General features: G+C 39.5%; 1 protein-coding gene across 6 annotated transcripts; it reads left to right on the top strand.

The window, feature by feature from the left end:
- The first annotated feature begins 5,246 nt into the window (after positions 1 to 5,246).
- Positions 5,247 to 58,186, top strand: LOC140512559 (serine/threonine-protein kinase PAK 5-like). 6 transcript variants are annotated; one of them, XM_072621717.1, is made up of 12 exons: positions 5,247 to 6,495; positions 15,072 to 15,316; positions 25,543 to 25,715; positions 29,154 to 29,348; positions 31,241 to 31,362; positions 33,689 to 33,894; positions 34,161 to 34,385; positions 36,168 to 37,096; positions 47,300 to 47,416; positions 49,646 to 49,807; positions 52,378 to 56,428; positions 57,856 to 58,182. In XM_072621717.1, the coding sequence occupies exon 11, from the start codon at positions 53,133 to 53,135 to the stop codon at positions 54,219 to 54,221; it is 1,089 nt and encodes a 362-aa protein (XP_072477818.1). In that variant the 5' UTR covers positions 5,247 to 6,495; positions 15,072 to 15,316; positions 25,543 to 25,715; positions 29,154 to 29,348; positions 31,241 to 31,362; positions 33,689 to 33,894; positions 34,161 to 34,385; positions 36,168 to 37,096; positions 47,300 to 47,416; positions 49,646 to 49,807; positions 52,378 to 53,132; the 3' UTR covers positions 54,222 to 56,428; positions 57,856 to 58,182. The 6 variants fall into 6 exon arrangements, with proteins under 6 accessions (XP_072477818.1, XP_072477817.1, XP_072477822.1 ...); XM_072621716.1 differs by having other exon boundaries at positions 52,378 to 58,186; XM_072621721.1 differs by lacking the exon at positions 57,856 to 58,182 and having other exon boundaries at positions 52,378 to 52,407.
- Positions 58,187 to 65,478: the final 7,292 nt, after the last annotated feature.

Below are 65,478 nucleotides of genomic sequence, written 5' to 3'. Positions count from 1 at the left end.
GGTCGAGTCACAGTGTGTCTGAGTGTGGCTGATCAGACCAGTACAACCTTGAAAGTCTCGACCAGTGGCTGGGCACAAATAGTTCATGTGAGCATTTGTGGTGGATTCTCTAAATTTGCATGTCTTTCTTTTCTTTTGAGCTATTTCAATTCTGCTTTGCTGGTAAAGCACAGCCCCTTCTGTGATGTGGGCATGCCATGCGATCCTGTGCCAGTGTCTCCTATGCCATGCAATCAATTCCAGAGCTCTTCAGAGAGACCTTAACAGTGTCCCGGTATCACTTCTTCTGACACCCATGTGATTGCTTGCCCTATGTGAGTTCTCCATAAAAGAGTCTTTTGGACAAGCATATATTTGGCATTTGAACAGTGTGTCCAGCTCTTCATAACTGCACTCTCTACAGTAGAGTTTGAATGCTTGACAGTTTAGTTGTAGAGATGACCTCAGTGCCTGGTACTGATCCTGCCAGGCGATCTTCAGAACCTTCCTAAGACAATTCACATATAAGCGATTCAGTTGACTGTCCATATTTCACAGGAGTACAATAATGAGGTCAGCACAAGGGCTCTGTAGACCTTCAGTTTTGTAGTCAGTCTAATACCTCTTCTCTCCCAAACTTTCCTTTGGATCCTCTCAAACACCAAACTAGCTCTGACAATGCATGCATCGACCTCATTGTGACTGTGTACATCTCTAGAAAGTATGCTGCCAAGGTAAGTGAACTTATCCACAGTATTCCAAACTTCTCTACTTGCCATAACTGATGGTTCCATGTATGGATGGTGTGGTGCTGACTTATGAAGCACCTGTGTTTTCTTGGCATTAATTGTTAGACCAAAATTAGCATAAGCAACAGAAAATTGATTCATACTTTCTTACATCTCAGTTTCAGAGGCTGAATTTAGTGCACAGTCATCTCCCTCCACTTTAATCTTGACTTGTAGCCTTTTCACATTAGATAGATTAGCATCACTTCATAGGTGACCTTGATGCCATGTTTGTCCTCATTGATGACCTTTGACAACATGGCTGAAAACATCATGCTTAAAAGCATGGGAGCAAGCACACAGCCTTGTTTCACACTCCAGTGGTGACGGTAAAGTGCAAGAACATTGTCAATTATCTGGAATCCTGGAAAGCATGTCATCATGAAATTACATGCAATGCTGTTAAACTTTCTCAGGTGACCAAATTTGACACAATTTTCCATAAACACTTGTGACTGACAGATGGACAAATGGGTATAGACCTCTCTTCTGCTTCTAGCATTTCTCCTGGAGTTGCGGGCAGCAAACACCATATCAACTGTTCCTCAGCCCTTTCTGAAATCATACTGGATCTCAGGTACATGAGCACCTTTCAGGTGAAGGATCAGCCTATTAATCAGCCTCTATTAAGGAGGACTCTGGCAAGAATCTCACCACCAATGAATAAGTGAGAGACTCCCCTGTGATTGACACAGGACAATCTATTTTCTTTACCTTTATAGAGATGGACAAGGGAAATTTCCTTTAACTCCTGGAGGACAAACTCCTCTTGCCATATAACCCAGAAAATTTCAATCAGCTTTTGTATGAGCCATGGACACCCCTCTCCTACCTTATCAATCTCAGCTGGAAAAGAATCAACACCAAGTGCTTTGCCACACAAAAGGAGCCTAAGGGCATTCAAAACCTCTTCTTCAGGGGGAAGAGAAGTTCCAGACCTCAAACTCTATTGTAAAGCAGCAATCACCCAAACCACCTAGCATTGCTTAAAAAATAGAAAGATCAGTGGGAGACTAGACAGGAATCAGAAACAATGGAATTCAAAACCCAGTGTGTGATGAAGTGAAAACATAAATTATCTAGGAAAATGCTCTTTATTTAATTAAAAATCCTGCTGGGAAAACACCTTACACTGTATTCTGTGATGCATTCTAAGTAGATAATCTTAATACTACAGTATTAAATATTACGTTTTAATACTATAAAAATTAATAACAATAAATAAATAATACTAGCTAGCACTTATGTGCCAGGCACTATGCTAAGGACTTTACAATTATTATCTCAATTGACCTTTACAACAACCAGAGATATAGGTGGTATCATTACCATCATTTTACAGCTGAGAAAACTGAGCCAACCAGATTAGGTGAGTAGATCATATAGCTATCACAACTTTGAGTAGGGAATGTGCTTTTTAACCAGAGAGAGAGGTAATTTTGATTACATGAAACTGAAAAGCTTCTGTACAGACAAGATTAATGAATCTAACATACGAAGTGGTCAAATGGGAGAAAATCTTAGTATCAAATATTTCTGATAAGTGTCTGCTATCCAAGATAAATACACCCTCAAGAACTGACTGAAAACCTCATAAAATGCTCCAAGTCACTTTGACCTAGCTATTCAACGACTGGATTTATACTCTGAGTTTAAATCTGGCCTCAGACACTTCCTAGCTGTGTGACCCTGGGCATGTTACTTCATCACTTTCTACCTCAGTTTCCTCATCTGTAAAATGGGGATCACCACAGCATCTACCTCATAGGGTTGTTGTGTGAATCAAATGAGACAACCCTTGTAAAGTCCTTAGCATGTTGCTGGCACTTAGTGAGCATTTAATAAATGCAATAGGAAAAGGACCCATATGCTCAATTAAACTTGTCAGTAGTTTTTTTCATGGAACCCTCAAACTGGGAACTAAAACCATGCCTTCCTATTGCACAATGATTATAAAGCAAAGGTGGCATGCAAATGTGCCGCCATATGGTTGCCGCTGCTGTTGTTTCCTCATTGCAGTAGGTCCGACTCTTTGTGACTGCATTTGGGGTTTTCATGGCAAAGACTCTGGAGTGATTTGTCATTTCCTTCTCTAACTCATTTTGCAGATGAGGAAACTGAGGAGGAGAGGAGAGATACCGAGAGAGTCAGACAGTGTAGCTTTGTTTGGTTAAAATTATAATCACTCCTGAACACCAGGTTTTAGGAAAACAAAATGGAAAATCCTGAGGCAGGATCCAGAATCACTAAAATCTCAATTGTATGCATGTGTGTGTGCGTATATATATGAAATTCTTGATAAGCAACCAAGAAATCTTAAAAATTTATTCTGTTGGACAAATTCCCACTTGCAGTAAAGACCATATATCAAAGACTGAATATCTAGCTTGATAAATGGATCTGTGGGTGGATCTAGAGATCTCATCTCAGAAGAGACTTGAGGTCCACCTTTGTTGGGTAGTAAGAAGAGATAGTGTCTGCTTACTCCCTTGCCAAGGGTGTCAGGCTGGAATTATACCCATGTATTACCCGCCAAATATTTGATACTGAGAACTCAGAATATTTTTATGATTCAAGATGAAATCCCCCTTCCACAGTGAGAAGAGAAGCAATTCTGCCACAACCCCAGTTAACTTTAGTCTGACAGTTGAATCCCACCTCCATTAATAATTACATGAAAGGAAATCAGGGAAATCAAGGAAAAATACAATCCCTGGGGACACTACAAATTAGTTTGGGCAACAACATCCTGATATCCCCCTGGGGAGTCCACTCTGGGCCATCTCAAAGAATGCATGTCCCAGGAATGAAGGGAAATGGGAATTCATCAACTTCTTCCCACGTGGGAGGTGGGGAGTGAGGCGGCCCCTGTGCTTTCCCACATGAAACCCATCTGGCATCTTCTTACACCATTCTTTCCACCAGTCAGGAGTTGTATTTCACAACAGACATGGGAAATGATAGGACTGTCTCTCAGTGGACAGTCAAAGCCAAGTGGCATGAAAGGGGCTTCTTAGATGCTTGGATACCTTTTCTTTTTGTATGTCCATCCCTCACCTCCAGTCACATGTTGGGAATATCAGAAACAGTAAACACCAAGAAATGACAGAATGCCACCTGATTTGTAAAGGCCAGTGCTCTGTGTGTGTGTGTGTTTACATACATGGAGAGGTTACCCCAAAAACATTTGTAGGTCATAGCATGTGCACACACACAGACACAGAGACACACACACACACACACACACACACACACACACACACCTACCTCCCTGGCCTTTGGCAGACCACCTCAGACCACAACCACAGGGCAGGTAAGGATCCTCTTCAAACCGTATGTACTCAGCCTTTACCTGGATTTTGCTTTGACCAGTCCACAGCTGATCAGGCTTAGATCAAAGTGAAGTCATTTTAATGAAATAGTGAGACAAATGAAGTCACCCCATCACCCACCCCCATGAGCCTCAACACATTTTCTTAAACACACAGGGTCAAACAGTGGAAGAGTGAACATTCATGAAGATTCTGGGCAGGAAACCTGCTCATGTGGAGCCAAGTGACGGAGACACCAGAGGGAGAAAGGGAAATAGTCAGTTCTGCCCTAACACTTATTATGAGGATGTGAATTTGTTCCAGTGTGACTGACAGAGAACGACAGAACACACTCCAATTTTGTGTTTGCTTTTGTGAACACTTTCATTTTGGAGAAATTGAGAAGACAGAAGGCAGAACCACTTCCCAATAACTCCCAAGCTGCAATCTCCATCCTGATGGCCACATCCACAAGCAAACTTTGGGACTTTGTTAGGGCAAAGCAAGACATTTATCATAGAATCTTTGAGGCATTTGGATCTAAGAGCTGAGGATGGCTGATCTGCCTCTCCTCCTTAACCACCTTTCACGATGATCTGGAAGTGTGATCTGCTGAGACCACCCTCTCAGCCAGAAGAACTTCATGTCATCCGGGGCTGGTGCATTTTGGGGAACAGTTTCAGCAGCAGCCCTCAGCCAGTCTTAACTACAATGTTTGAGCATTTCTCAGCCATTTAAATACATAAGACTACACTACCACCTTCCCTCAGCTCCAATGTGATCCTGCCCCCATTTTTCCATCACCTTTGTGACTTTTACTGGGTGATTTTGTGTAGCCAGTGATTTTTAGGAGCAAACGTGTCCTGGTCCAGAAGAACAGACTGAACAGGGAGCTCGGCTTGGGTTTGGATGCTGTAAAGCTGTGGCCATCTCTGAGTGATGTTCTCCTTCTCCTCCGCAGTACCTGCTGCCAGTCAAGCATGACTCTACAACCACTTGTCCATTCTGGCCTCCACTACCTTCATCAGATGTTGTTCTCCAATATAGCTGTTCTTCAACACAGGCCTTTGCAGGGTTATCTGATGTCCTGGACAATCCATCCACTGAGAATGTAACCTGGGTGACAACCCTCTCCCAAGATCTCAGCTGCCCACATGATTCACCAGGTCCCCCATCAAGGAGAAACTCCCTGCCTTCTGGCCTACTCAGTGAATCATCCCTAAGCAGAGCTTTTTGATCTCCAGCTAGAGACCTCCTTATTCAAGGGAAATCTGCATCTCAGCCCCCATTGATGGAAGTTGGTTCTGTGAGCCCAGCAGAAGGGGAGGGTCTTCAGTCTCCCCAGCATGACACCTCAGCTGTGAAACCATCTTCAGTCTTCCTCGTCAGAAAGCATGAAGCTTCCTGTCTCTCCTCTGCCAGGCTTCCTTGCTGAGCTTCATGACTAATGAGACATCAGGAAAACTCCATTCCCCTTGGGCTCGCTTGCCCAAGAAGGCTGGAGGTTCTCGGCTGAACTCAGATCTTCTCAGAATTCTTTTCCTAACTGAATCTCTGAACTTTTTACTGGACAAAGCAGCTCTGAGACCCTCTGCTGTGTCCTGTGAATCTATCCATCCAATATCAACAAAATGACTCCAACAAACCAATTTCCACTCTTCAGTGGAATCACCTAGAGGAAGTCAATCTCCCCAGTGCTTTTCTGTTTCCAGTTGAGAAACTGGCACCCACTGGGAGCCTTTGTGTTCCACTAAAGGTGGCAGAGGATCCCAGCATCCCCAAATTCATTTCAGAAGTGATGTAACTGGGAACTCAATAGAACAGACAGGGCTCAGGAAGATCTAAGAGGAAGAGCCATGAGCTCCTCCATGTGTCCCAGGCCTGCAGAGAACAGTGGAGGCTCCAGTAACAAGTCTGAAGCCTGTGCTCTGAGCAAGGGTGTGTTGGGGCACCTGAACCGACCTGGGTGCCAAAGGGCCAGTACTGGAAGTAGGCAGAACAATACCCAACTGACTTCTGCCTTTGCTGGCTTATTCCTGCCATCATGAGCATGGTACATTTCAGAATCTATGAGACATCTGGTGGGGTCCAGTCCCCTAGAGCATCCTAGCTCAGAGGACCCACAGGCCCTTCAGTACTTGAGTGGGAATTTCTGGTGCCTCAAGGAAGTGCAGAAGTTGGGGCTATAAATCATGTTGGACAAGCAAAGAGCAAAAATAAACCCGACCACAAGAAGAGATCACCAGGAAGACTGCATTAGACTTAAAGGCATTGTAGACAGTGAAATTAGGTGAACTCAGTATACAGGTACTGGCTGGCTTAGCAGCTAAGTATTTAAAGAAAAGCTAATCAGAAACATGGGGAGAAGCAATGAGTAAATCCATAATGGATGAGGGATCTCCCTTTCTGGAGCTCAGGTAAGGCATCTCCCAGGGACATGATTCCAACCTGGAACTCCATTGCTGGCTGAGCACCATCCTCTCCTCCTAACCCAATCCATCCACCTATTTTTTTTTATTTTTTTAAATTTATTTATTTAATTTTTAACATTCATTTTCACAAAATTTTGGGTTCCAAATTTTCTCCCCATTTCTCCCCTCCCAGAACCCCAAAACACTGAACATTGTAATTGCCCCTATCACCAATCTGCCCTCTCTTCTAACATCCCTCCCTTCCCTTATCCCCATCTTCTCTTTTGTCCTATAGGGCAAGATAACTTTCTATACCCCATTACCTGTATTTCTTATTTCCTAGTAGCAAGAACAATACTCAACAGTTGTTCCTAAAACTTTGAGTTCCAACTTTTCTTCATCCCTCCCTCCCCACCCATTCCCTTTGGGAAGACAAGCAATTCAGTATAGGCCATATCTGTGTAGTTTTGCAAATGACATCCATAATAGCTGTGTTGTGTAAGACTATCTCTATTTCCCTCCATCCTATCCTGCCCCCCATTGCTTCTATTCTCTCTTTTGATCCTATCTCTCCCCGAGAGTGTTGATTTCAAATTGCTCCCTCCTCCCATTGCCCTCCCTTCCATCGTCGCCCCACCCTGCTTTTCCCCTTCTCCCCCACTTTCCTGTATTGTAAGATAGGTTTTCATACCAAAATGAGTGTGCATTTTATCCCTTCCTTTAGTTGAATGTGATGAGAGTAAACTTCATGTTTTTCTCTCACCTCCTCTCTTTATCCCTCCACTAAAAAGACTTTTGCTTGCCTCTTTTATGAGAGATAATTTGCTCCATTCCATTTCTCCCTTCCTCCTCCCAATATATTTCTCTCTCACTGCTTAATTTCATTTTTTAAAGACATGATGCTATTCAATTCACTCTGTGCTCTGTGTGTGTGTGTGTGTGTGTGTGTGTGTGTGTGTGTGTGTAATCCCACCTACTATGCAGATACTGAAAAGTTTCAAGAGTTACAAATATTGTCTTTCCATGTAGGAATGTAAACAGTTCAACTTTAGTAAGTCCCTTATGACTTCTCTTTACTGTTTATCTTTTTATGCTTCTCTTCATTCTTGTGTTTGAAAGTCAAATTTTCTTTTCAGCTCTGGTCTTTTCATCAAGAATGCTTGAAAGTCCTCTATATCATTGAAAGACCAATTTTCCCCCAGAAGTATTATACTCAGTTTTGCTGGGTAGGTGATTCTTGGTTTTAGTCCTAGTTCCTTTGACTTCTGGAATATCCTATTCCACGCCCTTTGATCCCTTAATGTAGAAGCTGCTAGATCTTGTGTTATCCTGATTGTATTTCCACAATACTTGAATTGTTTCTTTCTAGCTGCTTGCAATATTTTCTCCTTGACCAGGGAACTCTGGAGTTTGGCCACAATATTCCTAGGACTTTCTCTTTTTGGATCTTCCATGACCTGAGCCCATTGAATATTTATTTTGGATGTTTGGGATATAGAAGTCAAGACTTCTATGTCTTTCCCTGATGGTAAGCATTGTTCTTCCTCATCAGAAAGGATGGGAGGAGATATCTGTTCACCAAGAAAGTAATCTTCTATGGTCTTATTTTTTTCCTCTTTCTGAGCATTTTCCCAGCCATTTACTTGGCTTCTGAGTTTCCTCTCCACACTCATCTTGCCTCCAGATCCACCCAGCTAGTGCTTGGGGGCTGAGATTCAATGCTGCTTCCCAGCCTCAAGGCTTTGGGCAAGGGCAGGGCTGCTATTCAGTGTGAGATTAAGTTCAGGTGCTCAGGTGGGGGCAGATCCACCACTCAGGGCTTAGTTCCATCAGGGTGTTTACATGGAGACCTTCAACAATGGATCCGAGATCCTGCCTACTTTGGGAGCCCCTGTCTGCTGCTGCCTCCTCTGCTGCCTCCCAAAGGGGTCTGGGTTATGGAGACACCCTGCTTCCTTCTCAGCAAGCTGAAAAGACCCTCTCACTGACCTTTGGCTCCTGTGGATGGAGGGACCTGAGCTGCTGCTGGAGATTCTGTCCCTGAAGAGTTCTGGGATCTGCTCCTCTCGGTGCCATGCGGTCAAGGCAGGGCTGGGCTCTGCTCTGGGTCTGGTGCACAACAGACCTTTAGTGGTGGTTTTTCAGGTCTCTCTGGAACAGAAATCTCCTGCACTCCATTGTTCTGTGGCTTCTGCTGTGCCAGAATTTGTTGGGAGTCCTTCTTTACAGATATTTTATGGGCTGTGGGTTAGGAGCTAGCATATGTGTATCTTTCTACTCCGCCATCTTGGCTCCTACCCCCCACCCACCTATTTTTAAAGTTTCATCTCAAAAGCAATTCTTTTAGCTTTCACCTTAATCCTGTGGCCCTGGTGAGGCTGAGGGGTGCAGATGCCAGCTGCTCTGCCCATCCTTGGGTTATGGGTTTATCCTGGGAGGATCCCATCTCCCCTAGCCACATCTTCTAATGGATTCTTATGATCAGTCCCAGGGGAACAATACTGTGCATGACCCACAAATGACTGTGACAACGTTCACTGATGTACAGGTGAAATTTTGCCCAAACAAACCCGATGGAAACAAGATTAAGAGGGAAGTAGAAAACTGGGAAAGAATTTCAAATCAACATCCTTTATAAAATTACTTCTGATCTCTGTGGCTGAAACTGTGGGTTGAAAACTCATTTGTAATTAACAAATGTCTATTGAGAAAATACTTTGTACTAGAGAGTGAACCAATAAAAAATCCTTTTAAAAAATGAAAATACAGGAAACGAAAAGATGTTTAACAATATACATGGCTTGATGTTCTCTCTGAGGAATCCCTAAGTTATGCTTCTCATAATTGAAACTTTTAAATTCACCTCCAGAAGACTTCCTCCTTAATGCATGCCAAAATGAACACTTATACAGAACTTGGATAAGTGTGTGTGTTCATCCTTCATTGCCCAAGAAGACCATGCCATCAGAGAAGTAATGACATGACTTGCACTTGACTTTGTTTTGAGTGAGAGAGGGCTGTGCAGGTCATCAGCCTCACTTCTCCTTCAGAGCCATCTGAATCCAGTGACCAGATATTCATCAGGATGACTGGAGATGACCCAGGATGAGGCAATTGGGGTTAAGTGACTTGCCCAGGGTCACACAGCTAGTGAGTGTCAAGTGTCTGAGGTGAGATTTAAACTTAGGTCCTCCTGACTCCTACACTGGTGCTCTATCCATTCCATCACTTAGCTGCCCCTACTTGTATAAGTCATCCACCTGTGATTGTCATAAACATAGCTTGTGTGAAACCATAAATATTAGACAAGATCTTCATAAAGAAGGCTTATTTTAAGCCTTTGTTCTTATACCCTTTGGATTACAAATAGGTTCCTCTAAAAGGAATGCCAAAGGGATGTAGGAATTATTTTTATTTTACTGAGTTTTCCTTGTAGGGAATGAATCTTGCTTCTACTTTCAAAAGCGTTCTCCATGAGTAGACTGAGCTAATATAACAAAAAAGAAAATTCTCCCTAAATTAATTTATTTATTCAGTACCATGCCAATCAAACTACCAAAACCTGATTTCATAGTGCTGGAAAAAATGTCAAAATTTATCTGGAAGAACAAAAGTTTCATAATATCAAGGGAATTAATGAAAAGGAATGCTAGGAAAGGTGGCCTAGCCATAGCAGATCTTAAATTGTATTGTAAAGCAGCAGTCATCAAAACCACTTGCTATAGGCTAAGAAATAGATGGATAGATCAATGGAATAGGGTAGGTACACAAGACACAGTAGTCAATGATTATAGCAGCGTACTGTTTGATAAACTCAAGTACCCCAGCTTCTGCAATAAGGACTCATTGTTTGACAAGAACTGCTGGGAAAACTAGAAAGTAATGTGGCAGAAACTGAGCCTAGATCAACGCCTTACACTTGATATCAGAATAAAATCCGAATGGGTACACGATCGAGGTATAAATGCTGAGACTACAAACATATTTAGGGAACAAGGAATACTTTACTTGTCCAATTTATGGAGAATGGAAGAATTTATGACCTACCAAGAGATAGAGAACATTTGGAAGTGCAAAATGGATAATTTCGATTATATTAACTTAAAAAATTTTGCACAAACAAACCCAATGAAACCAAGATTAGGATATAAGTAGAAAACTCCAAGATTAGGAGATAAGTTGAAAACTCCAAGATTAGGAGATAAGTAGAAAACTTGGAAAGAATTTTTACAGCTAATGTCTGTGACAATGGCCTCATTTCTCAAATAAATAGAGAACTGAGTCAAATTAAGAAGAGAAGTCATTCTCCAGTTCATAAGTGGTTTAAGGATAAGAACAGTAAGTATTCAGAGGAAGAAATTAAAGCTATTTACAGTCATATGAAAATAATAATCTAAATCACTATTGATTAGAGAGATGCAAACCTTGCGTCCAAATTTGTCAAAACTTCAGAGAAAGTAGGAAATTGGTCAAACCTCAGCTCAGATTCAAGAAATACACAGATGGGATTACAGACCACATAAGAATTTGACCATATTTTGGAAAAAAAATGGATCAAATACTGTAACTAAGCCACTAATAGATACTGGGGCAGAGATAACTTAGCTCAATCAAAAGAGAGTTCTAGGTGTCACCGAAGGGGAATTTCTCCTAAGGTTCTAAAATAACAATCTGGGGACAGGAGTATGAGGAGAGTGGCAATTTATGCCTTCCTAGGATCTTTTTCACTGGCAATCCAAAGTAGGCTTGGTCTCTTCCATCTTCCCTTTTGAAGCTAGAAGCCAGAAGTGTCCAAAGCAACTCAAAGGTTGAAGAGTCTCTGAGAGGACAGAAGGCTAGAATTCTCCTTTCTTTAGCAATTCTGTCCCACTCCTCATGCAGGACAGAGCATTCATCTCCATCACTGAAAAGAGACCTCTACTAATGGGATTTGGGACCAGGGAGAGAAAGATAGACAGACAGACAGACAGATAGACAGACAGACAGACAGACAGATAGATAGATAGAGAAATAGATGATAGATAGATATTATTATATATCATGATATATCAAGACAAATCAGTCAGTCAATCAGAACATATTTATTAAGCATGTACTGTGTGCCAGGCACTCAGTATTCACCATTACAACAGTGTAAATGAATAGAACACTAAAAACAAGGTAAACTCTGTACAAGTGAAGCTTTTGAACATGGAACATTAGCTCCCTGTTAGTAGAGAGACAATAGAATACTTGGGTAGAATATTGAAAGCACTAACTACTACACTAGGTATTTAACTCAAATATATTATTTTGCTACAAGGAGTGGGAGGGGGGGATTTTTTTCCCCGGAGGTTGCAGGATAGAAGAGGTATATTTTCTGAAATGACTATGGTGCAAATAGAAAGGCATCAATTAAATTTATCTTTTAAAAGAAAGAATTTTTTTTAATTGCATAGTTGGTAGAAGCTTCAGTCAATAAGTTAACAATTTATTAGGTATATCTATGATGTGTCAGGCTCTGAGTGAAACAATCCTTACTTGCAATGTGCTTATATTCTAATGGGAGACAGCAAATATGTAACAATACAAAGGAACCATAACTATATCCGAAGTAGCTACATCCTTAGTTTAGGAGAGAATGCCTTAGCAGTTGTGAAGATCAGGAAAGACTGTAGACAGAAAAGGGTGATTAAACAATGCCTTAAAGTAGAAAACGGGACTCCATGAAGGATACATAAGGTAAGAGAACATTTCAGTCATGTAGGATGATTAGTACAACGCCAAGACAATATGAGATGGATATGAAAGAAGTTATCCAGTTCAGCTCCTATATATTTGAATACAAAATCATTTCCTTCCTTTTCCTTTGTAGAGCACCTTTCTTGTCATTCTTGAATCTTGTGGAGTTGCTGTCTTCTGCTGTCTTCTGATATAGTTTTGAAGCTAACCTTCTGGCATTCTTTATCCTGTTGGAGTGAACAGTAAATAAATTGCAAAAGATTGCCATAACATGACTCCTTTTCACTCCAATGTAAATATTTGTATAATATTTTTTTTCTCATTTTAAAAGTAGCAGGTATGAGCTTGTAAGTATTTATTGAATCTCAAGAACCACAAAATATTGATATGCTAAAATGATTGCAAAATAGTGATGAAATTTTTCAACTCTATAAAGCCTAAGTAAATGAAACTTGGTTACCGATAGGATTTTGTCAGTGTATGTTTTGAGAGGTTACTTGAGTTTCTTCATTAAATCAGATGAACAAAGCTTGCTCTATAATACGATAACAATAATAGTGTTTCTATAGTGCTTGAAGGTTGGCAAAGAATTTTCCATGTATTATTTCACTGACATTAAGCCTGTGAGGGAGATCTTGCAGGAATTACTTGTCACATCATGCAAATGAGAAAGTTGAGAGTCAGAGACATTATGTGACTTGCCCATGGTCAAGGAATTAATATGGGAGAGAACTAGGATTAGAACCCAGATTCACCTGATTCCAAGTTACAGAGTAAGTTTTATGTTCTATCTGGTATGTCAGCTTGGCCCTTCTTGTTAATATTTAAAATCAGTATTTTGTATTTGTAGTCATCCTTGCCAATATCCTATATTCAAATCAGTACCTAGACAGGAATGGAATGGATGACATTCATCATTGATTTCACAACATTAATGAATATGTTGTGAATTTGTATAGTTAACCTGTTAGCATGGAAAGAAATCATTTGAAAAACATAAAAGAGAAAAGTGTTGGCAGCAATGATCATAAACCTTATAATTTACTACTTTCAGAGGCTCTGGGGATTTTGAATAACTTCATATATGTATGTAATTCTCATCCCAAAGCCTATTAGTATGGAACTCTCTCTTTATTGGTGGACAGCATTGCCTATGCCAGTGCACGGGGTCAGATGGAGCTGCCAAGAGCAAAAGAGAGGAAAGCTCTTCCGTTTTCTTGAGAGTATCTTCAAGCTAGAGAATCTCTTTTTGCTTCAAGTGCTTCTGGTTCCCAGCTTCAAGAGAGAAGATCAATGATGCTATTTCCACCTCAGGCTATGAAAGGAAAAGCCTCTGTGAAGAGCTGACTTGAGAGGAGTTGGAAGTCTCCATTATGTCCCCATCCCCCACTTGCTATCCATGAAACCTCAGGAAACTTTCCATGTGTAAGACCCAGGACTCATGTCTTGGTTGAGTGGAGTTATCTCACTCCCAAAGGAACAGCTTCTTTCACTCTGTATTATGTTCTATTTGATCTCCCATGGATGCTTCCTCTGATTTCTGTTTATTTATGATTTGGTTAGATCGACTACTTTGCTATTCTCTCTCTCTGTTCACTATGGAACTATTATTTGGTGAGAAAGAGGTGAAACCTGGAATATACAGCTTGGGGGCCTCCTTCCACCAATAATGAAACAGATCTTAGGTGATAACTGGTTCCAGAAAATCACATCCTCTAGACTAATCTTATTTAAAGGGAGCATGTCGATGGAATTCTAGTCTAGTACTCTGTCCTCTCTGAGGAGAGGAGAATGGCAGTCTCCTAATTTCCTGCTTCCCCTCCTGGCAGGAATTGAAGTCTACTTTGGAGAAGGATGTGGGAGAAGAGTCTACTGCTGTCCAGTTTGCTTCCTTCCCCATGTCGGTAGTGGGGGAGAGCCCTGTGCCACATGTAGTTCAAGTAACTGCTTATGCATATTAGAGAAATTAATCCTAAAGTCTAATGGAATATATCTGGTTTAACCTACTTAGAAATTGTACTACATGGGACTGAATGTTTATAGAAGTTTTAAGTGCAAAGAACACTGAATGAAGAGTCAGGATACTACAATTCCTGTCTCTCCTTTCTCACTAGTCAACTTTATGACCTTGTGGAAGTCACTTAACCACTTTGGGATTCATTTTCCACATCCGTAACATGAAAGGGGTGGCAAGATGATTTTCAAAGCAGCCAGGCACATCAAGGATGAGACAAAAGGCTGAATACACCAGGCAGGTCAAATCATTGCTAGTATTTAGACTACCATGTTCCTTCAGGTCTAGGTGAAGACAAGCCAGGACCTTGACCAAGCCCAGGAACCTTGAGAAAGACTTACTCCCCATAATCCTAGCTGTGCTTGCAGTCTGGCTGCAGGCAGCCATCATCTAAGAGAACAACCTTTCTGGAAATGTGACAGGGTAACTATTGCCCTGTCACCTCAATGGAACAGCTATAGCAAACTGAGAAATGGAAGTTTTAACCACAAAAGGCCTTGACACTGTCAAATGCTTCCACAACACCAGAAACAGGTTTTGTTTTAGCAATGGAAGAAGAAAGAAGATGCTTTACTACGTGTGTTGCCCTAAACCTTAAGGATCACTAGGTCTTTTTGCATGCCTGGAATACTCTCCTTCCTGCCAGCTTCTTGACTTCTGTCCAGTCCCAAGTAAATGTTATACTGTTGGAGAAGCCTTTTTTGATTCACCTGATTGCTGCTCCCTTCCCTCTACTGATTGTCCCCAATTTATCTTGCGTATATTTTGTTTTTTAGTGACTTGCATGTTTTGTCTTCCATTAGACTGTAAGCTCTTTGATAGAAGGTATTGTCTTTCGCCTTTCTAGGGACAGCTTGGTGGCACAGTGGATGGAATGCTGAGCCTGGAGTCAGGAAGACTTATCTTCCTGAGTTCAAATCCAGCTTCAGAAACTTAATAGTTGTGAGACCGTGAGCAAGTCACTTCACCCTGTTTGCCTCAGTTTTCTTGTCTGTAAAATGAAGTGGAGAAGGAAATGGCAAACTATTCTAGTACCAAAAATCCAAATGGTGTCATGAAGAGTTGGACGTGATGGGAAACAAACAACAAAAGGTATCCTTATCACTTAGCATAGTGCTAATTGACTGACTTGCAGCTGGCACCTCCTACATGTTGTCTCTCCACATTTGAATATGTGCTCCTTGGAAGCAGAGAGTGACTTGTTCTTGTATTTGTACCCACAGTGCTTTGCACATAGGAAACACTTGATGAATGGTATTTTTTTTTCATTCCTTAAGGGTCCATTCTATGTTTAATATGTCAGATATGAATATCATGTGAGAGTACAAATGACTTCTCTCTTGGTCTTTTTGAGGTGAACAGAATGTCCTTTGCATACTTGGATATGTTAAAATTCCTTTCATGTATTTCTTTAGCATCGTATCTAAGTAATGAGTGAGGTGCATTATGCTAAACCATAGCATCCAGAGAAATAGAGATGCATCTCTGGCCATGGAACATAATAAAATCTACTGGACCAATGGAAAAGAAAGCTCGAATATGTTTTTCCTACACCTTATTCAAGTCAGCATGCATTTTTAAATTCTATTTAATTCTATTTATTTTTTGAGACATTTTGAATTCTGAGGTGTCTCCCTTCTTCTTTCATTCCCATCCCTGTTTTAAGGAAGGTCAATTTTGGATATATATATATATATATATATATATATATATATGTACACTCACATGTAAATGTGTGTGTGTGAAACTTTTGCATACCAGTTCTTTCTCTGGAGGTATATAGCATTTCCCTTCCTAAGATGAGTTTATTAAATCAACTCCTTCCCAAGACTCAATATAGCTTAGTCATTCACAGCTACTCTTCAAGCAATATTGCTGTTACTGTATATTCTCTAGATTCTGTTTGTTTCACTCTGCATTATTTTATGCAAGTCTTTCCATGTTTACTTTTTGTTTTTCTAAAATCAACCAGCTGGTCATTTCTTATAGTATCAGAGTATTCCATTACATTCACGTACACCAGCTTGTTCAGCTGTTTTCTAATTGATGGATATCCCCTCATTTTCCAGTTCTTCCCCAGAACAAAGAGAGCTAATGAAAATATTTTAGAATGTGAAAGTTGTGGCTGTTTTTTTTTTCCTTTTCCCCTGAACACTTTGGCAAATAGACTTAATAGTGGTGTTTCTGGGTCAAAGTGTAGACACAGTTATATAACCCTTTGGACCTAATTCCAGACTGCTCACCTAAATGGTTAAATCAGTTCACAGCTCCACCAACAGTGAATTAGTGTCCAGTCCTTTCACATCCCCTCTAACATTTGTCATGTCCCTTTTCTATCATTTTGTCCAATCTGATACATGTGAGATAGTACCTCAAAGCTGTTTTAACTGGCATTTCTCTAGTCAATGATGATTTTGCATATTTTTCCAGTTATTGTATTTAATGTTTCCCATTCATTTTTACAAGATATTGAATTCTGAATTTTTTTCTCACTCCCTTTCTGTTCCCCTCCCCAAGATGGCATGCAATCTGAGATAAGCTATACATGTATGATCATATAAAACATATGTCTACATTTGAAATAAATTCCTGAATAAGCTGCTGTGAAGGGAGAATCAGAACAAAAGGCACAAATCACAAGATGGAAAAAAGAAAAGAGGGTGTAACTAATATGCTTCAATCTGCATTCAGACTCCATAGTTCTTTCCCTGGTTGTGGACAGCATTTTTCATCACCAGTCATTTGGAAATGTCTTAGATGATTGCACTGTAGAAAAGGGCTCAGCCTAAGAAAGAGCATTTATTCGTAGGATTCTTAGACAATTTTGGTTCATTTTCTTTGGAACACCATGAATTCGACCCGATGTCCCAACATCAGAATTAGAAATGGTAAGTATTACTTGGTTGTCTTGAAGAGTCTTGTGTGGTTTTGGTTGCCATTACTGAAAATGGAGTGTCTCTACTGCAAAATTATCAGTTGCCATTTTATCTCCTTGTCTGTACCTCTGAGTTATATCACAATAGAGTTATGTCACAATGGGATCATAGCCATAAAACTCAGCTGATATAGGCTATTGGTAACAGTTTGAAGCTCTGCTGAGACCGTCCCTGTTTCTCCCCATTTTTGCCCTGATTTTCAGAAACACGAGAATATCTATTTGTTATTTATTCGTTGTTTGCTATTAGTTTCCATTTTTGTTCTCAGTTATTTGGTATTAGGTTACATTTTATTTATATTTATTTGTTATTTCTTATTAGTAGTTACTAGTTTCAATTTTTCTCTATTTTTATTTGTTATTAGTTGTGTGGGATGGCTCAGGTCCCTACATAAATCAATTACTCAGAGGCCTCTCAAAGTGATGACAGAAAAGAGATTTTATTCGATTCTCGAGAAGTGGGGCTCACCTGTAGGAGTAGGAAAGCTGAAGACAAAGAAAAGGGCAGTGATTTGTATAGACCCTAACGCAAGTCCCTCCTCCCGCCACTGACCATTATCCTCATTAGCTGAGAATATGATCTTACATTCTAGACACGAAATCTAACCAATCCTTTTTGAAATGAAGACATCGAGGAATTATGTAAGTTTTGTCCAATCATTGAGACCCTAATACACTACACAGTTTTATATCCTTATATGGAACTATTCTATTCTAAAAATATTGTAACCTTGAGCCTTTAGGCCTTACCTCACCCCTGGGAGAAAAATTACAATCTGAGGAGTCTTCACTAAGTCTATCCCACTCAATCCCTCCTCTTATTTATCAACCTGAAGACTTCTCATGGATGTTTCAACCAAAGTCCTGTCACACTGTCTATTAATCTCCTCATCCCAATCAGGATCATTCCTGTCTCTTGTCTCCACAGGTGCCCAACCTTCCTTCTTTAATATCATCAATCTAATGGCTCCTTCGGTCCTTTCTTCTACTCTAGCAAGTTTTAGTAAAGAATTTCTAACTATTTTAGTAATTAGTGAAATCAAACAAGGTAAACAAATAGGAAGTAATAAAATACCACTAATTGCTATAAGGCCAAACCACAGTAATCTCTTCCACCAGCTCCCTTCAAACCAGGACCACCAAGACGTATTGAAAAGGGAGTTCCAAGTTTGTACAGGAACATGAGCAACCTTCCTGATATTTTTGCTCATCTCTTTCACTATTCTTCCATTATCATCAAATTTTCAAGCAACATGTGGACAAATTGAGCTTTCCACAAACTCCCCCTTCTTCTGCAAGTAAATAATCTAAGATCAACCTATGTTGCAGTACTGCTTCCCTAGTTTGCGTGGCTTGATTGGCCAATAAGTCCAAATCTTCTGCTGTTTGATTGGTAATAATTTCAACTACTGCTTGGAGTCTGAGTAATCTATGTAATAGATATATCCGGGCCTAATAGTCCCCCTTTCATGATCTCTGACTTACCCTTCGATAGTTGTTGTTTCCTCTTCCATATACAATGTTGATAATTCTCCCCAGTTCTATTGATTACACTCCAGAAAGTATCAAATATCATCCTATGTGTTCCATTCTCCCACTTCCATACCCATTCTTTATATTCTGTGTTATTCTTTGTACTATTCATATATATACTACTCCACAAATTGTCATGGTCGTGACCCCCCTTCACATGGTTTTCTGGGATCAGAGGGGTTGTAAAACTTATACCCACAACTTTTGTGATGTTCCCCTTTTGCTCTCTTCGTATGAAGAGGATGGGAAAAATGAATGGGGACAGGGAATCACCCTACCATCTGAACAGGTAATACCATTCTGATCCCATCTGTTTGCATACTGGGCACAATCAATACGAGCCAGGGTTTCTGGCCTTTGTGTGAATGTCCATTTACAATTACTTCCTCCCAGCCATGTCTCCTGCAATTCAGGTCCTGTTTGGTTTAAACAATGTTCACCTGGAACTGATTCGGACAAAGACCATTGATGTTTCTCTTGGCTTGTCCAGAATCTTGTTCCGTCATGTACTACAGATCTATTACTTAAAATCCAGACTGGACTCAGTGGTACTGCTACCCATGGACATTGGCTTAACTGCTGAGGTCCCCCCACAAATCCAACAGCCGGATACCTCAAAAGTGTCGGCAATGGTCTGAATTAGGGCCAGGAAACTATTTTCAAGAGTGGGGTTGATAAATGGGGCCTGGTGTCCCAGCAGTGGGAACAGAATCATGCCTAAAAGGGACATTCCCAGGGTATTACATTTTGGTTGCATTGTTCCCACAGTTTGTCAAGTCCACACAGTCTTAATAGAAGAGTCCTGTTTAGATATTGTGATTAATGGCTTAGGACAATTGATGGACAGAAAATCCTGTTAAGAACAAACAATAATAATCCTAGTATAGTTCCCCGAATAACAAAAATTTAATGAATATATATATATATATATATATATATATATATATATATATATATATATATATATATATATATATATATATATATATATATATATATCCTTGGCTATCCCTTTCCAAATTCTGTGTGTTCTCACACACGCTTCAAACGGAGCTTTTAATACTGACAAAGTGTGTCTCCAAGCATGAAGCTTGAGAGTTTAATAACTAATAGCAATAATTATAAATGACAGTAAACAACTTTAAAATTTTTAAATTCAATAACCTTCCATAACTTTGTCTACTGGCTTTCCAATCATGCTAAACATTTTCTGAATTGGGATGGGGGAATAGATAGTTCAAAGTTCAATCTTACCCATATTCCTCCCCTCCTCTTATTTATTCCTATTTCCACACCTAAATCCAATCAATAAATACCTCTTCACATTCTTTCCCTTATGAATCCTTCCTTTCATCTATCTTCCTTTTATATGAATATGGGAAGGAAGCAAAGTTGACTGACACATTAGCAAATTACAGGGGGCAGTCCCCTTGTCATAAGTACAGATACAGAGATTTAAATTAATGAACTGTCCATTTAGAGGTTCCATCTCATACAGCAGTCTGGGGAAAAATATCATCTTATGCAATTTTCTGATCTGGATGCTCCTTCAAACAGTCTTCAGCACAGCATCTCAGCATCTTCTCTTCATCTTCTTGTAGAAATCCAGATGTCCACTCTCCTACAGAACTGAACTTAATACCATCTTAGATTACCATTCCTATCATTCTTACAAAAATCAAAATTGAAACTTTGACAAATTGTCATCTTTTTTTTTTTAAAAAAAAGAAAATTCACATTAAAATGCAGCTTCTACATTTCAGAGTAAGTCATTATTCATTCCCTCATTAGGAAGATGAGATTTCACTAAGGAGTCAATACCAGGCTCCAGTACTTATATAAATAAAATAAATAATCATTTTTAACACAGTACATATCACATCATAAAACAATTCCAACTTCTGATCATGTGATGCTTCTTTTAAAGCATTTACCATATAGTCCACAAACCATTTTTTTTATTTAACATTAACCAACTAAGACAAAATAATAACTATGCATGCTAGTCTCACAAGCCCTTAACCTAATCATCTCCACACTATTACTAAGAATTAGAGGACCCTAACTTATTGTTGTTGGTCTAAAGTCCTAAACCTGTTAGCTCAATTTTAGACTTAACCTCAGATGTTCCCCTACCAACAATCTATTATTCAACAGATCTGGTATTATTACTTACAAAACTTCTGATTTTAGGAATTTGCCACTAAGAGTAGGGACATTGCAGGGAAACAACATCTCCCTCACTTCATGTCAATTCCAGGCAGGAGTAGATTGTCAACTGGCGTTCAGACAGGCTTCAAGTCTGCCAGGTGTCAGTGGGGAAATTGAGTCAGGAGAATCTTACCTCAGCCCAGACTGAACAGTCGCTCTCCCGACCTTCCCATGAGATCACCTTTTTGCAGTTCATGCCAGCATCTCACAGGCTTACTGGCATCATGGATCAGTGGCTCAGACCACCTCTCTTGCTATCCACACCTGGAGTTAGACTCAGAAGAACAGTCAGTTAATAGTCCCACAAAAATCTTAAAATAGCAAGTTCCAATAATCAGTTTCAAATATGACTAATTTCACATTGGCCAAGTAACATCTTTTGAAGCAAGTCTTAAGTAGCTTACATGCCTTTCTATACATGTTCTAGTTCCTGATTGAATAACAATCATAAGTCATTGCTCTAATAGATTTATATCTGTTTCCCAAACTACTTTATCCCTTTCTAACCCTGCTCAGTCTAAAAGAATGAGCTACACATGTGATAAGTTCAAACACTAACTTGAATTTTTATGTTTATATAATGAATTCAAATCAAAACAATCATTTAACTTTCAATGCCAAATATTACCAGAGGGTACCTACCTCTAAGAAAATTAGACTGAAATTCTTTTCCCAAACTGAGGATGTCTCTGATTTAGTCTCAGTAATTAATTCAGTTAATTGTTTTAATACTAATTGCTTTTACATCATTTTGTAACATGTAAAGATCTCATTCCAAGTTGGGACCTTTGTCCATTACCCCAAAAGAGTTTTAGTCCCATTTGTCTAAAGGCCTTGGAAAACCTCACCTTGAAAACTCCTTGGTTTTTTGTTTTGTTTTTTTTTTTCCCACGTGAACCGGCTCTCCTAAGGTCCACTCTATCACTATGCCCAAGTCTATTCTACTTCCCACTCTTAATTCTATCAGTCCAAATCTCCAGTTTACTGGCCACTCCCATCAAGACCATTCCTGGAGCTCCCAGACCACCTGGGGCCACCCCCACCCCCCTTTTTTTTTGTAAGGGATTCCTTTCCCTGAATCCCCCTGTAAATAAAATACAATTATAGTTAACTTTAAATTCCAATTTTGTTCTATGTAACAATGATACAATATCTACTTATTCCCATTAGATTTAGAAAGAATGTCCCCAGGGATTTTATTTACTTCTTAGATCTTAAATTTGCCCTAAAGAGCCAATCACTGAAGATCATTTCTTATACATTTTCAAATTCTCACCAAAGCAAGTTCTATATACAATCTCCTCAGCTGCTGGGGCTGTACTTGTTACTAGCCTGAGGACTACTTCTTTCCCCCATATATTCACACAGTGTACCAGCTTTAGGTTTTAGCATTAGAATTACAAATGCAAACATAATTTTTTTATAAGTGATAACAAATTGTTTTAGCTATGAACCTGAACAATAAATTTCAGATGACATCAATTGCATTTTCATATCCTATTAGAGAAATTAAATTCTTCCCACTTTTGTAACTTAAAAATAGAAATTGGATAGGTAGGCCTTCCAAAAAACCATACAAAAGATTTTACAAAGTGTTTCTTAATAGAGCAAATATTTCCTCTCTTATGAACAGTTTACAATTTATCACAATCCCCTTGAAACTAATTGACAGAAATCACAAAAAAAAACCTAAACCCAAAGCCTTTTCACATTTGCCCATAAACTTTCTTTTACAAAAATAACTTTAGAGTAAATGCTTGATTCATAGCAAAAACAATTTTAGCTAAAATTTCCTTTTCAACAGCAGAAATAAACTTTTAACATAATACATGCTCAGGTGAAACAGGCTCGAAAAATCACACCTATATATATACACGTACATTTTTAAAGCATTCTCATTTTCTTAATAAGAATGCTACAACAAGGAAACTCATAAAAAAATTCATAACAGCCCTTTTTAACCAATTCATTAATTAACTTAACAATGCAATTTCTAATACAATATTTAGATGGATTACCTAAAAATTTGAACTTATTTAAGTTTACTTAAAACTTAAAAGAAGCCATTAACCTATTCAGCTCCTTTTTTTTTATAACCAAATGTAAGTTTCAAATTATCAAATTTCTATCACATCTTTTTAAAACTCCAATCTATATGTAACAAATTACAAAATTCAAAATCGTGTAAATAGTTACATTAGATTAATGTTGCATCTAACAAATACCTATCCTTTTGTTATTGGATCTAACATTTTTGGCAGAAATGCTACTGGATGTCTCTGCCCTCTTCTTATTTGTGCCAGGATTCCCAAGGCCACCCCTTTCTGGCCCTCCCACTCTGCAAAGAAAAAGAAAAACCTAAACTTATTATCTTTTTACTTTAAATACATTGTCTGGCATCAAATATATTGATCTAATTAAACCTAAATCCAAAACTCTCAGCTCTAAGTTGCTTACTTGAGATTTTTTTTGCTTTCTAATCTTCTGCTTACTTCCACCAAACTTTAATAAGTTCTAACCTATCTGAAACATTAAATTAAGAATGACACATTTCACCTATTCGCAATTCCAAATACGACCAGAATGAATTCACTTAACTTTCTGTTATTTCCCATTACACTAAAATTTCTTCTTTTGGGTGAGGCAGGAAATGGTTAAATGGTTGCTAGCATGCCTCTTAGGTCTGAGGGGAAAAAGATTTTTTTTTTTCCTTTCTCTCCCTCCTTGTCCCTCCGCCCCTCTGAAACTGGTCTGGAGGGGTTGAAGAAAGGGAGTAACGGGAATTTCAAAGACAGTTCAGCTCAGCCTTTCTGCTCCTGCTGGCTCGCTGGCTGGCTAAATTTATAACCTTATCAGATGAAAACAGAGACACACAGACTTTCATTCACACAGAAATACCAACACACCATATACAGACAAAACATTTAACAGAATAGAGTAGTACATATAGGTTTAAATTTTTGGCAAACCCAATCCTCGGAGGAACCATATTTGGGCCAGATTGTGCCTCCTCCTCTGATGTCTTCTCACCCCATATGAAACAACAATACTTAATCATCTTCTTCTACATTCTTTTCTCTATAATTTGGTAATTCATGCCAATTTTGTAATCAGTTTCCCAAGGAACTATTTACCGGTATTTCTTCCTGACTCCACTCTGAAGCTCTATTCTTGGACTGCTTTTGTCCCATTTTGGTCGAGGGTTGTCGCCAACACCTCCGAGTCTGAGACTCAACGAATTATGCTAGCTTCCTTGCTAGCTCTCCCACTGGCTCTCCTGCTAGCTTCTTTGGTTGAGGGTTGTCACCAACACCTCCGAGTCTAAGAGTCAACGAATTATGGTAGCTTCCTTGCTAGCTCTCCTGCTAGCTCTCTTGCCAGCTCTCAGGTGAGGGTCGCCCGTCACCAGCAGTCATCCAGCAAACGTTTTTGGAAGGGCCCTTCACCCTGGGGTCCCGCAGTCCACTAATTTGGTTGGGAGTCGTGACCTTCTCCCTGAGTCTGTCTAAGACTCAACGAATTGACCCCCACGCCCCACCCCCCGCTTACTGCTGGGTCGTATATACGTACAAGTTGCCTGACTGCAAACTTCAACACCAACCAGTTGGCATTTTTACACACTTCCAAGCTTCGGAGTCTTTGGAGTCCCTATCTCTATTCTTTTCTGTCCTCACTGAGTTCCTCTGCTTCCGGTCGTTACCTTGCAGAGAGGGAGACCTGGCAGCCCTTTCCAAGGACTATGGGGAAATCTCCCCACGGGCACCCAGTCTTTGAATTGAGCTGTCAGCCATCTCTCAGAAAGGTCACAGATCCCGGGCAAAAGGCCCCAAACTGTGTGGGATGGTTCAGGTCCCTACATAAATCAATTACTCAGAGGCCTCTCAAAGTGATGACAGAAAAGAGATTTATTCGATTCTCGAGAAGCGGGGCTCACCTGTAGGAGTAGGAAAGCTGAAGACAAAGAAAAGGACAGTGATTTATATAGACCCTAACGCAAGTCCCTCCTCCTCCCACTGACCATTATCCTCATTAGCTGAGAATATGATCTTACATTCTAGACACGAAATCTAACCAATCCTTTTTGAAATGAAGACATCGAGGAATTATGTAAGTTTTGTCCAATCATTGAGACCCTAATACACTACACAGTTTCATATCCTTATATGGAACTATTCTATTCTAAAAATATTGTAACCTTGAGCCTTTAGGCCTTACCTCACCCCTGGGAGAAAAATTACAATCTGAGGAGTCTTCACTAAGTCTATCGCACTCATTAGTTATTATTAGTTAGTTGTTACTATAACCCTATCCCAGAAGTGATTTTATTTTTATTTATTTTTAAATGTAAATTTATTTATTTTCATGGTTACATATTTATGTATTTATTTATACACCTATTTATTTATTTATATCCATTTATTTGTTTGTTTGTTTGTTTATAGACACCATGATTTTAAACTGTAGTCTACCAAAACTTCTTAGATGTGGTATTATCACAATTATCACTTCCTTCTCTTGAAATGCCTTTTGGGTTGTGGTGGAGTGATCTTGGTCACATCAATGTATAGTAACATTAAACAAGTGGCCTTTGCTGTGTTGGTGCATGACGGTGAGATATGATGTCTTTTCCTGTCTTCAGTTTTTCTAGGGTTTTCCAAGCGGATCAAAATCTCTGACTCAGAAAATTTTCAACACAGAGCACATGTTGTTTTTAATCAAGAAAAGAACAAGTATGTGGGACTCCCTGTTGAGTGGGAAAGTTTGGTAACCCCTGACATGAATCCACCACCCATCCAACTGTCTGCCATGGAGGTACTGTGATATAGGGCTGGTCCTCAGTTGACTTAAGATTTCATTTGTCTGCTTGTGTTTCATTATAGACTAAGGATTTTTCAGCTTCTCACTTTGAGTGAGGTAGTGCCCCTTCAGTGAATGTCAGACCTCTTTAAGGAGTGAGAGGTGACCCTTTTAATTATAAATAACAATAATCAACTTGGGAAGGGAAGACCCTCATGGTTGCTGGTCAAAAAAGAAACTGTTGGGACGGAGCCAAGATGGCGGAGTAGAAAGACGCACATACGCTACCTCCGAACCCACTGCCCATAAAATATCTGTAAAAAAAGGACCACCGGCGAATTCTGGAGCAGCAGAAGCCACAGAACAATGGAGCAGAGGAGATTTCTGCTCCAGAGAGCCTGAAAACCTCTCGCAAAAGGTCCCTTGCACCCCGGACCCAGAGCAGAGCCCAACCCTGCCTCAGTGGCACGGTGCGGAAAGGAGCGGATCCGAGCAGGCTTCAGGGATGGAATCTCCAATGGCTGTGTGGGTCCCCCAGCCACAGGTGACAAGGGTCAGTGAGAGGGTCTCTTTGGCGGGTTGAGAGGGGTGTGGGGTACCCCCATAATTCAGGCCCCCTCAGGAGGCAGCAGCAGAGGCGGGAGCAGACAGGGGCTCCCCAAGCAGGCAGGAGCCCAGATCCATTATTGAAGGTCTCTGCATAAACTCCCTGAGGGAACTGAGCTTTGTGTGGCGGCCCCGCCCTGACCTGAGCACCTGAACTTAATCTCACACTGAATAGCAGCCCTGCCCCTGCCCAAAGCCCTGAGGCTGGGAAGCAGCATTTGAATCTCAGACCCCAAGTGCTGGCTGGGCAGATCTGGAGGCGAGGTGGGGGTGGAGAGGACACTCAGAAGTCAAGTCACTAGCTGGGAAAATGCTTAGAAAAGGGAAAAAAAATAAGACTATAGAAGGTTACTTTCTTGGTGAACAGGCATTTCCTCCCTTCCTTTCTGATGAGGAAGAACAATGCTTACCATCAGGGGAAGACAGAAGTCAAGGCTTCTGTATCCCAGCCCACTCAGTGGGCTCAGGCCATGGAAGAACTCAAAAAGGATTTTGAAAATCAAGTTAGAGAGGTGAAGGAAAAACTGGGAAGAGAAATGAGTGGCATGCAAGCAAAGCATGAAAAACAAAAAAAAAATGCTGAAGAAAATAACACCTTGAAAAATAGGCTAACTCAGTTGGCAAAAGAGGTTCAAAAAGCCAATGAGGAGAAGAATGCTTTCAAAAGCAGAATTAGCCAAATGGAAAAGGAGATTCAAAAGCTCACTGAAGAAAATAGTTCTTTCAAAATTAGAATGGAACAGATGGAGGCTAACGACTTTATGAGAAACCAAGAAATCACAAAACAAAACCAAAAGAATGAAAAAATGGAAGATAATGTGAAATATCTCATTGGAAAAACAACTGACCTGGAGAATAGATCCAGGAGAGACGATTTAAAAATTATAGGACTACCTGAAAACCATGATCAAAAAAAGAGCCTAGACATCATCTTTCATGAAATTATAAAGGAAAACTGCCCTGAGATTCTAGAACCAGAGGGCAAAATAAGTATTCAAGGAATCCACAGATCACTGCCTGAAAGAGATCAAAAAAGAGAAACTGCTAGGAACATTGTGGCCCAATTCCAGAGTTCCCAGGTCAAGGAGAAAATATTGCAAGCAGCTAGAAAGAAACAATTCAAGTATTGTAGAAATACAATCAGGATAACACAAGATCTAGCAGCTTCTACATTAAGGGATCAAAGGGCGTGGAATAGGATATTCCAGAAGTCAAAGGAACTAGGACTAAAACCAAGAATCACCTACCCAGCAAAGCTGAGTATAACACTTCAGGGGAAAAATTGGTCTTTCAATGAAATAGAGGACTTTCAAGCATTCTTGATGAAAAGACCAGAGCTGAAGAGAAAATCTGACTTTCAAACACAAGAATGAAGAGAACGATGAAAAGGTAGCAGCAAACAGAAGTCATAAGGGACTTTACTAAAGTTGAACTGTTTACATTCCTACATGGAAAGAATATTTGTAACTCTTGAAACTTCAGTATCTGGGTACTGGGTGGGATTACACACACACACATGCACACACACACGCACCCACACACATAGAGACAGAGTGCACAGAGTGAATTGAAAAGGATGGGATCATATTTTAAAAAAATGAAATCAAGCAGTGAAAGAGAAATATATTGGGAGGAGAAAGGGAGAAATGGAATGGGGTAAATTATCTCTCATAAAAGAGGCAAGCAAAAGACTTATTAGTGGAGGGATAAAGAGGGGAGGTGAGAGAAAAACATGAAGTTTACTCTCATCACATTCCACTGAAGGAAGGAATAAAATGCATACTCATTTTGGTATGAAAACCTATCTTACAATACAGGAAAGTGGGGGATAAGGGGATAATCAGGGTGGGAGGGGATGATGGAAAGGAGGGCATGGGGAGGAGGGAGCAATTTGAGGTCGACACTCATGGGGAGGGACAGGATCAAAAGAGAGAACAGAAGTAATGGGGGACAGGATAGGATGGAGGGAAATATAATTAGTTCTTACACAACACTACTATTGTGGAAGTCATTTGCAAAACTACACAGATTTTGCCTATATTGAATTGCTTGCTTTCCAAAGGGAAGCGGGGCGGGGGAGAGAGGGATGAAGAGAAGTTGGATCTCAAAGTTTTAGAAACAAGTGTCGAGTACTGTTCTTGCCACTAGGAAATAAGAAATACAGGTAAAGGGGTATAGGATGGAGACGAGGGCAGAGAGGGATGATAGAACAGAGGGCAGATTGACAGACAGGGGCAATTAGAACGCTTGGTGTTTTGAGGTGGGGGGAGGGGACAAAAGGGGAGAAAATTTGGAACCTAAAATTTTGTGAAAATGAATGTTAAAAGTTAAATGAATAAATAAATAAAGAAGGAAAAAAAAAGAAAGAAAGAAACTGTTACTGTTGACACTCGCTCAGAGCCCGGAAGGCCCTAATATAGCAATTACAAGGTACTTGGGCAGGGAACTTTTGTGGTTGAATTTTTAAAAAGATGAAAAAGTTACTGAGCGATAGAGGCGTTTCATGAGCCTCACTTCGTTTACAGATATCCTGCTACTGATAAATATTCTCAGTATTCCGTGGGTTTGTTTCTTCTCTCCCTTTTTATCTATCATGTTTCTTTGAAAGAAGAGATGCTCTTACAAAGGTGGCCATGTTTCTGCTTTGAGTCTTATCCTACCAAATCTCCACTATTCTTAAGACGTCAAATTTCCTTCTTGGTATTCCACCCTCTAGTCCATTTGAATTGTTACCCATATTTTATTCATTTGTGTCCAGTCATGTCAAGCCACAAACTGTATTACGGGCTCTTGGCTTGATTTATTTCCCATGAAATTCTGAGTGTCTTGCTCTTCTTTTTGTACCAGTCATGTACCAAGGATGCTCTGAATCTTCTCTGCAACCCCAGGGACCCTGGTGAATTCCTGCACAACTTTATTCCGATAGGAGAAAGTGTCACCACAATAGTGGAGCAAGCCACAAGAGTGGACAGTGGTGAAAAAGTGACCATTAAAAAAAAAAATAAGAGAACAGTGGGGCATGAGTTCACGCTTTTTAATGAGGTAAGTCATGTGCCCTGAGCACTATCCTGTTAGTTGATCAAAGAGGGACTGTCCCTGAGATGTTATATATTTCAACAGATAGTTTTAGTGTAAGAACCCTGGGATCATTGTCATGTTGTAGTTGATCAGCTGTTGAAGCTATGTTAAATGTACTGAGAAAAGAGGAGTGGGTGAAGAGGGGAAATCAATAAACTTAATCTTCTTTAGAAAGCAATGTCTGGCAAACACAGGGAATGTAATCACGTTCTTTAATTAAAACTCATAATATCTCATGGTGTATGTTGCGAGTGTGTTACCAGTGGGAGATCAGATTGGGAGCTCACAGGACATGGGCTCATAAGATCATAAATTATGAGTGAGATGAGGCCTTACACCATCTCATCCAGCCCCATTGCGTTACAGAGGAGGAAAGTGAAGCCTTGAGGAGTTAAGGGCTTTTTCTCAGGTCACATAGGTATTAAAGTAGGGTCAGAATTCAAACAGATTGCCTGAGTCCAAGTATAACTATCTATCTACTACACCGAATCCAGGCTATGCTTTCAATAACTGGGTTACTTTGAGTGGTTTAATTTTTCCTTTCTTGGACTTCATTTTCTTATCAACCAAATCAAGGGGCCAGACTAGATGTGCGCTAAGGTCCTTTAAACCTCTGATCATTATAATCCCAAGAAAGAATACTCTTTTTGACAACAAGGAAACTGAGATTCCTTAGCAGTGAAATAACTTGTCCACTCTACTGGGAAACTATTGATAGAAGAGCTCTGGGTTTTCACTGAATTTCATGGAGGTAGTTATTTCCCAGATAAACTCTTACCATGTAAACCTGTTTAGTGCTTAGAAGTCACTCAAACACCCTGGTTAATTAATTTAATTTTTCCCATCAGATACAGTGTCTTTGGACAATTAGTATGTTATCATTAGGTTATGGTTATCAATGACCCATCTAGAGGCATGTTATTACCATTTAAAATATTAAAGTATTAATACCTATAATTATAATTCCAAAAACTGCATTACCCAACTTCCAGAAGCTATTGATCTGCTTACCCTTCTCTTTGTAAGGACTATCTCAAAAATTTCTTGGAGATTAATTGATCAAGAATGAGAAGCTATAAAATTATAGACAGCTGTAAAGCTAAATATTTAACTCATCTTAAAAACAATGTGTGGAAACTGATTTGATTCTTTCAGAATCCCTTCTGTGTAGCCTTGATGTGCTCATTATCACCACCCACAGTTTCTCTGGGGAAGAATCAGGTTGACCACTTGCCTGATATGCTGCTCAACTGAATTGCTATTTTTAGAAATAGCTCACATAGATTTTTATCAGTAGTTCAAGCAGTGTGATGATATGAGTTTATCTTATGAACCAAGCACAAGATACTCCCTGTGTGACTCCCTTTCACCTCTCATCCAAAGGCCCCAAATTCCATGGTCCTTTCAGATTGATTAAAGGCTTATCCATCAATTGTTATGAGGATTTTTTAAAAAGGAAATTCCTTGATACCCAGTTTATTGTGGTGATTGATTGATTGATTGATTGGTTAGGATGAGAACAGAATCCCACCCTTAATCATTTATAAGTTTTAGAAGTCTAATAGTGAGAAGAACTGTCTCTAGAGGACTAAATAGGAATTATCGTGAATGAATATGTGAAGGATTTCTAACTTTCTCAATATGTGACTCAAGGGACTCCCATTTATGACTTCATGGATATATCCTAGAGAATTTCTTGATACACAAAGAGATTTTGTAGCCCACAGAAACACAGCTAGTAGATTTGAGAGGCAGGTATTCCAGGTCTTCCTGGCCCCAGATTCAAAACCATGTTTGCTATTCCAGGTACTTCCTTACCAAATCATAGAGAGTTCTTTTCCTTTTGTTTTGTACAGCTTGCTACTTTGAGGGATTATCATTATGACAACATGTTTGAGATGTACTATGTTGTCGATGACGAGCTATGGATTGTCATGAAATTAATGGAAGGAAGGACTGACATAGTATCTCACATGAGGTAAGTTATTTTAGTACCTAGATAATCCTGGGAGACCACTTTTAAATACACTTATCTTTCCCTCATAGGAGGTAAACAGAGATCTATGTGATCATTAGACTATCCTTGATAGTATCTCAATTTACTTGAATGAAATTCATAGGTATGCATTTCATCTTACTGTGATAGTACATCCCCATACAATACACAGGGGAAAAACCCCCATGTCAATGCCTATTGAATTGAAGTTAACATGCTCTTACTAATGATAAACATTTAGTGATAAATATTCTAAGATTGAATTCTACACTTCATTTCTTAATAAATCAATCAACATATATTCATCTCGTACACGTGTGTATTATTATGTGCTATGAACTTCAGGAAGTGTTAGCAATATCATTATTCCCCCAAAAAAATCCCTGCCTGCAGGGAGATTATATTCTCCTTGAATCGAAGAGATTCCTTCATGGAAGGAAATGGCATATAAATAAATAGATCCATGAAAGATTCATACAGAGTAGTTGATAAATTCTTAGAGAGGTAGGCCCTCAAAACTTGGGGACAAAGAATGACTTCTTAGCTCAAGTAGTTATTTGCACCGACTTCTTTCAAAAAACCCAGAGAACTAAGAGGCAGATGTGAGAAGGAGAAGTATTCCAAGTATGAAAGAAGTATACTGGGTGTTAGTAGAGATTGAATACAGGTGCAAAACAAGAGATTTTCAAGTTTATTTCAAGTACAAAAGTAGCAGTTACAAGAGAAACCATAGAATGTCATTTTGTTACATAAAAGAAGAGAGAAATATACTTGTTTTGTTTGAAAAGTCTTGAAGGATAAGAGAGCACTTTCTCTTCTAATGCCTCTGCCTCTTGCTTCCCTCCTCATTCCATAAATGAAAGTAGAGCCAGGAGAGTAAGCCTTAGTGAGGAGAAAATGGGAAAACTTTGCAAAAATAAAATTATGTGAGTAGAGCACTGATGAAACACAAAAATATGGACTGTCTCCACGTTGGTCCTCTGTAGTTTTTCCAATTTGTGACTTCCAGGAAACAGAGGACTCTGGAGGGGGAATGAGGACGTCCACTGATTTTCACTAGAGTTCCAGCTGGGAGGATATTGTCTTCGTGGGAGCACTAGCACAGGCTAGATACATGTAGGCAACTCTCCTTATTTCTGAGGCAATGGGCTTGGCAAGATCCTGAAAAGAGTGGAACCTGTAAATCCTAGACTCTTCCACTTCATAAAGATGATAGTGCAAAGGGGAATTTCTTTGTGGCAACATGCAGAGAAAAGCTCTCCAAATTACTTTCTAAGTGAAACCCTTTCCTCCCATAAAAATCCAAATTATGAAATTTCTCTTCTTTGAATCAAAAAAGCAAAAACACCTAAACAGCTATCTGATACATTTTTGATAGCAGTTTAATGCTCTGGAGTAACCTGGATAGAGAAATGGCTTCCTGTCGCATTTCTGGCACATCCTGACTGTGCCAGCCTGTGCAAGTTATCTTAATTCTCAGTGCCACAGATAACTCTAAACACAAAATTGCAGAGCACAGACCAACCTCCATCAATAGAGGGAGTATCTTGATGGTGAGTTCCCTACATGGATCCACTTGCCCCTAAATTTCTATTCTTTTCCTTTAGTCATCCAGAAGTGTATATTGAAATGGCATTATATTCCTTCTTTCTTCTGAACTGTCATTTAAAAAGACAATGTTAATTTAGGTTTACACTGAACCAAGAGGAAATGAAGTGAGTGACTACAGAAATGCTATTTGAAGAAAACAGAGCACATTTCAGAAGAAAAGAACAATATAGCAAAGTAGTGGGTCTAAACCTGCGACTTCTCCAACTCAGTACTGGTGGGGATCTATTTAGCAGCACTGCTTTATCCTCAGCTTTTATAAGATTATAAATTCCAGGCCACACTGGTAGAGGGAGTTTCCTTACCTGAAAATTCTCTAGGTCAATGAAATTGCAAGTTCAATCCCTTTTTCTCTTCCTTGTATTGCACTTTAGCACCCATCCTTCAGTGCTTCCAAACAGTTTATTGTTCTCTAGCATCTTCATCTTTATCTTTTATTATGAAATTCTTATGCAATTAACATCATTCAAGCCTTTCTAAATGGAAGAAAGGCAAAGTCTTCATATGTGAGAGCACTGGAGTGAACCTTTCATAAGATGAAATTCAGTAAGAATGAATATGAAGTTATACAATTAAATACAAAAAAAGTTTCAAATCTCTAAGTTGGGGAAAGTATGATTAGATAACATTTTCTCAGAAAATCTCTAGGAATCTTAGTCAGCTCTAAACTTGTACTATTTAATTCATTTCCGGCTCACAGAATGATGGCAGCTAGTAAGCAGGATGGTAAACAGAATAAGGAAGGTCCTTGAGTCCATGACATGTGAGAATCAATTAAAAGAACTGGAGATATTTATCCTTATGTCTTCAAGTTGTTGAAGGACAGTCATGTGGAAGAAGGATGAAGTTTGCTCTGCTTCAGCCTAAGGGACAGAGTTGAGATCAATGGACAGGAGTGGCAAAGAGGTACATTTTTAGAGTTAATGTCAGGAAAAACTTGCTAACACATAGAAGAATCCATAAATAGAATGATCTGCCTTGAGAGATGGTGGCTTCCTCCACCTGTGAAGCCTTGAAGCTGAGGCTGGTAAGTGTTAGGTATGTGATGATGGATATGAATTGGACTGAGGTTCCTTTACAATTTTGAAATGCTCTTCTTGTTTTTTTTTTTTTTTGTTTTCAGTAGCTGACTTCTCTTAATTTTTTAAAATCTATTTTCCTTTCTTTTTCAGATTCTATATCCCAGTTAAAGGTAAAATGTTTTTGGTGAAGCAAAAAGATGATTAAAAATTTTATAAAGTTGTTGTCCCCAGGCTGAAGAAGAGCTAAATGACACTCAAAGACAACTTGTTCAGGAGCAGAGAGCCAGAGCTTTGCAAGCCACAATTCTGAATAATCTTCTTTGGAAGCATAAGGAAAAAGAAGCAGCTGCTTCCACAATGACTCAGGCTTCTGAGGTATTCACTTTGGTCATTTACCAATCTAACGACATATTTAAAAAGTCAGGATTTCTGTTCTTCATTTTTGGACATATTTGTCATCCTCAGTCATGTTCATCTGTCTGCAGCAGACCAGTTGGGACATGCATGGTGACCAAAATCACCACACATTGTTTGTTTTGCTTAGTTGTTTCTTTTCTTTGAATGGAATGATCGTTCCAGAGACTCCAGAGACTACTGAAAAAAAAAATCTCTGCTTCTAAGTAGTGCCTCTGCCCTTTCTGGACGTGGGAAAGGAGCAGCTCATCAGGGTCACCAGTCCTTAAGGGGAGAAAAGAATGCAACCAGGCAGAAGGGGACACCTCATACACAAAGCATTTTTCTTCCTTGATTAAGCGATTTCATCTGTTTGTGCTTTCCAGGGCAGAGAGGAAGGGTTGCAACAAAACATATGTTAATAGTTTGGTCTCCTTCACATTGTTGTCACGCTCATGTTCCACGAAAGAGAGAGGGAATAAAACTATTTTCAGCAAGAATAAATTTCACTTAGATTTCTGACTTAAGGCTCTATCCATTACAAGGATTCATTCATTCACATTCATCATTGTTCAGCATGATAGAAACACATGTTCACCAAATGCCAAATTCATAAATTTGCATTTCCTTCTTTTTCAACAGTGTTTTGAAGTAAATCCTTTGGGTTGTTGGTGCTTAGTAATCCTTTGGTGCCTGGACCTTGGAATAATTCATTTAACTCAGTTGCTACCTCTTCACACTCTCTTCCTGGCCTTAAAGAAGGGATCTCCTAGAATGGGGCTTCTTAGCATTTTGATATAGCTCTTTCCACCAGTCCTGAATGGGACCCAATGCTCCTGGACCAGTTTTACTATGATGGGGAGTGCAATATCAATTTTTTTATACTTTGGCCTCAATAATTCTTTCATTAGTCCTTTAAAATTGTGTGGTTAGGGCTAGGTTACCCTCTACTGAGCACACTGCAGGTCTCACTTTTCCCATCCCTAAGATGAGGAGTTTGCACAACATAACTTCTAAAAGTTTAAAACAACAATGCTATGAAAATGCCATGGATCTATCAGAAAACAGATTTTTCCCAAGACTTACGCTAAGAAATTTTAAGACTGTTACCTCTTCATTGGTCTGGAGCTAACCTGATTGTACCAGCACAGTGACTCTAAATGTAGATTTTTTGTAGCCCTAAATGTAAATCTTCAACACCTAAGAGGTAAGTAGCTATTGGAAAACAGTGCTCATTTCAGAGTCTGAAGAGACCTGGATTGAAATACTGCTTCAAATACTTACTAAGTGTGACAATGGGCAGGTTATCTAATTAATAACTCTCCTAATCTAGGTCCTAATCTGTAAAATGGGGAAAATAATATGAATATTTCCCTCATAAAGGTGTTGAAGGCTTAGGTGAGATGAGGTATCAGAAGTACTTTGCAAAGTACCTTAAACAGTCTGTGTACATATAACAGCATGACTAGCCAGTGTGGGATAGAATGGATACAACAAAGGAAATCAAATATGCTGAAAGGCAGACAGATTTGGGGCCCCCAAATAGAGTACATATATTCTGATTGATGATGCACTCTTAAGACCTGCCCTTTGGGATAATTGAGTCTGACAGGAATGTGAAATAGGTGAATCTCCCTCAATTTACTTTTTCTTTGAATACACTAAGCTTCTTCGCACATTGGGGCTTATTTTGAAATGGCAAGGAAAAATCAGAATGCGTAATTGTATTTTGATTAGCATTTTTTTCCTGTTTATTATGTTTAGGTTCCTGATAGCAATGAAAAAGAAAAATATGCTGGAAAAATGCTGGATAAAAATCAAATCCTACAGGATGAATTTGCCATGCTCAGATTTGATCTAGATACAGTAAAAATGAAGCATCAGGAAAAAGAAAATCAATATAGAGAAGAAATTAAAGTTTTAAAAGAAAAGATTGATGAGCTTCTAAAGAAATTAGAACTGAATGAAGAAGCATTAACAAAAGTCACATCCCAGCACAGTGGACAAGTAAATGTTCTGACATCTGAGAGTGAGGTGCTGAAAGCTACATTGGAGAAGGAACAACGAAACAGAGACAGACTAAAGACAGAAACTGCATCATGCCATTCCCGTCTGACTTCTCATATTCGTGATCATGAATGAAGCCAGACATCAAAACTAGCCCTTGAACAAGCCTTTCAGGGAGAACAAGATGAGTGACCGTGTACAGGACTTGTCTAGTCTAAGAGAGAACAGTGGTGTCATTTCTCACAAACTCTCTAAAGCTGAGAGTAAAGTCAATAGTTTAGAAAGTGAGCTAAACTGTGTACGTGATTCTCTCAGAGCAAAGACACACATTTAGAAAGAAAACAGGAAGTGTTTACCAAGGCCCAACATAAAGTAAAGGAACCTGAAAAGTTAAAACTGAACAAATAAATATATTGTCAAATACAAATCTCTCCAAGAAAGATTAGCCCGAATCCAGAGGGAAAACATGTCGCTTCAGAAACAGCTTGAAGATGCCCAAAATAAAGACGTCATTACCAAAAAGGTATTTAGTGATATCCGTGGACAGTTTATGGATCACTTCTGCTGACACTGGAAAACAAGTTCATGTGGTAGAAGAGAGAAATAAAGAATTAATCAGGGAATGTAAATGCAAACACTTAAGAGAAGAAATGTGTAAACATGAGAAGGAGAAAGCAGAAAGAGAGGTAAGCCTTTGTATAATACCATTTTATAAGCATTTAACTTTTTGAAATGATAGTCAAAGTAATTTTCATGAAGATAAATTAGGAATTCTGAATTTATAGGAAGCAGATGATGTGACTGACTTTCCTTGTGAAAATTCTGATATGCAAGAAAGGAGAATAACAATCTGATATAGATGATAATGAAATAATAATATAAAAGTAATAAAAATAATATAAAAATGCAAAATAAGATGTAAATATAATTATTATAAAAATGGTGACACATGATGCAATAAAATATAAAGAACTGATTAAATGAGAATAATGATAAATATCAAAATAATAGTATATAAAAATAAAATAAAAAATGAAATGACAAAATCATTTTTAGATAAGATGACTCACTCTGGTTAAACAAATTATGTAGTCCATGAAATTTTGATTTAATACATGTAGATAGGGTTAAGTACTTGGTCATAAATACTGATAAATTTATTGTACTAATAATATGCCTAATAATCCATTTTAATACATCAATGGAATAAATAATTTGAAATGGTAAACCTTAAGAAAAATCCTACAAAATTGTGCTAGGAATAATGTAGCAATTCAAATGTGACATTTCAATTGAGATTCTGTGGAATATTACAGTTATCCTTTTCATAACTATTTAATCATGCTTATCAGTCTCAGTAGTAGTAATTCCAACTACTGTGAACTAATTTTAGAAACATTAAAGACTGGATGATAGTTTTAATGAAATTCCAAAGGTCAGTCACTATCTTCCTTTAAAATTTAGAACAGGAATTCTATGTTAAAAAGTATCATTATGCTTTAAGCATTAATTATTTTTGTATGGTACTAATCCTAAGGGCAATGGGGCCAGTTTGTCCTGAATTCCAATTAACTGAGCTAATTCATATTGCCAAAGATGGACTCCAACTTATTGATTCCTTGCTGTATATTCTAGGGCTCAGTCCACACCTATTTTCTCTACTGCAGCCTGATGCCAAAAGCATTTGAAGGTTAATATTTTCATCAATGTGGGCCAAAAAGAATGTGAGGCAAATAAAGAGAATAAATGATAGGGGAGGTAATTGGGAAACAAAACTTATTTCATTCCAATACTGATTTCTGAAACCTAGAAAAATTTCTGAAGCATAAAAGTATGAAAGAAAAAAGTTTACTTAAGAATGAGATTGGACCTCACATTAATTTCTTAGTTAACACAACAATACTGAAGTTAACCAGATAAGAGAACTCTTTTGAAACATTAGGAGGTACTTATCAAAATGTGGGTGGCAATGATTATTTGTATACAAAGGACAATTGCCTTTATGTTTTCAGAGCAGGGAAACAAGAATTTATTAAGAGCCTACTATTTGCCAGGCACTATGCTAACACCTTTACAATTATAATCTTATTTGATTCCCATTAACAACCCTGGGAAGTTGGAGACATTATAATCCTTATTTTATAGTTGAGGAAACTAAGAAAAATTAAGTGACTTGCATAGGGATCAGATATATAGCATCTGAGGTCACAAGCGAAGTCAGGTATTTCTAACCCAAGACAAAATGTTCTGTCCATTTTTCCAACAAGGTACCCCTAAGCAGAGAAAAAGTTCATCATCACAAATTCTATTTTGGGCCACTTTGGCATAGATTTTGAAAACTTCATCATTGACGATGGATACTAGTTGAAAATGTGTTTTGAAGGATATCAGAAATATTCATTTCTATATGTTTTGGCTGGTATAATGATGATTCCTTTAACTACATATAAATGTGGGACAGCCACTCATAATAGAGAAATGTATTTTATAATGATAAAGGGAACATGTTAGGAGAATATGACTGTGAAACACTTCTACGCTTAACATTGCTTTCATTCTAGCAATTTTTAATAGTAATAATAACCACAATAAAATAATTTGAGGCTGATTTTCTATTTTGCCATTGTGGGACTTAAAATTGAAAACTTAAAAAATTCATACTAGAAAAACTCAAAGTGCTTTAGTCCAAAAATTGCCCTGGAGAAATTGTAATTTTAGCCAAACCTTCAACTCATGGCAAAGTCAGCAATTAAACATTTAGTTTTGTTATTCCTCTTCTTTTTCTTCTCCTTTTTCTCCTCCTTCTCCTTCTTTTTCTACTACTACTGCTACTACTACTATTACTACTACTACTACTACTACTACTACTACTACTACTACTACTACTACTACTACTGCTATTACCACTACCACCATTACTACTACTATAACTCCTACAACAATAATAACAATTACTTCTACCACATACATGCTGTGAAAAGGAAGTTTTATCAAAAATAATGTAGCATAAATAATTCCTCTCCTCCAGGAATTACAATCTAGTTGGGTCAACAAGACTTAGACACAGGAAATGATGGCTTGAGAACAGATTAGACAATCAACATACAATTAAGTACTAACTTATATGTTGAGGATAAAAATGTGCAATTCAGGAGATTAAGAATTCAATAGCGCTGAAAAATTAAAAAAAAAAGCTTGTGGCAAAAGAATTCATAAGTTTGGAATTCAAAAGCATCTTGGAGGTGAAGAGTAGACAGGTTTTGGATAGGTTGCACACATGGGGATGTGTAAGTAAGCAAGAAGAAGAGCATGATGAAGGTATGGAGATGGGAATCAACAAGGTGAGATCAGTATGATTTAGAGGATAATAATGAAATTATGCACTTAATTTAATTCTCAATTTCACTTTGCATGCATAATTTATACATTTACAAATTGTGAAGAAATATCATTTTCTACTTTTTCAAGGAGTAGTTTAAATAAAAGCAAATAACTTCTACCTCACAGAGCTGTTTTGGGGATTAAATGAGAAAATGAATGTAAAGGGCTTTCCAAATATATAGTATGATAGAACTGACTTAGTTATTATTATTACTTGGAAAAACACCTCCTTCTTTGTGTCAGGATAGAGAAACAAAATTTTCAACCCCATAAAAAGTGAATAAAATTATTAAAATTTAAGTGTACAAATGAGAGAGGTTATAGGTTTTGTTCTGTCAGTTTAAATGACAGGCACAGTGTTCAGAAAATATACAGTACTGTTGAAAAAGAATGAAATGTCACACTGCAGACACTTTTCATAAACGACAAATTATTGATTTCTTTGCATACATACTTTACTTTTGGATTCATCTCTTTCTGTTGGTAGTTTTTTCTCAACTTCAAAATCATTTTGATCAAATGATGTAACCTCTAGTGAAGTTTTTGTCATGGATTATTCTATTAAGGAACCAACAAGTTCTTGCTGCTTTGTTACTGTAGTCTGATAGAAATATGTCCAAATTATTTCTATTACTGATTGCATGAATCAATACCAGTACAAATAAAATGAATAAACCTAGAAAATTAGTTGATATCATTATTTTCACATGCACCTTAATTTCATCACCATATTCATAATCATCATGGATTTAGAGCTAGAAAAATCTTAGGGACTATTTAATACAACCACCACATTTTGCAGATGAGAAAAAGTAAACCCTAAAGAGATTAAATGAGTTACTCAAAGTCATAATGGTACTAATTAGTAGAGAAAAGGATTGGCACTTTGCTCCTGAGACTACAAAATTCTTTTGACTATATCCCTCCATTCAGCATGGATCTAATGCTGTCTTCTTGCTTGCTGAGTATCCTCCTCATGAAACAAAGAATTCAGCTCTATTTCCCCATTACCATTTTGGAGAAGAATTTTATCACCTCCAAAGCTTACTAGGGATTAAAATTGTTTTTATGTCACCATAGCATAGGTGATGGAATAGGGGAGAGAAGAATATATAGTTTCTTATACTTTATAGAAACATTAAGGGTTTCCCCTTCCATTGTTCAGAAAAGTTAACCATTTTGTGTCTATGTCCTGACCTTATAAGAAGGAGGACATCTATAAGAAGAGGTTGCATTTTCCTTGCTCTCATAGTTCTCATGAAGAATGATGATAGGAATATATTTGGGGCAGGAGCCAAGATGGCGTAATAGAAAGATACACATATGATAGCTCCGAACCCACAGCCCATAAATACCTATAAAGAAGAACTCCCAAGAAATTCTGGAGCAGCAGAAGCCACAGAACAATGGAGTGGAGGAGATTTCTGTTCCAGAGAGACCTCAAAAACTGACCTGAAAGGTCCATCACGCACCAGACCCAGAGCACAGCCCAGCCCTGCCTTGGCTGTGTGGCACTGAGAGGAGCGGATCTGGCAGGCTTCAGGGACAGAATCTTAAGTGGCAGCGCAGGTCCCTCCACCTACAGGCACCAAAGGTCAGTGAGAGGGTCTTTTCTGCCCACCCACAGGGGAGCGGGGTGTCTCCATAACTCAGGCCACCTTGGGAGGCAACAGTGGAGGCAGCAGCAGACAGGGGCTCCCAAAGCAGGCAGGAGCCCAGATCCATTGTTGAAGGTCTCTGCATAAACCCCCTAAGGGAACTAAGCCCCAAGTGTGGCCCTGCCCCGACCTGAACACCTGAACTTAATCTCACACTGAACAGCAGCCCTGCCCCCCGCCCAAAGCCCTGAGGCTGGGAAGCAGCATTGAATCTCAGCCCCCAAGCACTAGCTGGGCAAATCTGAAGGCAAGGTGGGTATGGAGAGGAAATTCAGAAGTCAAGTTAAATGGCTGGGAAAATGCCCAGAAAAGGGAAAAAAGTAAGACCATAGAAGGTTACTTTCTTAATGAACAGATATCTCCTCCCATCCTTTCTGATGAGGAAGAACAAGGCTTACCATCAGGGAAAGACATAGAAGTCAAGGCTTCTGTATCCCAAACATTCAAAATAAATATTCAATGGGCTCAGGCCGTGGAAGAGCTCTAAAAGGATTTTGAAAATCAAGTTAGTGAGGTGGAGGGAAAACTGGAAAGAGAAATGAAAGAGATGCAAGAAAAGTATGAAAAGCAGGTCAACACCTTGCTAAAGGAGACCTAAAAAAATGCTGAAGAAAATAACACCTTGAAAAATAGACTACCTCAATTGGCAAAAGAGGTTCAAAATGCCAATGAGGAGAAGAATGCTTTAAAAAGCAGAATTAGCCAAATGGAAAAGGAGATTCAAAAGCTCACTGAAGAAAATAGTTCTTTCAAAATTAGAATGGAACAGATGGAGGCTAAGGACTTTATGAGAAACCAAGAAATCACAAAACAAAACCAAAAGAATGAAAAAATGGAAGACAATGTGAAATATCTCATTGGAAAAACAACTGACCTGGAAAATAGATCCAGGAGAGACAATTTAAAAATTATGGGACTACCTGAAAGCCATGATCAAAAAAAGAGCCTAGACATTATCTTTCATGAAATTATCAAGGAAAACTGACCTGAGATTCTAGAACCAGAGGGCAAAATAAATATTCAAGGAATCCACTGATCACCTCCTGAAAAAGAACCAAAAAGAGAAACTGCTAGGAACATTGTGGCCAAATTCCAGAGTTCCCAGGTCAAGGAGAAAATATTGCAAGCAGCTAGAAAGAAACAATTCAAGTATTGTAGAAATACAATCAGAATAACACAAGATCTAGCAGCTTCTACATTAAGGGATAGAAGGGCATGGAATAGGATATTCCAGAAGTCAAAGGAACTAGGACTAAAACCAAGAATCACCTACCCAGCAAAATTGAGTATAATACTTCTGGGGAAAAATTGGTCTTTCAATGAAATAGAGGACTTTCAAGCATTCTTGATGAAAAGACCAGAGCTGAAAAGAAAATCTGACTTTCAAACCAAGAATGAAGAGAACCATGAAAAGGTAAACAGCAGAGAGAAGTCATAAGGGACTTTACTAAAGTTGAACTGTTTACATGCCTACATGGAAAGACAATATTTGTAACTCTTGAAACTTTTCAGTATCTGGGTAGTGGGTGGGATTACACACACACACGCACACACACAGAGAGACAGAGAGCACAGAGTGAATTGAATAGGATGGGGTCATATCTTAAAAAAAATGAAATCAAGCAGTGAGAGAGAAATATATCGGGGGGAGAAATGGAATGGGGCAAATTATCTCTCATAAAAGAGGCAAGCAAAAGTCTTTTTAGTGGAGGGATAAAGAGGGGAGGTGAGAGAAAAACATGAAGTTTACTCTCAACACATTCCACTAAAGGAAGGAATAAAATGCACACTCATTTTGGTATGAAAACCTACCTTACAATACAGGAAAGTGGGGGAGAAGGGGAAAAGCAGGGTGGGGGGGGCGATGGAAGGGAGGGCAATGGGAGGAGGGAGCAATTTGAAGTCAACACTCTTGGGGAGGGACAGGATCAAAAGAGAGAATAGAAGCAATGGGGGGCAGGATAGGATGGAGGGAAATATAGTTAGTCCTACACAACACGACTATTATGGAAGTCATTTGCAAAACTACACAGATATGGCCTATATTGAATTGCTTGCCTTTCAAAGGGAATGGGTGGGGAGGGAGGGATGAAGAGAAGTTGGAACTCAAAGTTTTAGGAACAACTGTTGAGTACTGTTCTTGCTACTAGGAAATAAGAAATACAGGTAAAGAGGTATAGAAAGTTATCTTGCCCTACAGGACAAAAGAGAAGATGGGGATAGGGGAAGGGAGGGATGTTAGAAAAGAGGGCAGATTGGTGATAGGGGCAATTAGAATGTTCAGTGTTTTTGGGGTTCTGAGAGGGGACAAATGGGGAGAAAATTTGGAACCCATAATTTTGTGAAAATGAATGTTAAAGTTAAATAAATTAATTTTCAAAAATAAAAATAAAAAAATAAAAATAAATTAAGAAAAAAGAAATGACGAGGAGGATGGTTTCAGAAAAACCTGAGAAGGCTGATGCAAAAGTGAGCAAAACCAGGAGAATGTTGTACTCAATGGTAGCAACGTTGCAAGGACGATCAAATGCGAATGACTTAGCTATTCTAATCAGTACAATGATGAAAAATGCTGTCTCTACCTCCAGAGAAAGAACTGATAAGAATCTGAATGCAGATCAAAGCATATTCTATCACTTTCTTTATTTTTCTTGCTTTTCTCTGTTACTGTTGTTGCAAGATGGCTAATATGGAAGTACGTTTTGAATGATTTCACACATATAATCAAGATAACATTTCTAACCTTCACAATAAATGGGGGAGGGGTGAGAGGGAGAGAATTTGGAACTCAATTTTTAAAAAGTGAATGTTAAAAATAAATAATAAAATTAAAAAAAAAAAGAATAGTTTGGAGGAAAACAATTTGACTGTGAGGCATGAGTAGAATTACTATTTCTTCCTACCTTTCCTTGTGGAGATAGAATTTCCACAGTGAAAACGAGAACATTTTTCCTTGTTTCATAACGTTATAGTATATTTGGTAAGTTTACTCAACAGCATTTTCTTAAGGCACAACTTTAACCTCTGGGACTAAATCAACAAGATGACTGACTCATGAGTTTGTTTCTTTCTTTGTTTCTTTTTTTTGTTTGTTTTACTTAGAAAGGAAGAGGGGGCTATTGTCTTGGCCATTGCTGAGGGTCTTTTCTTAACTCCGTAGTTTGGAAATTTCTTCTGGGAAAAATCACACTACACATATTTTTTTTTAAAGTATATTTATTAATTTTTAGTTGTCAACATTCATTTCCACAATGTTTTGAGTTCAAAATTTTCTCTTCATCTCTCCCCTCCCCCATCCCATGATACTTTGCATGCTGATTACCCCTTCCCTCAATATGCCCTCCCTTCTATCACACCCCTCCCTTCCCTTATCCCCATCTTCTCTCTTTTCTGGTAGGGCAAGATAGATTTCTATATAAAATTAACTATATTTCTTATTTCCCAGTTATATGCCAAACAATTCTCAACATTCCTTCCTAAAACTTTGGGTTCCATCTTCCCTCCCTTCCTCCCTCCCCACCCATCCACACTGAGAAGGCAAGCAATTCAATATAGTCTATATGTGTATAGTTTTGCGAAAGACTTCCATAATAGTCATGCTGTGTAACAGTAACTATATTTCCCTCCATCCATCCTGCCCCCCATTTATTCTATTCTCTCTTTTGACCTTGTCTCTCCCCCAAAGAGTTTACTTCTAGTTATTCTCCCCTTCCATCTGCCCTTCCTTTTACCATCCCCTCACATACCCCCGCTCTTATTTGCCCCCTATTCTGTCATTGCCCCATACCCCACTCATAACCTTTTCCCCTGCTTTCCTGTAGTGTAAGATAGATTTTCATACCAAATTGATGGAGCATGTTATTCCCTCCTTATGCTTAATATAAAGAGAGTAAGCTTCACTTTTTCCCTCTCAACTTCCTCCTTTTTCTTCTCAATTGAAAAAAAAATGTTTTACCTCTTTTATGTGAGAGAATTTGCCCCATATCATTTCTCCCTTTCTCCTCCCAATATATTCCTGTCTCACCTCTTAAATTTATTTCTTTAGATATCATCCCTTCTTATTCAATTCACCTTGTACACTCTCTCTGTCTCTGTCTCTGTCTCTGTCTCTGTCTGTCTCTCTGTCTCTCTGTCTCTGTCTCTGTCTCTCTCTCTCTCTCTGTCTCTCTCTCTCTCTCTCTCTCTCTCTCTCTCTCTCTCTCTCTCTCTCTCTCTCTCTCCATACAAGTGTGTGTGTGTGTGTGTGTGTGTGTGTGTGTGTGTGTGGTGCTATCTGTCCAACTGCACAAATATTGAGAAAAGTCTCAAGAGTTACAAATATCATCTTTCCATGTAAGAATGCAAAGATTTGAACTTTAGAATGTGCCTTCTGATTTCTGTTTTCTGTTTACCTTTGCATGTTTGTCTTGATTCTTGGGTTTAAAAGTCAAATTTTCTATTCATTTCTGGTCTTTTCATCTAAAAGGCTTGAAAATCCTCTATTTCATTGAATAACCGTTTTTTCCACTGAAGTATTATCCTCAGTTTTGCCCTTTAAATGATTCTTGGTTTAATCCTGATTCCCTTGAATTCTGCAATATTATATTCCAAGCCCTTTGACCCTTTAATGTAGAAGGTGTTAGATCTTGTGTTATCCTGATTGTATTTCCATAATACTCAAATTGTTTCTTTCTAGGTGCTTGCAACACTTTCTCCTTGACCTAGGAACTCTGAAATTTGGCTGCAATATTCCTACCAGTTTCTCTTTTCAGATCTCTTTCAGGAAGTGATCGGTGGTTTCTCTCAATTTTTATTTTACCCTCTGTTTCTAGAATATCAGGGCAGTTTTCCTCTATAATTTCATGAAAGATGCTGTCTAGGTTCTTTTTTTGTTCATGCATTTCATGTAGTCCATAAGTTTTAAATTGTCTCTTCTGGATCTATTTTCCAGGTCAGTTGTTTTTCCAATGAGATATTTCAAATTATCTACTATTTTTTCATTCTTTTGGATTTGTTTTGTAATTTCTTGGTTTCCCATAAAGTCATTCACTTCCATCTGCTCCATTCTAATTATTATACAACTATTTTCTTCAATGAGCTTTTGAACCTCCTTTTCCATTAGGCTAATTCTACTTTGTAAAGCATTACACATTCCTTTCTCTGTGGTGAAGGAGCTTTTTCATGACCTTTGAAACTGTCTTTGTCATTTGTGGATTGAGCAATTTGGAAAATGCTGCAGCTGGTGGCTCCCTGAAACCTATTCCATATCTCATCCCTGCCACATCATGCTGTCCACCCTGGGCTATGTGCTACTCTGCATCTTCTGTGATAACACTTTCCTGGTGGCCTTCCAGGCTGTGTTGGGCTGCAACTCTGTCCTTTTTTGGTTTCTGCTGCTCCGGAATTTGTTTAGTCATATTTACAGGTATTTTATGGGCCATGTGGGGCGCTTCCACAGCTTCTTCTTTCTACTCTGTCATTTTGACTCTGCCCCCCATCCCTCATGCTGCCTTTATCAGGTACTTGGCCAGGGAGCCCACTAGAGACCATGCTTGCTTAAGAAGGCTGAGAAACACCACTAAATTCTCCACATTCTGCAAGCTGTATAGTCAATTTTTACCTAGTTTCTCTGGAAAAGTATTTTAGTCTTTTCACAGAAACTCAAAATTCTGTGGCTTGCTTTTAAGTGGTATGTTGGAATGTGCATGGTCCTACTTGGAGCTAGTGCCTAGAAGAGCATACAGCCCCCACTCTAAGGTCTCCTGCTGTGGCAATGCTGTCACCCAACACTAGTTCTACTTTTTACACTAACTGTGGTTTCCAGACACTTGATAGGACAATGTGCCTCCCCACTGCCTCCCTGTTGTCTAGGTCAAGGTGGTTCTGCAGAAAAAAGTAGGGGAAGACCAGAAAACCAACCAGCTGATTCAGGCTTTCCTGAGGACACTAAAGACTGAGAATGCCAATGTTCACAGCCTCAAGGAGCAGGTATGTGGGTGCTCAGGTGGATGTGGGTGTATGTGACTGTTCCTGCTGCCTCTGAATCTCAGAACAGCCCTCACCTGAGGCTATTTGGGCTTGGTCGTTGACAGATCTGGAAATACATATCACAGAGATGGGAGTGTCAAAGCCTTTCTCAGCATCTTTCAAGGAGTACTATTGAAAGGCCTTTTTGTCTACACCAGAAGTAAAAAGGTCTGCTTATTTGCCTGTTCATTTCACAGGAAATGCAACTTAATAGGCTTCTTGGCCTGACTCTTGCTTCTCCTTGCCACAGGTGGCAGCAAATAAGATCAAAACTGTTCACAATAAGCTACATTTCAAAGCTGCCACCTTGGAACTCAGTGAACTTAAGAAAGAGCTGCAGGCCAAGGAGCAGCTGGGTAAGAATCTCCAGGCAGACACACACAGGCTGCTCTAAGTATTTCCCCACTGGGACTTGTCTGGGGTCCAACTCCAGAATTCAAATCTGGCTTCAGGAACTTAGTGCGCTAAGCTCTCACCTTCTGTCTGCCTCAGCTGTCTCAGCTCTTAAGATGGGGATGCTGATAGCATCTGTTCCAACAAGGTTGTTGTGATGATCATATGAGATGATCATTGTAAAGTGTTCTGCACAGTTCCTGGCCCATAGTAGGTGCTGAATAAATGAAGCCATTCGTGGTATTATTATTATTGCATTCCAGTATCTCCTGAGGTGCAGAAGCCAGAGACATAGGCACAATGTCCTTTCATGTCTGGGTCGTTACCACTGCAGTCTTTCCTGGTAAGACCATGTTTGCCCTCGGACTTGATGTCTATCCAGCACTGGGAGGATGGATAGAATCAGGAGGAACAGCTCAGGTTAAGTTTGGCTCCCTTTCTAGGGCAACTTCAAAAAACAGCTTTTAGCTGATGTAAGGGATAGGCAGTGTTTATGCCAGAATAAAAATCCCTTGGTGGCACACTTGAGGGTAACTAGAAAGGGCATAGTAAATCACCCTTGAAACAGATATGGTGTCTGTGACTAGTGCAGACAGCAACCAGGTGAGGATCATCAGGCAGACTTATCAAAAATATGTAGTTATCAGACATCTGCGCTTAATTTTTTTTGGAGTCTGTGTGCTCATAAATCCCTAATGCTCTGGAACATCACTGTACATCTTGTATACATGACATTAAGAAAGATGCAAAATACAATGACAGGTGCCATCACTTCTAGACTGGGCATAGACTGTTTTATACCAAAAGCAGTTGCAGAGCAGCATAAAAATGCTATTTTTGCTTGATATTCTTGTGTCCATCCTTAGGACACAGGAGGAAAAACACCACTGGGAAGTGTCCCAGTTGAAGCTGGAGTTGGCAGAAACTCAGGCTAAGCTGCAGCAAGGGAAGATGAGTAAAGTAATGCCCCCTGACCTGAGCTCCCTCATGGGGCAGAATGCCATCCCCAGGACAGGTCACGTGGTCATGATGCAGAGCCTTAGCCAGCAGAATCATGTTCCCTCTGTGGCTGCCAGTTTGTAGTTAGTTAATGTCCGAAGAGGAAGAGGTTTTGTGATGGAAAGATCTTTAGGCCCCCAACAGGTGGCAGGTTCTGGAATTTATCCTGCTCAGGAGATCTGGAGTGAGTGTAACCCAACCCAGAATACTGCTCCTGAATATCTCTGGTCAGAGTCCAGAGGTCCCAGGCATCCTTTACTTTGGGCCACAGCACGCCCAAGGCTTACTCTGTATGGGCTCTTCCTGCTATGTCTTTAGAGGACTTTCATAAGTTTGAGGATAATTGTGGTAAATCATCCATCTGAAATAAATATACCAGCAAAATAAAGGTGAAACCTGATGACCCATTGCATAAGTAACAGTTGCTTATGGTGCCAAAAGTGCTTCATGGAAAATTCTCATCTACTGGTTCATATCTAAAGGAGATAATATTAATGATCATGAGTTTGACAAATTCAAATAATCCTCATCAGTTCCCACATGTCAAGTGCTTTACAAACAAGAAAATGCAATATACATATTAGCTACAACTTGGGGGCCATCAAAACACCGATATTGTACTTGCTAAGTTTGGGGGACCTGCTGTCAATAACTGGGTAACATTGTGCACATTTAGAAAGCTTGGGTTTGCACACATGTACCATTATTTTATCTATCTCCCTCCTTAGCCCCTGCAGTTTTTCTCTGTGTCTCTAAAAGGTAGGCACTAATAACACAAATAACACCTTTGTTTTTCAGAGGAAGGAACTGAAGGGAGAGACCAAATCCTTCCCTGTGACTCCCATTCAACTTCCAGACTGCCCTGTCCCTGCTTCCCTTCCAGAGGAGCTGCTCAATACCCAGCCCACTGTGAGCAAGGAGAAGCTCCAACAGCCTGCACATCTCTCTCCACCAACTCGGGTAGGACCTTTTGTTTATCATTTATTATGGTAAAGGAAATATGTTTGGAACATCCTTTCATGTTACTTATACCAAATACACAACAAGTGGATCTGCCAACGTAAAAATCTCTTCCTGCCCTGTGACTGTGCCATGTTGCTTCCTCTCACAAGATAACAAAAGGTTCAGATTTGAACAGGATCACCTATGGACTCCATCTGCCAACTCACACCTGAAGAAAACTCCCCTTGAACAGATCCCTAACATAGGGTGAGCCTCTAACCCAGGCCTTCCCGACCTGTGGTCCATGGGCCCTGTGGTACCTACCAGAGTATTTCAGGCTTGGCCACTGACAAATTTAGAGGAAAACATTCTTTATGTGGAGAGGAAGTCCTTGGACCCATTGCATCCAGCTCCAGGGTCCAAGGGCCACAGGTTGCACAGGCCTGCTCCAACCTCTACCAGGAGACCTCCCCTTGTGGGCAGCCATGACCAGAGTGGGATATCTCTAAGTGATTTTGTTTTTTCCACTCATCTATCCTTTATTGATACATACTGCGTGTGCACCTAGGATTGAGGATGGGAGATACAACTTAGGAGGGTCTTACAAACAACTCTAGTGTATAGACACACATAATACAGAAAGACAGGCATATTTAAGTTTTAGAGGGATTCAAAGGAAGGGAGACTGAATTGGACCATTCTCAGAGGAGCTTTGGATTCTGCTCTGCAGAGACTGCAAACAAGGGCTTCCAAGGCAAGGGGAATGGCATGAAAGAAAGCAAGACTAAGCAGAGTTAAGACTCTAGAGAAGACCAGCTGGCCTCTGCCACCAGGGGAGAGGCTATGTTAATCAGTAACCAGACACAGAGACAGCTAGTTCACCCTCTCCCTCACCTGCTTGCCTTCTCTCTGAGACTGCTTTGGTCCAGTACCATTTTAAGCCATGTGAAATGCCTCATGGGGTCAAGAAGAGTTGGACACTAGAGAACGTCACAACCCCACATCATCTGGTCAATATTCCTTGTTTTGACCAGTTTAGAGGATACCTTTAAATTCTTTTAATTGGAATATCTTTGATTGTGAGGGAGGATGAACAGAAGAAAAAGCTCTCACTTTTAAATTTTAACTTAAATTCTTAAATTTAAATTTTAACTTCAATTTAAACTTCTTATAAGATTTTATCTCCTTGTGAAAATAGAGGAAGATTAAACAGAGTTCGGGACTAGGGCTCCAGCTGTATGATCTACCTGAGAGCAAAGGGGCAGCCCCTCCTACTGCACTTTTGTTTTCTTTACGAAGGAGAATCGATTTTATACTGAAATAGCTGTTCAAAAGGAAGATGCGTGAATTAAGAAAGATACCTGATTGTCCTTGGAGACTTCAGGGAACGAGGCACAGTTGAGCTCTCAAGATGGGAAAAATAAGGCAGATGTCACTGGTGAGGCCACAAACTAGGAGTTTGGGAAAATCATGGAGCACAGGAGAGGACCAAAGGAGGGTTAGTGTCCTGATCTTCTAAAAAGGGAAGAGAACGAAGTCTGCACATGGAGAATAAGGAAGGTGACCTCTGTGGCTGAGAAATTATAGAGCATGTTATTTATGGGGTGGCTAGAAAACTGCTAGAAAAGCAGGAAGTGTCAGCGGCTGGTGTTAGCTTTCCCAAAGTCACACCCAGTGTGTTTCTTCTCCCTTCTTCTCAGGGTCATTTGGCTGCTCAGGAAGGGGAATGCTAGAGTTATCTAGATTGTAGCCAATCATTTGACCAAGTTTCCCATGCTGTCCTTTCCAAAATGAGTGAAGAAAGTGGCTAGAAAGTAATACGTTCATATGTATTTACAAGGAGATGAAAGACCAGACTGAAGTCGTAGTCATACATCAGTGACTTAGGCATAGATGGCATGTTTTTCCAAGACAGTTAACACTTCTAACAGTCAGATGCCAAAAGATCTCACATGGTAAAGTTATTAGGTCACATCTAGTAAGATGAAATTATTTTTGGTCTCTTTGATTAAGAATTTGACAAACATCAACCAATATGACTATGTCTATGAATGATAGAAAAAGGAGGGAAAAGAGAATTGTGTATGAAACATGAATCTCTATTATATGTAGTTTGTGCTGGGGATGGAAGCTCAATTCCATGTGGACAGTCTCGGGCAGGTAAAGGTGGGAACTTTTAAATCTTAGAGTTCTCACGAGGCCCCCCCAGGAAACGACTGGGAATGGAGGTGAACGGAGCTATCTCATGTATTTCCACCTCTTCCCGTGAGAAACGTGATGGGAGAGAGCTCTCCCCGCCCTCGAGATTGTCCCGGATCTGGGCACACTATTGTTATCTAACAGCACGGTATTCAGATGCAAACTATGCTGCTGGAGAGTTTAAGTAGGATCAGGAAAGCCTGAAAGTTCTCTTGGGTGGAGGGGCCACGTGTGAGGACAACAAGGCTCCGCTTTTCCTCTCTCCTCTCTCCCCTCCTCCTCTCTCCCCGCTTATACTTCTACTTCCAATCTCTTATTGTAAGATCTTTGCCTCCTTGGGAGATTCTTCGGTCCCTCCTAAGGAAGAATTCCCCTGCACTTGTAACTAGACCCTGAAATAAAACTCAACCCTTGTTCGACTCTGGAACGTCCTTTCTCTCATACGAGCATCCAGTTTGGCCAACTGAAGACCTCCGGTAGAGGTAAGGGAAGACTCGGGTAGCCCTCAGGCTTCTAGGCCTGGCAGTTGGTGCCCCGAACAGAGGACTGGGAGCGCAGATATCCTGGGTGCTTTGGGAACACCCGGAAGGGGCTTTGAAAGACGCTAGTCCCGAATCCTAGATTCGGAAGGAGAGAAAGAGTGAGAGTAGCTTCCGACACCCATGGGAAAAGGGCAGGGATGGGGAATCAATTGCCAGTAATAAAGCCAGAGGAACAGGAGGTCTGGGCTGAGATACTTTACAGGGAATGCAGGGAGGCGGGGGTCACTATAGAGTTAAACGACCTCCGAGAATTTTGTAAAAGGATTTGGAAAGTTTCTCCTTGGCTCGAGCAGACAGGAATATCAAGAGAAAGATGGGGAGCGGTCAGAGAACAAATGACCTCTTATGAGCAACAATGCCCCAGGGAGCTGGAGGATTTAGATTTCCTGATATTCCATGTAATTAAGAGCCTTTTGTAAGGGCCGGAGAGGCCAGGGTGGGATTGGAATGAGAGTTGAAGCAGAGAGAGGGGAGGGGAGAACCCTGGTGAGCAGAAAGTTAAGGAGTGTAGAGAAAAAATAGGTTCGGAGCTCCATCTAGCGGATGGAAAAGGCGAGGCAGGGGAGCATACGCTGTGTCTTCCCTCTGCGCCTCCTTATAGCATGCTCCATTGGTCAGACAGTCCAGGGCCACAGTCCAGTTTGGAAAAGGGAATACGAAAGGCTATAGAGAATGGAGAAGACGTAGGGACTTTTCCTGTGCTAGAAATAGCGGACCCCAGTGTCCCCGGTGGGGTTCGGAGGAGCCACATACCTATAGAGTGGAAGAGAGTAGCGACTCTCAAAGAGGCTTGTACCAAGCACGGCCCTAATTCACCCTTTGTCATAGCCGTGCTTGAGACTCTCAGTGGTCAGTTCGTTCTGACTCCTAATGACTGGAAGAGCTTAGCTAGAGCCTGCCTTACCCCTGGGCAGAATGTGATTTGGGTATCAGAATTTTCTCAGAGGGTAAAGAGCACTACCAGTGGGCTAGGGGCTCAGGCCCCCCAGGCGTATCAGCGATTTACAGGAACAGGGCAGTTTGAAGCTACAGGAAATCAATTACAGTACTCAGCCGCCAATTATGTCTTGATTGCCGGAATGGCTATTGCCGCCTGGAAGGTTATAGCCTCTAAGAAAGAGAGAGAGTTTCCCATGACTAGGATTACGCAGGGAAACACTGAGCCATTTACTAATTTTGTGGCCAGGCTGCAGGAGGCAGTAGGCCGAGACATGGGAGAGGAGAATCAAGGGACAGAGATAGTGTTGAGGACATTGCTGCGGCAGAATTGTAATCATGACTGCAAAAAGGCAATGCTGGGACTGCCAAAGAATGCATCTGTTGAAGAAATGATACAAAGATGTGACAGGGTAGGAAGTCAGGTCTACTTGGCACAGGTGCAAGGGAAGTACCTGGCCGCAGCCTTAAGTAATATCTCTTTGGAGAAAAAATGTTTTAATTGCGGAAAACCGGGACACCTTAAGAAAGAGTGTAGGAAAGAAATAAGTACAGGGAGGGGCCAGGACCCTTGTTTTTCATGTGGAAAGCCAGGTCACCTAGCTAGACAATGTAGGAAGTCGGGAAATGGGGTGAGGGGCCCCTCAAGGGCCCCGAAAGTGTACCCTTTGGCAGAGAATCAGGACGGCCCCTTGGAGGGAGAATACAGGAGATTATGGGGCCAGAGGAAGGAATGCAACACCTTTACAGCTTAGAGAAGTGCCAGCTTGCAGCTCATCAGTTTACTATGATTCCCCTGAGAGACCCCATACAGGAGGAATCCCTGAGATTACAGAACCCCTCTCATGCACCCATAGTTATATATACAAGAGTTTATCCCACCGGCACCACAGCACTTCCATGCTCCAATGTGGTAGCCGAGCCAGCTCATATAGACAATCAGCTTCCCATAGCTATTGCCCTTCCCTTAAAGCACTCAGTTCAAATCCAGTTACTAAAGGAAATAGGACAGAATAGACCTGAGTGTACAATCTGGCTCAATGGAATTCCCATGACTGGCCTCCTTGATACTGGAGCGGATAGGACCTGCCTTAGCGGTCGCTCAGTACCCCAGCACTGGAAGCTTAAAGAAAGCCAGAGACCAGTGTGGGGAATAGGAGGGTGCCAAAATACCTTAGAGACAATGCACCCAGTAAAGTGGGAGGCAGAGGATCGCCAAGGGACCGTATGGCCGTTGGTGATTCCAGGACTTTGTTTTAACATCTGGGGCAGAGACATCATGAGCCGCCTGGGGATGAAGCTATCAAATTTTTAGTAAGGGCCATTGCTGTTGCACTGGAGTCCCCACCCTTGAATTGGAAGTCAGACACCCCGATTTGGGTGGAGCAATGGCCCCTGACTCCAGAAAAACTCCAGGCACTACAACTACTGGTTAAGGAGCAATTAGCACCTTGGAATGCTCCTATGTTTGTTATAAAGAAAAAATCCGTAAAATTCAGTTTCCTTACAGATGTTAATCAAGCATTTGTAAGCACCTGGCAGCAGCTATACCAAAATAAACAGCTACTATGCAGCCTTATCAATTTCACCTTAAAGGCGATTCTCGCTAAACAAAAAAGGGGGAGATTAAGAGGTCGCCTAACACAATCAGAGCTTGATACAGCTGTGTATACACACAATTTTTTGCATATCTCAAAAAACTCACATACTACTCCAGCTATGAGACATTTTGTGACTATTCCAAGACAACCCCGCAAGGAAAGTAATACCCAGGCTGGAAATAAGGACACATGGGCCATGGTAAAGGATATGGCCTCAGGGAAATGGAAAGGTCCGTATAAGATACTAATATGGGGTCCAGGGTATGTTTGTGTCTCCACAGGAAAAGGGAATGCGTGGATTCCCATTAGAAGGATCTGTAGGTGTAAACCGATGTCAGAGACGGCAGAGACGCAGGAGGCGGAGACCCCGGAGAGCCCGGAGACCCCGGAGAAGGATCATGCACCACCTGAGTCTGCTGATGACAGCTTTAACCCTGCTGCCCAGAGAGGAAGCAGCACTCATCCCAACATTGCTGACCACTCCATCTAAGCATCTCTTTCCAGCGGCTGAAGGAGGACTTTGATATCACAAACCCAGGACATTGGTGGGGGAAGGGGTGACCAACTTTTCGGGAGATGACCAACTTTTCGCCTGAATACCACAGGCTTGGCCATTCAGGCTTGGCCCTTGAGATCCATTTGCATGACTGAGGGGGTGGTGATGTGTAAGGCACCAGCACTAGCTGCTTCTCTTAGAATATGTTTTGGAATTAGTGATTGCCCTTTCTCTTGTTGTAACTCAGCCATTTAGCTTCATCTTTGTTTTATTTGATGCCTCTCTTTGTCAGTTGTGCTAGCTGCAGATTTCTGTGTAAATGAAGTCTTGTTGTGGGGTACTCATATGCTAAAGGCCTTCCTAATCCACTCAGCCTCCAGCCACTGTTTGCTCTAGAGCCATGTGCACTCCACGCAAACATGAATCTCTATTATATGTAGTTTGGGTACTTTTAAAGTATGTATTTATTTTGTGTGGCTTACATATGTCTGTCCCTTTTCTGAACTTGATTCTCTTCTTTGATGGATGTTTTTAAATTTAAATTTAAATTAAATGTTTTGTACCCCATTTTTTTATTTTTGGAATCAGTATCTTCTTGTTACACTTGCCCCCCAAATATTCATATCCTTCCTTCTAATCCTCCCTGAAGAAAATGTAATTCGCCCCCATTCTAACAGACTAAAATAATAGAAGAGAGGGGGGAATCGCACATCTGTTATCACTAAAGATAGTATGATTCTGCACTTATAGTCTGTACCAAGAGGATGGAAGCCTGCTTCATTACTAGTCTTCTGGACTCATTGATTCATCATTGCATTCACCCGAGTCTCAAGGAGGAATTTCCCTTTACAACATTGCTGTCAGTGTATGTAATTGTGCTTTAATCTGTCAGCTCATATGTCTTCCTAGATTTCACTTAATGCCTTTTATAACTCTATACTGTGTAGTAATATTCTCTTCCACTGATATGCCATGTTTTCAGTCATTCTCTAATGGATGAACCCACCCTCCGTCTTCAGTTCTTTGCTGTAGCAAAAAATGCCACCATAAATATTTTGCACGTATCAATTCTTCCCTTCTTCTTTGGTCTCTTTGGAGTATAAAATTAGTTACTAGAATAAAATCATTAAGGATCAAAAAATCTACTTCACTAACAAAGTAGGGACAGGTATAATTAGACAGAAATTGTCCTGAAAGAATCTGACCTTTTAGTGTACTCCAAGCTCCAGCTGAGTCAGTAGTGTAATATGGGAGACAAGAGAGCAAGAGTGATCTTTGCTGAAATAAGAAATGAACGTACCCAGACCTAGGAAGACAATCATCTCTCTGTACCTTGTCCCAGTAAGTGCACATCCAAAAGGCAGTATGAAGCTCATTGGTAAAGTAGAAAATGTAGTCATAATGATCGGCGGTCTTCAGGCCCTGCCAGTTTATCTAGGGAGGACCAGGCCATGATTAGCTGGGGAAAGAGGATATCTGCAGGAATTGTGGCAGTTTTCAAGTATTTGAAAGGCAGTCACATGGAAGAGAGCTGAGTCCCATGTGTCATAATGCCAAACAGTGGAATTAGCAAATCACCACAATTCCAGCTGACACAAAGGGGAATGGGTTTTCTCAAGAGGTGGTCAGTTCTCTATCCCAGCAGGTCTTTATGGAGAAGGTATCTAACAGGCCCTAAGGATATTTGCTTTTGGGAGTTCTTTGTCGAAGTTTGGGTTGGCATGTGTGGATGCCTAGGTCCTCAGAACTCATAATTTCTGGGCGGTTTTCAAGAGATGATTTTTGATGTATGTGTTGTCGATTGCCTGTGGATAGATCACCTTGGATCCATTAGGGGATGAGTGATTCCTTTGAATATTTCTATGATTTTAAAACATCACAATTTGACAGATTATGCTTAATGGAGCTATTTAGTCTCTGCTGATTTTGATTCTCTTGGTTTTTGGTGAAGGGATAAGGGTGTTTTTTGCTTTTTATATCTAATTCTATCATATGTTCCTCTTCTCAACAGATAAAAAAATCTTGAAGTATAATTTCATTTTCATCTAATTTTGGGTTTCCTTAAGTGCTTAACTGTACGATCTTGCTCCAATTGATGTTAATATATGGTATAAGGTTGAGAACCCAAGTTTATATTCAGCCACATCCAGTTGTTAATGAGGGCTTTCTGTTTGCTTTGGAAAGTAATATTTTAAATAATTGTGGTAGAAAATTATTACAGCTCTTTCTGTTGTTCCTGGGGTTCATTTTACACAGTATTTATTCCTTTGACCTGTTTCGTTTTCTTAAAAGGCAACAAATGGAGAGTCTTCAACACCACATGAAAGATCAAACTATCAAAATACATGAATCGATGCCTTCATGGACTCATCGATGGATTGTCACTTAATGGACCTTTCCATTACCTGCCCATCTGCTGCTTCTAGGCAACTCATAAATTTCATCTTTGCCTGAACCACTCTGTCAACACCCAGCCAGTAGTGAAGCAACGACCTTATATCTGAATAAGTTTTATTTTCCTCCAGAGAAGAGAACATTTCGTTTGGACATTTTACTTTATTTTTCAAATACATACATTGTATATAGTTGGTTGTGTAAAAACAGTAAAATTATAACTATTTAATTATTCCAAAATCCCGTTTTGCAATTTCAAAATTCCTTGGATTGTCTTTCTTTTTCTTTTGGCTCGTTGTCATGTTTAATTTTGCTGCTAGAATATCTGGTACAAAAGAGATTTAGGGAAGTTGACATATATTGGTAAGGTTTTTAGAAAAATGATTTTTTTTAGTATACCTTTCCAACACAAAAGTGCCCACATGACAAGGTTTTATTTTGTTTCCATCACCTTTCTTTCTCAACTATTTGCAAAGGAACATTGCTTCTCTTTCAGTGGGAAAAGCCTTCCTCTCTCTAGCTGACGCACCAAAGTTCCTAAGTAGCAGCTGGGGGACCTGTCACCAAAAGGTCCATTAAGGACCTTTTGTCCCACACAAGCAGAGGGAAAAGATGGTAAGTGGGAGGATGAGGGAGTGCATAAGAGGGAGGGAGGGAAAGGGAAGGGGGATATGGAAAAAGATTGGCAATAGGCTAGCTCCTGGCTTGTATTCCTGGATCCATCTTACCTCGGCAGAGTGGTCAAAGACAGGATAACAACAAGGATCTCTCTTCTCTCCATCAGTTGTGAAAACCTGAGGTTTATACCTGAAACTGACATCAGATGAGAGTCACCCCAGCCAAATGAAACCAATGAAACCATGGAGAAAAGTACAATCCCAGGAGATTGGGCTTTATGAGCATGTTAGGTAGTTTTCCAAAAAAAAAAAAAAAAAAGGAAAACTTCCATTTCTGTCACTTTCCTGCTCAGGAGTCATTGTTTCTGATGCAGAGGAATGGAAAAAATTAAGACACTACATCAGTGTAGACTTTTGCTTGCTTTGTCTTTGCATGGTGCTCTGGAAACACAGAATACATTCATTTACAAATAAGCAAACCTGGATAGGCCACACTTCAGCTCCTCCCACTACTCTACCAAAACTAAATATCATCAGAAGGCTACGTCAGAAGGCTAGCAGTTTGTGAAATTTGGATTTGGTTGAGTTTTATTTAAAAAAAACCCCTAGACATACAGTTGCAGTAAAGGGTTGGAGATTTCTGTGTTTGTAATCTCTAGGGATGAGAGGGAGTAATCCCTGAATGGGGACCTCAGATGACTATTCTGCATAATAACTGTCCTGAAAATGATGTAATGAAGGGGTCCTGATCAGTCCAGACATGTTCATGTGTACTCTGTATGTGACAGAAGCATAATTGCTCTCATGGAGTAAACAGTACTGTATTTTTAAGCCATTCATGGTGTACTCTTTTTTATTTTTAATTTTCAAAGTTCACTTCTATAAGTTTTAAATTTTCTCCCCCTCCCTTCCCAAGGCTGCATGCAATGTGATATAGGCTTTACACATACATTTCTATGCAAAACGTGTTCATATCAGTCAGATTGCATGACAGAATTATAACGAATGGCAGAAATCATGAGAAAGAAAACAAAACAAAACAAAATAAAAAAGAAAACGGTCTTCTTTGCTCTCCATTATGACTCTTTAGTTGTTTTCTCTGAATGTGGATGGCATTTACCGTCATAAGTCCTTTGAAATATTTAACCTCCTTGCGTTGCTGAGAAGGGCTAAGTCTATGAAAATCAGTCATCATACACTGAGGTTGTTTCTGTGAACAATGATCTCCTGTTTCTACTCACTTCAATCAGCATCAGTTCATTGAAATCTTTGAAGGATTTTTAAAATTCTGCCTGTTTGTCATTTCTTATATCTAAATAGTATTTGATTATATTTATTTGCCACAAGTTGTTCAGCAATAACCCAACTGATGGCCATCCCCTGAATTTCCAATTCTTGGACATCACAAAAAGAGGTGTGAGAAATATTTTTGTATGTGTGGTTCTTTTCCCATTTTATAATCTCTTTGGCATACAGCCCTAGGAGTGTTATTTGCTGGGTCAATGGTTATGCACATTTTTGTAGATCTTTGGTCAAAGTTCCAAATTGCTTTCCAGCATGGTAAGATCAGCTCACAGTTCCACCAACAATGAATCAGTCTTCCAAATTCGTCACATCTATTCCAATACTGATCATTTTCCTCTTTTCATGTTAGCCAATCTCATAGTCATGATGGAATACCTCACAGTTGTTTTTACTTGCCTCATTTTATACAAAAGAGATTTAGAGTATTTTTCTTAGGAATATAGATAGCTTTAATTTCTTCTTCTGAAAATTGCCTATTCATATCAATTGGGGAATGAGTTGGATTCTCATTAATTTGACTCAGCTCTGTATCAATTTTAGAAATGAGTCCTTTATCACAGACACTAGTTGCCAAAATTATTTCCAGGTTTCTACTTCCTCCTAATCATTGATGACTTAGGTTTGCACATAAACTTTGCAAGTTAATGGAAACAAAATTATGTATCTTGCATTTCATAATGTTCTCTATCTCTTGCCTGGTCATAAAGTCCTGCATTCTCCATAAATCTGACAGATAAACTATTTCTTGTTCCCCTCATTTGTTTATACTCTCAATCAGTCTTCATATATAAATCAGATAACCATTTGCACTTTTTTTTGGTATATGGTGTCACACGTTGTCCTATGTCCAAATTTTCCTTGTTATTTTCCAGTTTTTCTAGCAGCTTTTGTCAAACAGTGAGTTCTTATCACAGAAGATGTAGTCTTTGGGTTTATCAAAAAGTTGATTACTGTACTCATTGAACACTGTGTCTTGTGAAGCTAAAGTACTCCACTGATTTACTGTTTTATTTCATAGACAGTACCAAGTCATTTTGATGATTGTTGCTTTATAATACAATTTAAGGTCTGGTATGGTAGACCAGCTTGGGAATATTTCTTTTCATTTCATAGCTTGATGTTCTGGACCTTTTAAATTTCCAGATGAATTTTGATATTTTTTTCTATCTCTTCAAAATAATATCTGGTTGTTGATTGGGATGGCACCGAGTAAGTAAATTAATTTAGGTTGACTTATCATTTTGATTGCATTAGCTCAGGCTATCCTCGAGCAACTGATGTTTTTCCATTGATGTAGATCTCATTATATTTGTGGGAAATGGGTTCTCTGATTGTGTTCCCATAGCCCCTAGGTTTATTTTGGCAGGTAAGCACCCAAATATTTTATAATTTAAATCGAATTTCTCTTTCCATCTATTGCTCCTCAGTTTTAAAGGGCAAAATGGAAAATTTTAATTACATTAAATTGAAAAGCTTTTGCACATAAAAACCAAAAGTAAGAGGGAAGCAGAAAAATGGGAAAGAATTTTTGTAACTACTGTCTGTGATAAAGGCCTGATTTCTAAAATATATAGAGAACGGAATCAAATGTCCAAGAATACAAGTCATTCCCCAGTTGACAAATGGTCAAAGGATATGAACAGACAGTTTTCAGAGGAAGAAAATAAAGCTATCAGTATTCATAACAAAAAGTGTTCTAAATCCCTATTGCTTAGAGATATTCAAATGGAAACTACTCTGAGGTATCAGATTGGCTACCATGACACAACAGGAAGTTGATAAATTTTGGAGAAGATGTGGAGAGTTGGAAAACTAATTCATTGTTGGTGGAGCTGTGAGCTGATCCAACCATTCTGGAGGACAGTTTGGTACTATCACCAAAGGGCTTGAAAAATGATCTTACTCTATGACCCAGCAATATCTTTTCTAGGACTCTATCCTAAAGAAACCATAAAAATAGGAAAAGGTCCCACATATAAAAAATTATTTATAGCGTCTCTCTTTGTGGTGGCCCAGGTCCAGAAACTGAGGGGACACCCATCAAATGAGGAATGGCTGAACAAGTTGCGGTTTATGAACATAATGGAATTCTATTGTGGATAAGATATGATGAAGGGAAGCTTGTGGGATTGTCTCATGTCCTACACTGGTCCCCTTCAGACACAGCAAGAAGGGTCCTTCCTGTCAATCTCTAAAAGACTGTTGTATCACTTCTGCTGGTTCCACTTCTCCTGGGTATATCCTGGGACAATATTCTGTGGATTTTTCAAGATAAACAAAGCATGGTGACAGTACTTACAATGTACTCTACCCTCCTGGATTCTGGAAGTTCAAGTAGGGAACTTTCAAATATTCAGTCTGTGAGCTGACAGGCCCAGAAGTACCTGTTGCTGCTGCTGCTGCTGTCTCAGGCCTTGTGCTTCTCTCTGTCCCGACTCCCAATGGCCTTTTTACAAACCTCAGTCTCCTTGAAGTCTTTGCAGCTTCTGCCACCCATAATCATTCTCTCTTCCTTGATACCCTCTCCTCTCTAGATTTTCAAGGTTCTCTTTCCACCTCTCTGACTTCTCCTACTCCCCTTCCTTTGTTGGATACTATTCTAAACATAGGTCTCCCTCAGGGTTCTGTCCTGGGCCCTTCTCTTTTCCCTCCACACCACTTCATTTGGTGATCTCATCAGCTCCCATAGATTTAACGATTTTCTCTATGCTGATTCCCAAATGGTCCTTTGCTGTCCCAATATTTCTGCCAAGCTCCAGTCTTTTATCTCTAAGGGCCTTTCAGACATCTCAAACTGGATGTCCACTAAACATATGGAACTAAAAATGTAGAGCGATGAACTCATTATCTTTCCCCCAGACCCTTCCCATCACATACCTTCCCCAAGAGTGCAGAGAGCAATTCCACCCTCCCAATCCCTCAGGATCATGACCTAGGAGTCAGCCTGGACTCATTACTATGTCTCACCCCCTTGGCAGCAAGCTATTTGCAAGGCCTGTCAATTACACCTTCACATCATCTCTCCCACGTTTGCACTTCTCTCCTGTGACACTGACACCCCCTGTTGCAGACTCTCACACCCAGGACTATAAAAATAACCTTCTGTGGGGAGGGGGGGAAGGAGGGAGGAGGACATTCCTATCTGCCTCAATCCATGCTCTATTCAGCCACAAAAGTTTAAGTCTGATCATATCACCCCTATCCCTACTCAATAAAGCCCAGGAGTTTCCTATTGCTGCCAGAATCCAAAACAAAATGCTTTATTGGGCATTCAAAGCCCTTAATAACCTGGATCCCTTCACCCTTTCCAGGTTTCTCCCACCTTACTCCCCAGCAAGTATTCTTCCAATGGGTGACACTGACTTTCTGCCACGTTGACAAAGAAGACCCTCCATCTCTCATCTCTGAGCATTCACTTTGTTTGCACCCAATGCCTGAAAAACTCTTGCTCCTCTACCCTGACAACTGACCTCCCTGGCTACAATCTCACCTTCCACAGGAATCTTTCCACAACCACTAGACTGTAGTACCTCCCCTCTGTCAACTGTCTTGTATATATCTTGCTTTGCAAATATTATTTTATATTTTCTTCTTCACTATAATAATTCATTTAATAAAGATTTATTAAGCATGTCTACATGCTGGTGACTGTGCAGTCAATCTCTCAGTAAAAGAGATCTTTCATTCTTTTCTGTTAAAACTACTTTTTTTATTAACGGGGGCAACTATGTGGCAGGTGGTCTGGAGTCAAGACTATGTAACTTCAAACCAGCACTTTTCTGGTGTGTGCTGATCAAGACAGAGTAAATTGAAAATAATAATACCTATCTCCTACAATTGTTGTGAGGATCAAAGGAAATATTAGTTAAGAGATTAGCATAGTGGTGCTTAACTCAAAGTGTGGGGAAATAAAATTGATGATTTTTCATACACATACACACAAACATATTTATTAGAAGTAATGAGAAATAGATAAATTCAATGCCAAGTACTGAACCAATGAATTCCATATGTGTGTATGTATGCATACATATATTTAAATACTTTATTATTTCTTTTATTTTATTCAGAAAAACCTTGTATTAGAAAAAGGTATATATATATATATATATATATATATATATATATATATATATATATATATATATATATATATATATATATATATGAATACACACAAATATATGTTACTCATCATTTGGGTATTATTATTTGAGTCCTCAAAGTTATGAGGTTGTATTTTGTTTGAGTCCGGATTTGTTTCATGGTAGCTGATTAGGGGACTCCCAGTGAGAAAACTTTTACCAGTCCACAGATCAGCAGTTATCTTGCAATTTGTGGTCATAGAATATTGTCCAGAGAATTGAAAGGTGAAGGTAACAGTCTAGTGCGTTTTACTGGCAGACTGAACACAAATTTTCTTGCTACAGAGATCTGTTATACTGCCTCTTCTGGAAGTTACTGGGGCAAACCAAAATTGTAACATGAATATATTTTCACGAATTGACCACTTATACAATTAGATGTCACCATTCATACTTAAGATTGATGTATTTCCAAGACCATCCTATTTTGTCTTTGTCTGGTCCTTTTCTTCCTGATTGTCAGTAGATATTTCAGAAAAGAATGATATGAATATAAGAGGATCTTGGGGAAATTGATGAAACCCTTATTTTTTGGTAACATTTGATCTTTATTCATTCGAAGAATTACTTCAGGGTTGCAGTCATCACCAGTATTGTGTTAAACATAAAATAAAATAAATTTCTTTTCATAGTTTTTAGATTCATTTTTTAGGATTGTAAGTGCAGAATTGGAAGAGACCTTAAAAAATCATTTCATGTCTTCCTAATTTTAGTTATTTAGTCCTCATTTTAAGATGAGGAAATTGAGGGGTTAATTACTGCTGAAAGTCACTTAAGTATCAAATGTCAGAGGTCTGATTTGGAGTGAAATGATGTGACTCCAGAGCCAGTGTCCTAATATAATAAAATGTATAGTATAGGGTCCCAAACAAAACTTTTCCCACTATTTCAATGAAACATACTGGTCTATATTGTCAGTTGATTTGCTTGAAGTGGCCTTTTCCAGGTACCAATCATGTTCACACAGGGAAGACCTCCTGCATATAGCTGTATAGATATCTATATATAGATATATATGTATATACATGTATATTTATATATAGTTATATAGTGATTCTTATAGTTACATAGATCTATTTCTTTGTACAGTCATTTTTATTAAATTAATTGGTACTTTATAAATTACTAGCTTTGAATTTCTAAGATTGATTTAGTCTCAGATGAGCTCACAGTTAAAGTGCTGATCTGAAGAATCCTCATTTACCCTAATCAGAAGCAAGTTATACAAGGAAAGCTAAGAGCAGGACAATGAGAATTTTTGTTTTGAAAACTACATGAGAGGAAAGAGGATCAGTGGAGGTAGGTATAAAGACAGGTCTTCCAGATGGATGAGACAATGACTGGCAAGAGGTCTGTGTCTGAAGTGTTTCTGTAATGTTTATTTTGCTTCTGTTTTCTCTGCCAAGGAATATGACTTGGATTAGAAAAAACAGAACAAAAATGGCTACTAGGAA

Source organism: Notamacropus eugenii, chromosome 6 (assembly GCF_028372415.1).
Source record: "Notamacropus eugenii isolate mMacEug1 chromosome 6, mMacEug1.pri_v2, whole genome shotgun sequence".
In the NCBI taxonomy this organism is placed as follows: domain Eukaryota; kingdom Metazoa; phylum Chordata; class Mammalia; order Diprotodontia; family Macropodidae; genus Notamacropus; species Notamacropus eugenii.
Note: the sequence above shows the minus strand (reverse complement) of the source record. Positions and strands in the feature narration are given on the sequence as shown.

Coding starts and splice junctions, on each gene's coding strand:
- LOC140512559 (XM_072621719.1), top strand. CDS start 53,133: ATGCTCCATTGGTCAGACAGTCCAGGGCCACAGTCCAGTTTGGAAAAG.